This window comes from Ixodes scapularis, unplaced genomic scaffold, assembly GCF_016920785.2.
Source record: "Ixodes scapularis isolate PalLabHiFi unplaced genomic scaffold, ASM1692078v2 PGA_scaffold0__279_contigs__length_252992795, whole genome shotgun sequence".
In the NCBI taxonomy this organism is placed as follows: domain Eukaryota; kingdom Metazoa; phylum Arthropoda; class Arachnida; order Ixodida; family Ixodidae; genus Ixodes; species Ixodes scapularis.
The window spans coordinates 88796213-88868301 of NW_024609835.1; the positions used below are offsets into that span (position 1 = coordinate 88796213).

General features: G+C 43.9%; 1 protein-coding gene across 1 annotated transcript; it reads right to left on the minus strand.

Moving 5' to 3' along the window:
• Positions 1 to 22808: 22808 nt before the first annotated feature.
• LOC8039120 lies at positions 22809 to 40284 on the minus strand. The gene is made up of 6 exons (XM_002413147.5): positions 39459 to 40284; positions 37683 to 37784; positions 35954 to 36123; positions 32938 to 32996; positions 31218 to 31283; positions 22809 to 23018 (listed from the first exon to the last, which is right to left on the minus strand). The coding sequence occupies exons 2-6, from the start codon at positions 37776 to 37778 to the stop codon at positions 22894 to 22896; spliced, it is 516 nt and encodes a 171-aa protein (XP_002413192.3). The 5' UTR covers positions 37779 to 37784; positions 39459 to 40284; the 3' UTR covers positions 22809 to 22893.
• Positions 40285 to 72089: the final 31805 nt, after the last annotated feature.

Consider the following 72089-nt stretch of genomic DNA (forward strand, 5'->3'; position numbering starts at 1 on the left):
CGGGGTCTAATAGGCTTCGAAGGAAATTCCAAGTGTCTTTTAGACCCAAATTGCCGCTCATGCGGTCGCATAGCTGCCCCCAATGTTGGCCTGTCAGCTGGCTCGCGTGGGCTTCAATTTCTTTGACTAGTGCTGCTATGCGTTGTTTCAAGGTGCGGTTATGTTTGTTGGCTAGCCACCGTTTGTGCATGCTGGCGTGTGCTTCCCACAGATGTAAGAGGCGGCTGTCCGCCACATCTGCTTCTGGGGTGTCTGGGATCGTGGACGTGGCAAGTGCCATGTCTTGCGTCAGTGCTTGTGTCCAAGCATCGAGGTTGGTGATGATTTCTGGGGCGCTGTTTCGGATCTGCCGAAACCTGTCCCAGTCCACTACCTCGAGTTTTCGCTTTTTGGCCGGGGCTAGGGAGGATAGGGAGATTTCTGTGTTGATAATGTAATGGTCGCTACATAGGGATTGTGCTGTGTTTGTCCATGTGCATGTGCTGATGTTTTTGGAAAGGGTGAGATCGGGACTTGTGTTGTGTTGTACGCTGGTGCCAATCCGTGTCGGATAGTTGGTGTCGTTGAGGAGTGTGAGCCCCTCGTTTTGGATAAAAGTCCAAACCGAGGTGCCCTTTCGGCAATTTTCGTGGTAGCCCCAGCTAGTGTGGTTCGCATTGAAGTCTCCCACCATAAGCAGGGGGCGGCCACTACTTATGATAAGGGCTCTTCGCATTGCAGCAATGATGGGGGCGGGAGGGTCCTTGGGTGGTCTATATATGTTAAGTATGAAAAAGCTTTTGTCCTTCCTGTTGCGGGGGAGAAGTTCTATTAAGAGGCCGTCTGCGTCGGGCACATCTAGAGGGTGTTCTAGCGCTGTGTAATTCCGATGTACAAGGGTTGCAATTCGTGTTCGTTGCATCCTGGAGGGTTCGTGTGCCGTGTAGTTACAGAGTTTGGTAGCGCAGAGTGTTTACTGCAACGCTATGACTGTCGGTAGCTCCGCGTTGGGGAGGGTTTGTAGGTGCAACTGCAGATTGCTTCGTTTAGTGCGGAAGCTCCTGCAGTTCCACTGCCACACTCTAATGCTGTGTGTGTGCTTAGCCATGTTGGGGTTGTAGCGGGGGATTGGAGGGGAGTGGGCCTTGGGTTGTGTGTGGGAGTGTTACGTTCAAGTGCGTTTTGAGAAAGGCGATGGCGGCTTCTTGCGTGCTCTGCCGTTCTCCTAGTGCGTCAAGGCGGGTGGAGATATTGCTCATCCAGGCTGTCGTATCCGTGCGGATGGCAGTTAGACCCTGCTCGATGCGTTCTATATCTAGGGCCAGGACGGCCATTTGTTCTGCCATGTTGGTCGTTTCAGATTCAGAATTGCTCTGTGCTTTCCGCTTTGAGGGGGGGGGGGGGGGGGGTTCGAACAGGTGACGCTGCGCGTGAGGAGGAGATAGATGGAGGGGAGGGGGAGGGGAGTTCGGGTGGGGGAGGGCGTTGCTGCGCTGGTTGCGCTGGGGGGGTGAACGTTTGGGGTTGTTCTCGCCCGAGGAGTGCTTGCACTTGTTTTCTGAGGTCGGCAATTTCTAAACTTTGGAGGTGAATTTGGGCTCGGAGCTCTGCATTTTCTTTCTCGAGAGGTGAGGGTTTAGGTCTCCAGCTCACCTGTGTCTCGGCGGGCTGTGTCTTTGATTCCGGTAGTGGCGGGAAGGAGGATGATCTGCTGCGGTGCCTGGAGCCAGTTCGTGAGCGGGCCCCGGATCTGCATGATGATCGCTGTCCGCTTTTGGACGAACGCGGGGTGCCGCCAGGGTTGGTCGTCCCCGCGCCAAGGGCCGAGGCCGGGAGGATGGGCGTTGAGTTTGGAGTCGGCTTTGGGTTGCCGGCGCACTCAAAGCGAACCTTGCATCGCTTGGATTCGGTGAAATGAGCACCACCACACAGAATGCATAGCGGAGTACAGTCCGGCGTTGGTGACGCGGGGTGGGCCAGCCCGCAGCGGTGGCATAGATGAGTCAGGGCCTGCGGGCATACGTCTGCCCGGTGGCCCGGTTTCCAACAGTTGAAGCACGCCTCTGTTTTGGCGCGAAACGGGTGGCAAGTGTAGATGGTTCCGTAGAAATTCATTTGTGGAGGCACCTCTTTCGTGTTTATGAACGTGACCAGGATAGATTTGGTACGACCGAGTTGCCTGGCGTCAACGATGGTGAAGGACTTGCTGGGGTTGAGCTCCACGAGGTCTTGAAAGATCTCATCTTGCGTCTGGTTGTAGATCGCGTTGTATAATATGCCCCGCACGGCGTTGTCTGGAGCCGCCACGTAGGCCTTTACGGGGTAGAGTTTTTCCGCGATGTGGAGTGATTGCACTTGCACGTACCTCTTCGTGCGGTCTTCGGAGGGTGTGCTGATGGTGTAGGAATTGTTGTATGGGTTGGTGCTAAGCTTGTCTTGGTTTCGCGCTTCTTGGTAGTCTAGTTCCTCTGCCGTGCAAGTGAGCGATAGCAGCATGCCGCCGTTCACATCGCGGAGGTTGAGGCCGCTTCCGGGCCGAAACACGATCTTGAAATCCGTTGTCGGTAGCTTGGGTAGCGGAGAGTGTCGGAGGGTTTTCTTGACTTGGGATAGAGCACGCGCGGGGGCGAAGGCCGATATAGCGGCGCCGGCCGGTGGTTGAGCGGGTGGGGCCGGCTTCGCGGGCGGAGTCGCCGGCTGGTTCGGAACGCTGAGGTTGCGGGCTTTAATAAGCCGCTCCCATCTTGAGTCGTTGTTGAACGTTTCGGGGGAGATTTCCTCCCCCATAACTTGATAAGGCATCGGCATAGTCGTTCAGGTGGCTCGGCAGGGCAGGGAAGGGCGACCGGCAGCCGTAGGCCTGCCCGGTTGCACCCGTCACGGCACACGAGAATCGCAAGCCAAGCGCTAGCTAGGCTTAGCGCGGCCGCGGCCGCCTCGGAGCGGAACTTATTCTTCTACAGTCGAAGATGGATGGATGGTGTCCAAAAAAGGTGGGAAAGGGTGCGAGGCACCTTCGCTGACCTGTTGGCGATGTTTTAGGTTATATCCGTGGAGTAATCCGCCGAGGAGAGTCGAAAATTTCGGAGCCGATGCGAGGCGCGTCCGCTCGCTCGTCAGCCGCCAGGCGGCTCCCTCAGCAGTTGGCAGAACTTATCCACAACGAGGACCTCAGAAATACCTCTGTGTAATGCCAACGCCCAGAATGGGTGAACCGAGATGACAAGCGTTCTAAGTCTTTGGCGTACCGTTCCAGACTTTTGGCATTGAGGTAAAAGGCGAAAAAGAATCGCAGTTACTGCGCCAGCGTTTTTCTGCTAGCTTTTTTAGCTGTCGACGCATGAGGGCAAGCGTTTGCTGAACCTCTAAGTAGTGCTAAACTTACCTTGATCGATTCTATTTTCGTTCAGTCCTTCGTCGTATAGCCCGCAAGCCGCTCATATTCGGCATCCACTTCAATACATCCCTTTGGAACTGATATCACACTGGTAGAGCGTTCCTTATTTGCGTTAATGCTTGTTACAACATTTTCAAGTGTGCAATCAATTTTATTTATGGTTTTAGTATTCAAGTGTCGATAAACGTTACAATTTTTTAATTGAGGTTTACGTTTCTGAGTAAACTGCGAATGTTTAGGTTGACAAATGAGGATAGGAGAATGATCCCTTCCCCTTGTCTTAATATCTCCGCGCCAGTCTATTCGAGAAGATAATTTGTGGGAACAGTGTTAGGTCTAAACAACTAGAATATGTAGTACCGCGCAAGACTGTTACGGATCCAACATCCAATACCGTTAGGTCAAGATTTTCAACTGCGTTGGAGATCATATCCCCACAAATATTACATCGATCCCTTCCCCAGTGAGGATTGTGCGCGTTAACGTCACCGGCAACTATGAATGTTTTCTCAAGCTTTCGGGTCATACGGGAAAACTCTGAGAGCGTTATAGGTATAAGGGGCTCAAAGTACACACTTGCAATGACTAGGCATACCTTACCGATGTTCACATTGCACGCCATATATTCCGGTGCACTCTCGTTCGATGTAGATACGAGAGTTAATATCAGGTTCTTTCGCACACACAACATAGAACGACTGGGGCCGGAAGGTCGTGTTGTTTGATAGGTCACATGGTTGGACAGTAGGAGCTGGGCTGCGACTCGTGATTCAGAGATGGCGAGAATCGGGAACTGATGGTGGGCAACTAACTCCCGAAAGTCGCTGCTCTTTGCTTGCAAACTATTGGCGCTGCATTGGAACAGAACAGCCTGTCGGTAGCGATCATTCATTTTGAGAATTGGAGTTAGTCGGTGCACTCGAACGTGCAAGGATATACTCCACTGAAAGTAGCATTTGCAACTTAGGAAAGTCTCTAGCCTCCGGTAGTGTAGTTACAATTGCCTTAAACGTAGCAAGCAGAATATGCAGCCGCAGCTTCTCCAGCTTTTCAAATCAGGCAGTTGTGTTTTGTCGGAGCGGCAATGGAGATGGATTGGTGTCGGCTGTCTGTGCCTCAACTTTTCTCGTTCTCATCATTGGCGTCTGCGTTGAGTCACGTATCGCTCACTTGCGTGAAAGAATTCCTGGAGGAGATCTTGGTGGTATTTCTGGTAGGGTGGTTCCGGCTTCGCCTCCGGTGGTGGTGCCCTTGGTCCGGCAGCTCCGATGACTTCGGCGTATGTATACTTTGATCTTTTCTGTATTGGTTTTGGAGGCGCAGTACACACGGGCCTCATTGCCTCTGGATTTTGCGGTAGCGAATGACCCTTAGTCGTCTAGCCGTGAACCAGTACGTGTTTGCGTGATGCTTGTATCTGTTTGCTTCGCAGACAACCCACGAATGATGCAGTATGTGGTCCACCACAGTTTGCGCACTTTGGCTGGTTTCTGGAGCTGCATTTTTTATGGTTATGTGGGCCTGCGCACACCTTCCGTCGCTGTGGTCCACGACAAGCATTAGCCACGTGTTCATTCCTTGGCAGCGGAAACAGCGTACCGCCTGTTGAAAGTATTCTTCCACCAGGTTACTGGTGAATCCTAGAAAAGCAATGTGGCCATTGGGAAGTCCTCTCTAAATTATAAGATAACGCTGTCCCGTGGATGCTTAACGGCACTTCCGTCGCTTTGAGGAACGTAGGCGATTTGCCATTCGAGAGACGTCACCCCTTTGCACGTGAGATACTCCAGAAGTTGTTCATCTATGTACTTGTTTGAGGCATTTTTTACTCTTGCCCAGATTGTTTGAGTAAGACTGCGGTACATTTGCTGCGACATTAATTCCAGCAGCAGTTTTCAAAGTTAAAATATTATTTGATGACGACAAAGGGGCAGCGCTTACCACAAGGCTTCCATTTTTGGTGATTCTATCTGAGCTAACTTTCTCTTGTTCTGTGGTGACAATTTCGTTTGCGATCCGGTTAGAGTTCACTCGCCAGAAGAACTGTGCCTTCGTTGACTTGAAGATGATGGGGATACCTTCAGAGCGCTTTTTTGCAATATGTCATTGTTGTGAAAGGTGTCTCGTCAAGATCAAGGTCGATTCAGTCTCCTACTGAGTGGTCGGAAATGCTTGCACCATCCGACGGCAGAAAGTTTTTTCTCTGGTGTCTTTCCAGAGTCTTCAGCTGCTTGGCGTGTAAGGGCTGAACAACCAGCTGTAAAAAAAAAAAAACAATTCAGGTGGTCCCAGTAAATGGGGTTGGCAAATCCGATTGCATCTGCCAAGCAGATCCCTTGCTCGCGGCCGCGGATTGGTGAGACAGTTTACAAACTACCTTGCAAGGCGAAGTTTTTCCTGCGCTGTTTAAACAGTAATTCGCAGAAAGCGTAGGAAAACTGGACGTTTCACGTACAGGCACTTCTTCTTCGACTAATGTTCCGAGTTTCCAAAGTTCATTTTTTAAATAAAAAAAAAGATTACAACTTTTTTTTGCCATACATTCGGAGTTCATTGAAGTTTATTTTTGTTCGATTCCCAATTCTCGGAAATTAAAAATTTAAGTTCCAGTGTTTTCTATTAAAAAACAAAACGAAAAAACACAAAATCATTAAGGTATAAATGCGTCTAGATTCAAAAATAATGCACCTGTAAGAAATAATATTTCTTGAGCTTCATTTGACATTGACACCCTTTCACACTGGCAATCTGTCCAACAAGAAAACTTGCAAACTTGTAGTGCTCCGAAAAACGTTGGTACCTTAAAATCAATGAACTGCTGGAAGTAGTCGCTGGGAAGCTCGTTTTTGGTCGTAACCCTATTCAGTCACCTTACCCCGCGGCTGCGCGGGGTGGCGTGGTAATTGGGGTTGTGGGGATATTTATACAGCGTGTAGTTGGTCTGCCATTAAAGTTGCGACGAGTCACACGCTGTAGATGAGCAATTTAGCGAGTGCAGTACAACCTCTAGCCTGGGGTCTTTAACGTGCACCGCGCAGTAGTGATACACGACCGCACGCCGGTACGATGCTCATCCAGATCGAAACGGGCAGGGGTGGAGCTCGAACCCAGGATCCCTGGGTTCTGCAGCGCGAGCTTTCGCTCCACGCGCCTCGAGCTGGGTGTGCGCTTCAGCCCACTCGGCCACCGAGTGGGCGGTATATTAATATAGACCTTCAACAAGTTCCCCCTCCCCGCCCCTTTCGCCCTTCTATGAAATATTTATGGTTCATAGCTTTCGCTGTTACAAAAACACAACCCGTCCTTCCTCTATGAAGTCCAAACTAGAAACCGGGGAAATGGTTTCGATCTTGACCGAGTGGTACAGTGACCTGTTGTCCTGAATGAACCTTGAATAGATAAACGGTAAGGCCGATTTTGCCAATAATACGAGACTTGAAAAAAAGAAATGAAAATAATTTTTTGGAACTATTGATTTCGTGCGCTTACCATACTATATTCTATATTAGCATCTCTTTGTTTGCATTGGAACATAGAAGTACGAAGTTCGTAAAATAAATCCGAATTAAGAAGAATTTTACCGGCGGATGTTTTTTTTTAAGGGTTTTTTTGGGGATTTATCTGAATGCACGAAACCCTAGTTGTGACCCAATGCGCAGGCGAATCCGGGGGACCAGCAGTTTGATTTTAAAAAGCAGGAGCTTCTTCGTTTCCACAAAACACTCCGAGAGTCATATAATTCGCCGTATGTAGAGCGGTCAGCGAATACGATCTCTCATCATTGCAAAGTAAGAAACGCGAAGCGCATCATATCCAAAACGCAAAAAAAAAAAAAAAAAAAACGTCACAAAGGAAGAAACGCACGCGAAATGAATAGGTCACACCTCGCGCATCTTACGCGTTCAGCTTCAGTGATTGATGGTCACCAATAGCTTCATTGATGATCACCATTGCTTGCGCACGAAGCGCGTGATTTATTCCGAGTCCTCGCCCAACGCTGACGCTATGCTCGTGTCCAATAGATGCCCACAATCAGACATGCACGTAACGCGTTAATGTAGTAACGAGTTACTTCTATCTAGTTACTTTTTTTCGATAACAACTAGCGTATTTAGTTACATTTCTAGAAAAGCAACAAGTAACCTACTTAGTTACTTTTAAGGCCAAGTAAGGAGAAACGGTATTTCGTTACTTTTGAGGGGTAACGTGCACAACACCGTTTAAAAAACCTCGTTTTAATTCTAACCCGAGTGTGCGTATATTGCGACAAAGGCAGATAGGCGACCCGAAAAACAACTAATCAGTATGACATATATAGCACCGTTTATCTTTAAACACGACACTAAGCCTCTACGGCTGGGAATGCCTTTCAAAGCGAACACAGTAAGGTTCGTTGGCTGAACCCAAGGACTCAAACCGTAACTGTTACCGAAACCGAAACCGAAAACCGTTTAGGAACGAAGTTTTTTCAGTAACCGTAACCGGAACGAAACCGTTATTTGAAATCTATTAACACCGTAACCGTAACCGCTACCGTAAAGTATTTACTGGTAACCGATATTAACCGAAAAATCAAAATACTATTTTTTCTTAAGAATGACCTCGAGGAAAGATCTTGAAATGCCGTGGCAATTTGAGAGAGTTACCGTCAGCGAACGGTGAATCTTGTAATATTCTGTTCAATCTAAATTTAGAGTTAACAATACTTAGGTGGAATCAGTGGTCAACCTTAGAATAAAAACGTCTCTATTCCTATATCTGCCACACTCCTAAACTCTGAAAGGTGCAGGCGAGCTGGCTGAGTATAGACATTATTTTAAACCTAGAGAGAGAGGGGACAAGCAGGACAACACGACACATGTATTACGCAAGTGTACCCTTCAGGGTATTAACTAATAAGTTAGAATTCTGCGACGTCCATCCAACTCGCTTCTTTCAAAACCAACGATGTTCCTGACCTGCAGTAGCCGGTATGAAGAGACGAGGTTAAGTGACTATCATGCAGAGGCGGCAGAAAACAAAACCTGTTATTCAGTTCGTCTGTGACTCTGTGGTTCGTCCTTTTAGTATTTGTCGGTTTGTAGCTCTAAACTCCACCACCGACGTAGGGCCTCGGTTTTCTACAGGAAAGATAATCATCTTTCCTGTAACCACCAAGCCATACATCAAGGTGCAATGAAAGGCGTATAGAATAAACAAATACACTTTCATCTTCAAGGAAATAATATTTGCTTAAAATATTGCGTAAAGTACAATATTGCATCATAAAATTTTAATTTAAAAAATTAACAAAGGTACTCCCCCGAAACGTTTCACCATTTTTTATTGTTGGGGTAGAATAAAACACGTTAATCAAACACTTATCCATGAGTGGACGTAAGGAATAGTGCAATTCTATATAATATTTTTTAAAAATTAAGTTTTGGCTTTGCGCAGCCTTCATCAGCTGTAAATTCGCATGCCTCTCCTCAACAACATTAATATTGCCATAATTTTAAAATCACTTCAGCACTATATAACATTTACCGTAATAGGATAAAATAATGACGTTTTCATTTCCTCTTTTGTGAGATAATATTGCACGCCAACCATTTGACAAACAGGCAACGGCTCTATCGTATATTAATGAAGCTCAACACCTGATTCATCAACCTCTGTATATACCAGACACGAATAGCGATGTGTCGAAACTCATGTCTAAACCCTGACTTGAACTTTGTTTAGACGTTTCACTTCTCGTCTTCAACAGATCGGCCGTGTGAGGGGAACTCCGAGAGTAGCCCGAGCTATAGATTCAATGTCCAAAACGGATGGGATGTTTGTGAAAAAAAGAACGAAAAAACACTGAAGCAATTTTGAGAAATAAATGTGACTGCTCCAATGTCAACTACAGTGCTAGAATATGCACGGTTTTTCTCGATATTATTAGCGCTCCTCTATGGACGGATGTCGTAGTAGTCACAGCCGCTTGAGTCAGCGCTTGCCGCTCTTGAAACGGTTTCAGCTGCAGACGGGCACTCAACTTGCAGCATGCGGCTATGAAGTACTCCCAGCATAAGTGAGAATGTTTCAAGTGACAATAATTCTCTCGGCACACAATTCGCGCAAATTCACCTTGTCGTGGCTGGCCTCCATTGCTGCAGAGGAGCGCTTTTGTATTTTTCTCCCACGAAAACAAGGGTATAAAAAAAGTCTTTCCCGGCACGGTTCCTACAATGTATCGCGGAGCACAGATTGCTACCGATTGCAAAGACTGTTTCAACCTTGAAGCTGTGAAAAAACAATCTCAATCGCTGGCGCCCAGAAAGCCATTTCGCGACTGACCGGTTCGCTCGTACGCCTGCCCGCCGGTGACGTACGCGGGTAAGGAAAAGTAGGGATTTTGTTTTTATCGCTGCCAGTAGAGAGTCGAATCCTGGAACGGCGTAACTTAAAAATCCAAAACTTTAAGGAATAATTTTGTTTGTATAAATATTTTGGCTATTAGATGAGAAAGGGCTATTGATTCGGTCTGACAATTTCCAGCCAAATCGAAGACTATACACAAATCGGCAGAGTTCCCATTTAATGCCATATGTGCGCTGACACTAGGAATGTCGCGAACCGGTTGAGGTTCCAGTTCGACCAGGTTTGACTTTTTTGAACTTCTATTTGAAAGTACGAGAAAGTTGAACTGGGGTTCGACGGTTATTCGCATGCGTGAAGGGTTGTATCAGTTGGCTTTAGATTGGAGGGTGATGACCAAAAGATGAGGTAAAACATTCTACTTTTAGTAAGGGCAGAAATGTTTGGTTGTTTCGGTAATACAGCAAAATTAAATTATGTTATTAACTTTTAGATTATTAGAAATATGTCCTGTTGATTGTAACTATTTATAAAATAAAACAAGCTATTCCGTAAATACATTTCCTGTCAACCTAGACATGCTTGTATCAGAGTCTAACCACACTCTCCACAAAGTTAAACCTTGTAGAACCTGGTTTAAAGTTCGAAGGTTTGTCCAACCAGTTGAACCCTGAAGTTCGACGTAAACATCCATTTCGACAAAAGTTCGTGACATTCCTCGTTGCATCTTATCTGTAGAAGAAGCTCCTCCGCCTCCAAACCCCGCAGAAAAGTGGTGCTACCATAGGAATGTAAAAGTTTTCTGACGACACAGAATCGGACAGCGAGAAGCGTGCTCTTCTATAAACACATGCATAAGCTTCTGAATAGCAAACATGACGTAGGTGTAACAGCGCACAACAACGAAGACTAGGGAAACAAACAAACAACATAGAATACATATTTTACAGCTTTCTGTGTTGTTCTTTCCGCTCCTAAGCCTTCCTTGTTTTGCGCTATTGCATTTACATCATGTGTGACTTTCACCAACTAGCCCAGCTCACAATTTTACTACTTTATACCGCTTAGCAGTATTTTACCCTTACAAAAAATGAACTGAGTTTCAATTGAAAGTGTAAAGGACTCACTCAATAGACCGCATTCAGTCTCAATTGAAACTCAATTGACTTTTTCTAATGAGTCCCTATTGAACCGTACCAGAATATTGGCCACCGAGTCTTAATTGAACTTTTAGCAATTGCATTTCAATTGAATTTTGGCAGTAGTGTTTCAATACAACTTTTGCTATTGAATTTCAATAAAAATATTGGAATTGAATTTCAATTGACTTTTTGCAACGGGTCTCAATAGAATTTATTACAACTGCGTTAAAAAAATGCAACTGGTTGAGAACTTCTTTGTATAATTCCTTAAAGCACGCAACATGAAGGAAACAAAGCACTTGGAGGAAACGAACACAAACATCATAACTAAGCACTCACAACCCAGTATTCCTACTCCCCTTGACTACCCCACCGCCTTATATACTCTACATAAGAAAGGTATTCATTTGAGCGGTGGCTACCCCAGCATTTATTAAGGTTCCCAGTTTGCTATTTCCTCGTTGGAAGTCTCATAAATGATAAACAGTGTTTCGACGTCATTGGACTCTATCCCTTAATAGAATAATAGAAAACCATTGGCACAAGCAATAACTGTTCGGTGCAGTAATCCACAAACGACCAAACTCAATCGCATTCCTATTGAGTAAATTCAATAGAATCGAAATTGAGTTTCTTATGACCAAACTCATTTGCATTCCTAGTGAGTAAATTCAATAGAATTCATATGGACTTTCTAATGATCAAACTCAATTGCATTCCTAGTGAGTAAAGTCAATAGAATCGATATTGAGTTTCTTATGAGCAGTCTCAATTGCATTCCTAATGAGTAAATTCAATAGAATCGAAATTGAGTTTCTTATGACCAAACTCAATTGCATTCCTATTGAGTAAATTCAATGGAATTGATATTGAGTTTTTAATGATCAAACTCAACTGCATTCCTAGTGAGTAAAGTCAATAGAATCGATATTGAGTCTCTTACGATCAGTCTCAATTGCATTCCTATTGAGTTAATTCAATAGAATCGAAATTGAGTTTCTTATGACCATACTCAATCGCATTCATATTGAGTAAATTTAATAGAATTGATATTGAGTTTCTAATGATCAAACTCAATTGCATTCCTAGTGAGTAAAGTCAATAGAATCGATATTGAGTTTCTTATGATCAGTCTCAATTGCATTCCTAATGAGTAAATTCAATACAATCAAAATTGAGTTTCTAATGGTCAAACTCATTAGACATTGAGTTTATATCAAGTTTCAATTGACTCTATAGGAACACAATAGAAAGTCAATTGAAACTCATTGATCATTTTTGTAAGGGTATACTAGGGGAGGGATATAGTTCTGATCCTTCCTTCAGTGTGGGTCGAAGCCTCCTCTGCATATTTTAGGTTGCAACAAACTATAGCGACGAGAAGGTGCGAATGGTCCTTTCAGCACACAGTGGGAACCTTCTAAGGGTTGTTTACAAACCTGCCGAAAAACAAAGTAGCGATGATTATTTTTATTTATTTTTTCTTTAGAATGCGATGATCCCCGAGTAGTGGGGGTGATATCTATAGTTGGATATCAAATTATAAAATGCAAATCGATGCAGTGAACGAGTGTTGGAGCTATAAACGTGTGCAATTTTTGACGGATTAGAAGGAGTAAGAAGATTTTGAGTGCTCGTTATTGTGGATGTCCCGTTAGATATCTGGGACCTACTTTGAACCGTTTTGTTATAAAACGGCTATCTATAGCATTTCAGTAAAATAAATTACTGGAGAAACCGAGAAAAAAAAAACAGTTTTTGGGAACGTATATCCGGTAACCGAAACCGTAAAAAAAAATAACCGTGAAAAACCGAAACGAAATCGATATCAACAGGAAACGGTAACCGTAACCGTAAACGAAACGTTATATTTTTCGGTTTGAGTCCCTGGTTGATCCTTCTAGAATCGTGCACATACCGAATGTAAACCTGGAGATTGCCAACACGGAAAGGCACAGAACCCATTGTCAATTTCAAACTTTAGAAGCCAAGAAAACAAGAGAGAGAGAGAGAACGATTGAGAGAGAGAGAAAGAGAGATAGAGAGCGAGAGAGGGGAATCACAGATTTACCAACTCTTCCTGAAGCGCTACACTGCCGTTTCTTCGAGAGCGTCAGCAGAACGACTCTTCAGCGTCGTCGGAGGTGTATTCTCAAAGAAGAGGAGAAACATAACCCATAAAAACTTTGAGATGCAGTTACGGCATAAATGCAACGACTACCGGAAAGAAAACACCTATAAAACAAAAGCAACTGTGTATTTGGTCGTCAAAGTAACGAGAATGGTAACTCGGTACGTTTTGGGTAAAGTAACGCGTTCCTTTTGAGAATCGGTACCCAGTAACGCATTTAGTTAATTTCTTAAATAATGTGTACATGCCTGCTCAGGGAACGTGCTCAAGAAATGCCGGACGGGCGATGGCGCAGAGTTTTTAATTGTTTACTTTTAGTTCGTGCGCAGTCGATGCTACGTGCCGGTGGGTCCAATCAATCAGTGTCTAAACCACAACGACAAGGTGCTTGCTAGCTTTCTGTCCGGTGAACGCTCCGTGTCCTTACCCTTTTTAGTATTCGTGTCCAAAGGCAGGACGTCTCTTTCAAATGCCCGACTTCGAGCACGAGCTCGTTGCTTTTCGCTGCACTTTGACTGCTCGGGCACGCTCGAGGCTCGCAAAACGATTTCTCTGAAATTTTCTTTGAGAAAATGGTGGCCGACTAAGCTGGCGAATACCTGGAGCTCAATCGCGCCAGTGACAGAAAACGGGCGGAGACCGGCTCTCTTTTCCCATTGAAATTTAGAGAAAACAAATCGCGACTTTTTAATGAGGTAACGTTTAGTTCATGACTGACAAGGAGACAGCGCACCCTCAAAACAAGCTTTCTTGTCAGTCATGAACAACCATTTTGTTCTTAGCCCGAGACTGAGGCAGGAAAAGAGGAAAGTTTCGAAGTAGAAGAAAAACAGGTCTGAAACAGAGATAATACACAGGGAGTTAAACGACATCAAAAGGGTTGTAAAAGAAACAATAAGAATGAAATCAATGGGCAACTGCATTAGTCAGGTGTCGTTACAGCTTAGCAGCAGCGCAAAATCATTCTTGCGGATTTGAAAGTTCTGTGAAGTGCTTGTTGAATGTGAAGGTGTAAGTGGTTTCTTCCTTTGTGTATCACGTGGATTGATGTCTTCTGTTACCGGGATGCTTTGTGATTATGGGTCGGAGAGTAGAGGGAGAGAGTGTACTGTGTACGCGAAGGATTCACAAGTGTCTTCCGGATGAGGGGAGCTATTGTTCATTGCTTTGTGGAAAACGTCAAGGTCGTTTGACAATTGTGGTGGAAAGATGTGAGACCTTTGTTATCTTTTGGCTTTCGAGATCGGGAAGGTGCTGTGGTGAAGTTTGTGGAGTGTATATAAGAAGGTGACCAAATAAACTTGTCTTTAGCTGTGTTAGAGACGTGTCCTCGACTGTTCGTTTTTCTTCTACTTCGAAACTTTCCTCTTTTCCTGCCTCAGTCTCGGGCTAAGAACAAAATGGTTAACATCCACCAGCTCGCCTGCGCAATCACTACATTATCATGAACAACCAACTCGCCCGAACCTCCGTTTTAACGTTCAGTTCTGAAACTTTGAATTTCGGATCACTAGCGCTGACTTGGGCGGAGAATGAGCGTTCAGCGAAGCGTTGTTTATTTTTTTTTTCTCTGATTTTCTTTGGAAAAAAAGGGGGGGGGGGGGGGTGCTGGCATTTTAGTTGTAGACGGTATCTTTGAAAAACACAATATACCATTCTTGTTTTATGAGTCAAAACATGGCTTTTTATGAAATGCGTGTAATTTATGGTTTCTATCCTATAACACTACATGCGTGGTGCTCGAAATTGGTCATTCGTTTTATTGGTGTAATACTATCTTATAGTGCCGCTAATGAAAGCAGAATTGCGATTTTTTGTGTGAAAAACCACAAACTCCACGTTTCTTTTCAGGGGCATTAACTTTTTGTTTCTTTCTCCAAAAAGTGGATCAAAAAGCCAGACACACTGTCTGCAGGCTTGGAGAGGTAATGCTCTCGTAAATAAGGTTTTCGATTTTGCTTTTATTTTATTAAAATGTAATCTAAGATCCGTGACCACATCACCTTGTTTGTTTACCGGTTTTGCTGTCTGCAATGTTGAATGAGACATTGTGAAACAAACGACAGCGACAAGCCTCAGACACATGCAGCATGCTCGCGAGGGTACCGTTGGCAGGCGTTTAGTAGTTCGATGTTCGTGAAATACGAAAGAGTGATTGCAAGCCTACCAAAGATACCCTCGCGTGCATGATGCCCGTGTTTTAACATAGCCTCCTTTAATCCACAAAACCTGCCAAATCGCGAAAGGCTCTGGTTTGAGTCTTATCGCTGTCGCCTGTTTCGGTTTGTCGCTCTAGTGGGACTCGGGCTTAATAGCACGCATACACTCATGGCGTCATCGGTTTCGATATGAGGGCTGTTTCTGAAGCATTGGCACATCTGGATGTGTTGTATGTACGCCGTGAGTGCAATAAACCAGGCAATCGCGTGCTACGAAACGTGCCGTCGGAAAGCTGACATTCAAAGTTGGTCATCTGATGCTACCACGTGTCTTTGCTTGCGTGAGCATCACACCCATGCTATATGCGAATACACACGACGGGAGTTCGCAGTCCGCGTTCTTTGCTTTGAGGCGCGAATTAGTTTTGGCGCGCGCGCTTCGTCTGCGAAATCACGTTTTCAAGAAGGGATTTCATGCTGCAGCCTTCGTACGTCATTATGCGTATACTTTTCGTCTGATGTGCGTGTGCGTGTTGGGCTGTATTCCTTCCATTAAGCTGGTAATTATTGATGGCATCGTGGGCGTGCAGGGTGCTTCATTTTAGTCCTTGAATTGTATATAAAACGTGTTAGTGTATATGCAAATGTAAGAACGGTACTTTGTCACTTTCACACTTCTGCTTGGGAGGGCAGACATTTGAAATCTTCATAAAATAACTCTGGCAGGCTCCGCTGTTTTCCTGCCGAGTAAAAGGTCCATGGGAGCAGTCAAATCTGCGATGCTGATAGCAGTCTTCCGAAAGCCTTCTATCCTAACACTTCACGTCGTCGTCAATATTATTAACTGTCAGTTGGTGTGCAAGTTTTCGATTCTGGCATGTGTGGGACTAGAGGCATACGTGTTGTTCTTTTTCCTTGTTGTAGAGCTTATACTCTTAGTCCGCGACAGACCGGAATCGTCGCATCTGACCATCTTTTTGCTTTAGATGCCTATTTACTGAAACGGGCGAGGGGGAACCCACACGAATCCTGCATTTGTGACATGAACACGGCGGTGTAGGCAATCACCTGTTTTGTGACTATAGTTATGACGTAGAGCGAACTGACGAAAAATACAATAATAAAAAGGTAAGTTGTGACTGCGCCATGCACATCTGCCTAAATCCGTCTCTAGTTGCAGTTGAATAAACTAAAAGACTTTGAAGTATGTTCATTTTAGATTTTCAAAAAAATTCAACGGATGGCGACTCAAGTTCTCTCCGCTATATTGCCTTGTTTGCAAAACAAGTTAGGACGCCTCAACCCTGTCTGCAGTCAAATCCACTGGAAACTACCAGGAGGTATGTTTTTATGAAGGATAGATTACGATGAAGCCGCCGGAAGCTCATTACTAATTACTACAGGAATCATCCAGTCATTCCCGAACAAAATATGTTTACAAGATGACCTCATAGATGGAGTTCGCGCCGGGAAGTGCCCCGGTGCATTCAAACATACCAACTGAAGGGAATCGCGGACAACAAGCTTATATATATATACCTCTACGAGAACTTCAACAATGGGTAGTGATCACAGATGTGTCCCTTGTCATAGCCCTTCGCCACTGCCCCCTGACGTCCGGAATGGGAGTCATTATTTCCATCGTTGTGATAGCAGACGAATCGAACAGGAGAGGCGTCGTCCGTCAAATCCAGCTTCTCCAATAATAGGGACGCCATTCAGCGGGCCCCACTATTGACAGAGCACGCAATGTCACGGGCAGGAAAAAAGGCCGACGCCGAAGGCCTTCGCCGGCAGCCTGGCTACAACGTCCGCCACCCCATCAAACCGGTTCTGTATTAGGTGCTAGTTCGAACCCGCACCGCTGAACTTTTGGACTCTTGACCGCGAGCGAATCTGGCCAACGTGAATGGTGTGAGGCATATAAGTTCTACACTTACGCGATCGTAATAAACGATTACTTTTTGTTAAACGTGGGCAAGTGTGCCATTAACGAGTCGTACGGAACAACTTTGCGTACAGTAAAGAAACAGCGTCGTCGACACTGCGCATGCGCCGAGCCCAAACCGCGTTTTAAATTGGCGCATGCCAAGGACTATATATGTATATATATATATTTCTTGTTTTTTTTTGCTTACGCTATTTTATTGTTTTTTTTAATTAAAACGAGTTGCGCATTTAAAGGAAACTGAAAAAAAGTAAGTCAATCGTGAAAGTCAGCGCAAAAACATGAAGATGCAGAAGAAACACGTGGGACAAGCGCCGTGTGTCTCTTCTACTTCCTCGAGTTTTCGCGATAAATTACCACCAACTCACCCAACTACTTATTCTTCAAAGTAAGTCCATTACGGCTCATCAATTAAGGAGCCCCTACGGTAATTGTGGATGTTGTGCAACATGCTACTGTCTCTGAGAGGACGAAAGTGCGTAGAGTGTCGAAGTGCCGTACACTTGATACATATTGAAACACTATAACGAAGGATCGGCGGACGAGTGGGCCAGCGCACTCCAGCACTGAGCACGTGGAGCGAACGCTCGCACTGCACAACCCAGGGATTCAGTGTTAAATCCCCGCCTCTGCCGGTTTCGATGTGGCTGAGCATCAGACTGGCGTGTCGTCGTGTGTCACTACTGCGTACTGCTAATTAAAAAAACCCTGCTGCGGCTGCATGGCAGAGGCTAAATTTTTCTTCTACAGCTGAGACACGAGACGCCCAAACAAAGACACAACGCAACTATTAGGCTATTACACGCCCTTGGCCAATTAGGTTCGTGCATAAAATATATGCTAGGTCCTTTTGAACTCACGTCTTGTTCTTCACCAGTCTATCCTTCACCACCCAAGACACAGGTCAAAAACAGACTTTCGAGGCAGCTTCCAAGAGACATTCTAAACGTTTCGATGGTAAAAATTGCGTACTTCAGGAGTGGGCAAAATAGAAAGAGCTCAGTGCATTATTTTGACGTTTCTTTCTTTCTTTTAACTCAAGAACTGCGAATGACGCTGTACATACTTAAATTCTAAAAAAAAAAAAAAAAATATAAGCGAGTTAGCTTTTATGCCGAACACAAAGATGGTCAGCGAATGACGAAGAACGAAATACGATTCAATCTCACAAACGTGATGTGCGCAAAGAAAATGTGCGAGTGTAACGTCATGCTCGATGTCCCCGAGCGCATCACACTTTTTGGTCTATAAGCTATCAGTGACTATGGGGAAGGACAGCTGAATAAAATCTCCGCGTAATGGAAGCCAAAAGCGGGCGAAGTGCTTACATGATAAACATCTGCCAGGGAGATCTGGCAGGAAACAAGGGCAAACGCGAAGCAGCCCCATAGATAAATGACAACTTGGCAGGTATTAAATTTTGAGGCCGTTATCTACGCTTGAAGGCACAAAGACGTATGCAAATTCAGGGAGGCATGTGTGATGTGTTGCGTGGGACATGAGGTTGTTCTTTGATTTGAAGTCACGACGCGTTGTACCCGGGTGGAGGGTCACAAAGACATGTGCATCTTCGAGGACACGCGTGTGCGAGAGATGGTATATGAACGGTTATGTCAATAAAAAAGTTTAGCAGCTGCGTTTAAGACATTTTCTATTTTTCCCCTTCTTCTTCCATCGTCTCCGGTTTTTTAAAAATATGTGTAACATCAACCAGCTCGCCTGTTTTTTTACTGCTCAATCCTCGGTTCGTCGGTTTTCAGCAGAAATAGAAGGGGAATCGCGACTTTCGGCTGGACTTGGGTACAGCGGCACAAAGATCACCTCGCGAACTTTTAATAATCGTAATACTGTAGCGAACTATGACTGTACATGTCTTATACGCCAGTCTTTTATTTATGTACATGCGCTTTCACACGAATCACTTAAATTGCAGACAGATGTGTCTAGACATTTATTTTCCTTGTCAAGAATGGAAAATAATGACAAAGCGGGCCCTGCCACAACAATCGAGATTTAGACCAAACATTCGACCTGATGAAACTTCAGCTGTGTTTGGAGCTCTCTGTTGTCCGTCCCGTTTTTCCAGCTAGCCTGCTCACTTTCTTTAGTTTCACTAATATAATATCTAAGTTGAGAGCTTTATTAGAAACTTAAATAAAGACGAAATCTTGGATTTCAATTCTCTGTTTAATACATTTATTATCATTCATTGTACTTGTATTACTTTAACGAAATGTTTAGTTTCCATAAAAAAACGATCTCACCAAGCGTTCAGCGCATGCGTGAAGCCGCCATAACTTTAGTCCACAAGAGCCAATCGGCAGCGCGTGAGACTGTTCATGCTCTGCACGCCCAGAGCTGCAGCGAGGATAAGGCACGTGCAGAAAGACTAAAGTTCCCCCGATGCATTGCGGCAGCGGTGGCGTACCCAAGCTGGCGGGTGAAATCGGTCTATTTTTAAAGGGGCTGTGCAACGATATTGGGTAAGATCGTCTATCACTTTACACCAGCTTACTTGCACTGAAGTCACCGGATCTTTGGGAAAGTAGCGCCATTGCCTTCCCTACCAGCTTGCCGAACACAAACAGATACTGACGTTCATGCGACCAAAAACTTGCAAGGCGATTGGCTAATCTCTGTACGTTGCCATGGAAATCGCCATCTCGGTCCCTTCAAATGTTTGAAGCTTCCAGAGGATTGTTTTAAACTAATCCCGCCAAGATCACCATGGGGCATCATTGTGTACTTATCTTACCTTAACTTATCAAGCATGACAATCTCCACGGATCTTTCAGTTATATTCTTCTTGTTGCGTATTTTAAGACAGCTAACTTATTTTTCAGTGTCTTCAGGCACCGACACATTATGTGGTGGTGGTATGAAGATGTACGCTTGTTTCGCCAGTATGTGGATAGCGAAATCTCGGTATAGATGCTTTACAGCAGCTGTGCATGGGCGCCGCCATAACAGACCTTCAGTTTTTGTTTCCTCTTATTTTTATCACTTGACTCCATTCCTACCACAGCAGGGCAGGTTATTGTCATTTCAGATTCGACTGTGTCCTTCTCCCCAGCGTATGCCTTTGTGGAGGCTCGCCAAAGCCCTCTTCAGTGGCTTGGTATCTCGGTAAGACAGGAGAAGGTCGGCAATGGCGGCTGTAATTTGGCGCGTGTGTAAAGCGTCTATACAAGAAACATCTCCATAAAGCTACCCGTCACCAGCGAATTTGGATCGACTCACCAAGAACGGAGGGGTTACGGAGAAATTGCTCCCTTCACGGACCAAGATGGCGACCAAACGGGGAGCTTGGCGCTACTTTCCCAAGATCCAGTGACTTTAACTCACACTAGTGGGACCCAATACTACTCGAACGCAACGCCACTGACCACAAAGCGTCTTTGTCGCGGTGAAATTCCAAGAATAAAAGCGAACATTTTTTTTCAGTCTCTCCTTCGGCAAACTTGATGACGGAGCTGTGGGGACAACGGCAACAATGCGATACCCTAGGAGTGAGTCACCACGTTATGCGATCCCCGTTGTGACGATATATAAGTGCTGCTCAAACAGTGAACACGAATACTGCGTAGGCATTCAATTTTGGCTCGTGACAATCAATGCCCCTACATGCATTCGAGTAGTGGCTCGTGCCCAGTCGCTGGGATGACGGGAATATGCTAAACTTAATAATACGCGGAACTCAACGCGCCCCCTCTGCTCTGCCGACCCCGACCTGTGGCTATGTTCAAAACATTGGCGGCATATAATCGGCGTCAGATCACGTGGCCGCTTTTTATAACTGCGAGTTGAGGGGGTTAACTGCGTTCATTCTTCTCTTTTTTTTTTGCGACTTCATTGCGTAGAAATAAAAAGCAATCTGGTGTTTCATAGGTCATAAATGTCGAGGGATAATTTTAAGTTGTATTTATTGAAATTAAAAAATGTTTTGCATTGCCCTTTAAATTCTAACACGCACTTTTAAAAAAAGTTAGTGAACTGGTATTGGATTATGCGTGTGTACAAATACACATCAGCTCAATGACTATCGCAAGCAACCAAGATATTCTTACAACGGCAAGCGTTTAAAATGGCAATACACACGATTCACCGTATTAGCATGCAGCGAATCCAACGCTATACGAGTCTGAGACCGGCGGTTCTAGTATGCATCTACTGTGCATAAAAGCTTGTAGACTCCAATAATAGTTTACGGTTATATTATCTTCCCTGTAGTTTTAACGTTGTCCGCATTTACGATGAAAACCAATATATTGTCTGTGTTAATAAGACGTAAAAAAAGAAAAACGAAAGAAAATGCTAAATATCTCACCCTAAAAAGCATTGCAGATAGGACCACCTTGATTTTTGCTACTTTACCCTTATATTTTATAAATTGAAGTTCCGTTTCTTTTTTTTTTTTTTTTTGGTCGGGCAAAACTGTCAGCTGTTTACAGGGTAAGTTAGACGACAGATTATGAAAAAGGTCTAGCCAAATGATTCGACGTCACTAAAATAGCCTAGCGTTCACCTTCAGTACTATTTCCACGCGCATTCGAGCTCGACACATTCGAGCGTAAGGTGAGCCCGTCTCGCGCACGTCCACATGGTGCCGTCAAATTGCGCATCCTTCTCGGTAATTGTAAGTTGGATCATCAGTGTCGGTAACGACCGCAGCGCTCAATTGCCAAGCAATAAAAAAAGCAGCGACTGAGAGGGGAATCGTCGAGCCTCAATGACATCTTCAGCGTATAATCCGTGATGCGGCAGTAGCCTCCGCTATGACGGTAGAGGCACGATAAAGAGACGAGCGACGCTTAGTTGACTTTCCCGATCTTTTCATCGAAGCAGCAATCAATTAGAGGGGCGTGAGGAACACGCAGCGCCTAATTACCTGTTTTCGTATTCTCTTCTTTTGTTTGGTTTTTAAAGTTGACGCGAACCATTTTGAATATCAACGAATACAGACATTACACTCAACGCTCAAGTAAAGTGGTTCCCATACCCGGGCGTAGGAAGGGAGGGGGGACGGGGTTATAGCCATTTTGTGCTGAATCGGCGATCGCGCCACGATACGTATATGAGTGATCAAGTTAGCGGCCTAAAAAATGGAGCAAAAACAATCTTTGACTGTCTCGAGAAAGTCCTATTCGCAGCTGTGCTGGCGGTTCTGACGACGCGCATTCCGTCTCACTTTTAAGTCGCACCGCAGCCGACTATAAACAGTTTGATGCAGCCAAGCGGCGGCAAAAGGCCATCGTCACGGCGCTTGTTCAGTTTTGGGCGTCCATTACCACCGTCCACATGAATCACGCACAGCGGATGCGCTGTTCTCCTGCGCCTTTTTTTCTTCGTGATTGGCTTTGCCCGTGACCGCCAAGCCAGAAATAAAACGAGCGTCATGATTAAGCACTTTTGGTGCCACGTAACTAACATCATCAAATCGTCGGCTGCGATCCGAGTTAAAGTGAAACGAAGTATAGAACATTCCAGCGAATGAAACTTGAAACTTGTCACGGCAGCGTAGCCAAGCTGTGAAGATTATGGAAGGATAACTTGCGATTAGGAAAAAAAAAAAAAAAGGAGAAATAAAAGATGCAAGACAGAGATAACGAGACAAGTCCACGGTTCTTTGTAAATCGGAGCCTCCAGGAAGTCGATATTTTTATTACTTATAGTGTGTTGGGGCTCGGTGGAGGTTGAATATGCGCACTTATATTTGCAGAGAACCTTTATTTACGGGATACATTTCGTGCGATGCGAGCTGCCAAACGTTGGCTTTCGCGTTGGATGGCGCTTCACTTTTTGGTGTAGATCATGTTGCAGCCCTTCGGACAGACCCGGTGGTACAGGGCTCGGGCGTTGTCGCAGGACTTCTCCGTGTCGTAGATCTTGTAGCTGACACTCGTAGTGCCTGTGGGCTCTGCGTAAAAAAGAAGGAAAAAAAAAAAGAAAGATACTTACAACGAAGCGGAAGTTTGCTATACTCCGTTTCACTTCACATTAAAGGAACACTGACGGGTATTTATGCACGCGACGGTTTTTACTTGTACGTGACACATAAGAGCCCAATTACCCAGAACACAATTGGCGGCTCAAAATTAGCTTTCGTTCCGCCTGAAAACCACCGATTGAGAACTAGCCGGTTTGAATCGCGCTCACTCTCTTCTCCGCGGTCACGTGCCGTTCTCTATGGTTTAGACATATGCACCAAATATAATCAAAGTCGTGCTCTCAGAAACAAACAGGCTATATTCTTACACCCCTTGTCCCATATACGACATTCCAAAACTTCAGTTCGACGTGCAGCCGCGCTGACATCGAACCGACGTTCCCAACTTTCACAGGCGGCTGATAGCCGAGTGGTACAACCTATTAAAACAGCTAATGTACGTGTTATTGACTACCAAGAAAGTAATCGGGGTTTTCCTGGTTTACTGCAAAACCTCAGTGTTGTTTTTCTGTAGTTTTTCATATGTAGTTTAGGTGTTTAATGAGGCATGTCTCACCGTTCTCAAGACCCTCATAAAAGTTCATGCCGTCTGTTCGACGTCAGCGCGTTGTACGTCGAACTGAAGTTTTGGGGTGTCGTGTATGGGGCAAGGGGTGTAAGAATATACCCTTTTTTCAAAGATTGTGGGTCATCAAAAGCACACAGTTAATATTAAAAATAAATAAATAAATAAATATGACACACATCGTTTTGTAGCTTCTAAAAAGCTGCAATTACTTTGGTTGGAAAGCAAAAAAAAAAAAAGTTTCGCAGAGAATCGGAAGCACTCTGGTGCATTCTCTGCGTAATTCTCAGCATGGCGTTGTATCGCGGGGCTCGCGGGCTGAACGACTGAACGAAGCTAACTTAGCGAAGGAGTTGGACCATGGGCGCGGGACTTCTACATCAGAAGTTCAGAAATGTCGTTCGCGGTACCGGCGAATCTTCTAGTTTGAAAATATAAATATTTTACCGATCAGAACAGTTAGGATTTAGCTGTTTTGATCGATAAAAGCGATCGAAACAGTTAAACCCTAACTGTTTTGATCGGTTTTACACCCGACCGACCGCTAAGCTGATACGCACAAAGACGTCGCCGAATCGTGACCCCTTCTCCTGGTTGAACGCTGAAAACATTCCTCGCCTTACGAACACGAATTAGTAAGAGCTTGAAAAACACGCAAACGTCAAGCACCCATTGCGTGACTTTTGATTTTTTTTTTTGTGTAAAGTGCGACGTGCACGTTTTTCGACTGCTTCGCACAACACACAAAAAAAAGAAAAAAAAAAAAAACAAAAAAAAACGAGGTTGGGTGGTGGAAATGCAGTCCCGTTTCGGTTTCGAGCAGTTGCGTTGTTTTTTTTTACTTTATTAAAAAGAAAGAAAGGAAGGCGTGGCGGGAGTATATAAACTCCCGCCACGTTCTAAGTCGTGGGGAGCGTGCATTGCGTGGCTTAATCAGTAGCGTGTCTGGCTCGCAACCGAGGGGTCGAATCCCGCCTAAAATTCTTTGAATATTTCTTTAAGGCAAAATAATTCCTTTATTAAGTGAAATCATTTCAGACATGCGGCGACCTTCAATTCGGATTACATGTCATGTTTTTTAATCAATTTCCTTCCACGCGTGACGTCACGTTTCCCGTCAGCCTTGTGGGTTGTTTGAAATTCCCGCGCGAGGTCATGGGGCTGTGACTTTTTGACCTTATCGACTAACCAGGATTTTCGCGGCACGCCACCGACGCCGGCGTTTCTGCAACGCCACCGATTTTCTGCAACACGAGCGTCACGTATATTAATACGTAACGCTGTAGGAAAATATTTTATTGGGTAGTCTTCCAACCTTATAATAAAGCGTCTAAAAAAAGATTTTTGTTTCGAGCGGAAGGAGGGAAGGAAGCGGTGTTCCTTCAAATTCCACCTTAGCAGACGTTGCAATCCGATGACGCCAATCAAGTAGCTCAAAACGTGCACCGTCATGGCGCTCGTCGTGTTTGTGCGTTCGCTCTCACCGACTAAACCAATCACGCACGATAAGAAGCGCAGGACCATAGGGCGTTCACTGCGCTTGATTGCGCGCAGTGAACATATCTTTACAATGCGCGGCGTCTGAAAGTTTGCAGAAGGGTGTTTGTGCTCATGCTCAAAACCTGTTCCACAGCCCAGTAAACGAAGATGGCAGAGCGCAGGAAGATAATATTGGAATCCTTCTGTGGCCACTGACAAGTTAAGACATGCGGGGCGACATTTGGTACGCTCCCGCTTCCCGCTTTAAGAGCTGTTCTTGGCCGTTCTTATCGGCTTGTGCCGAAACCCCGTTGGCTCCGGACCGATAATGGGATTCCCGCGACTTGACACCTCCTGCGTTTCGTGAACTGTCAGTGACGAAAGTAGCGCTTATTCACAAAGAATGACGACAACAAAACAGTAATATGAAAATATTCTCCAGGTATGGGGATTATCTTCTGAGAAATACTCTTCCGTAGTTAAAAAGGAAAAAAAAAAAAAAAACGATTTGGAAACAAAACAACAATCTCCATTTTCGTCTTGAGTGGCGCTTTAAGAAGTGCGTCATTGCAGCGAACAGGGGGCCCCACAGTCCGCTTTCAATTAGCGCGCGGCTGGAGATCAGAGGTTTTTGTGGCGAGAAATATTGCATAGGCGTTGCGTCTAAGTTTGGTCAAGATACTTGGGTGTTCGAGTTCAAGATGGCGGTTCAGCGAATGCGATTGTGGAGCGCCCCTGTACGAGAATAGGCACCGAAGTTTAAGAAACGCTGTGGCCGGCTCACTCTTCACACTTCCTATTTTGTGAGTCGTTCATCGGCGTCCTTATTGGCTCACGGTATACTCTCGTTGGCTGCGAGGGGATAATAAGATGCTCCGGATTCGACACGCCCTGCGGATGTTCCAGTTGTCCGTGACTATGGATTGTGCTGTGTGTCGAACAGAATGTCATTGCACTGCCTCCGTGCTTCGAATTGCGGCTGTCTTTGCACAGCTAAGTTGAGTCCGTATCACTGCGCAAAGGACACTCGGGGACTCTACCCGCCTGTTGCCTATAGGAGGAGAACCGATCAACGGGCTGGAGCCGAATGAACCCGCATAATCCCGATATTACGTTTTACTCCGATGTTGAGCATGAACTGTTAAAGCGTGGTGTACACTGCCCCGTTTTATTACGCTATACGTTACGAAAGCTTACGTGTTCTTACGCCACAAATGACCGAGACATCTGAGCTTCATATTAATTGGGGCTGCATGTTCGATGATATAGCCTGGCACGTGTCGATGGAGACACTAGTGTTTCGGTGTCTTATGCGTAACGTAAAGGCCCCTACGCACAGTTGCGTTTGGGAGCGCTTGAATGCATTTGACTGCATTGCGGCTGCGAGAAACCAGAACATTTATGCTTCTTATGTCGCGTGCCAAGCTATTCCTTGAATCGGATTCAGGCTTTATGCGAAGCATGAATGTGCCGGTGACTCGCTTTCGTTTGTCGACTCAACTCAGTCAAACGCACTTAAACGCTCTCAAACCCAACAGTGCGTAGTGGTCTTAAGAATAGAAAACATAAAAAAAGGTCATGCTAACTAAGCTTCGGTCATTTGCGTCCAGGTTTAGGTTTTAGTTTAGTGTCCGAGAACAGACCGATCTCAAAAAACGTTCGGCGCACGCCTGACGCCGCCATAACTTTAGTTCAAAGGAGAAAGGCTGCAGTGGAGAGGGCTCGAGCCGCCTCATACTCTGCATGCGCAGAGCTCCAGCGAGGTTGCTGCATGTGAAGACAGACTGAAGTTCTCTCGATGCACTGCGGCATCGGTGGCACTGGGCACAACCAAGATCGGTCTATTTCCACGAACCCGTCAGGCTCTGCATATTTTCCTTTGATCTCAGCCTGTTATCCAAAAAGCAAAGGCGCGAATCTTTGTGACTAATTAGTTGCTAAGCAATATTGCTAATATATTTCAATTTTATAAGAGTCGTTATGTTTGATTTCAGGCTTAGATTCACAGATAGACTGAACTAAATGTATACCCTAATTGAATGCCATATACATCTCACTGTAAAAGGGGTACGGAAACGAAATGTTTGCACTTGTAACTTTGTTTAGATGTTTAGATGTAGCCTCTGTTGTGCCGGCAGCCCAGAAACACTAGCCTAGGGTAGTGTTTCTGGGCTGCAGGCAGAGAAGTCGAAAAAACTAATTTTCAAACGAATTAACAGAACACGAAATTGCGTCTGGTGGCGGTCTGTGAAGCTCCGTTGGAATGCCGTTACGTCATGAGTTCCTAAGAGGCAGCGCCAGTTCCCGGCACTACGGCTCGTTCGTGAAGTTATGGCGAATTCCACTGGGCGTTTTGGAGCGCGCCGGGATCAGTTGACCAGATCCGGGCTGGAGCACACGATCCGAACGGGGTCGCGCCGCCTACGGATCCCCAGTGGAACATGACCACTGCTCCGGGATCGGCGGATGCCTTCCCGTCATTCAACTGCCCGGGAATCCCCTTTCCGCGGCCGCCGCGGTCATTTCAAAGACATTCTCGCAATCGCGGCGCTAATACGTGTTCGATGCACGAGCGGCAGGAATGGCTCAGGCGCTTCTAGCAAAGATTGCCGGAATGCCCGTAGCGCAGCAAATACCTTGTCTTCTCCTTCCTGGAAAACAAACCGGCTGTCAAGCCAAGAGGTAAGCAAGCGGCCATTACGAATTCTTCTGATGTCGAGACAATCTAGGAGCCCAGCCCACGATGTGCTTCTTCTTCTGAGGCGAGATGGGCGAGATCAGGCGAGATGCCCTACGAGAAAGGAAGTCACGTGTATACGCCGAGGGCTGGCCCGGCTGGCTTCCGGTTGAATCCCCCGAAATCGTCGGAGCGACTTTTCTCGGATCCAGATCGAGATCTGCAGCGGGAGCTGATCCAAAACGACCAGTGAAACACGTCGGTCTCGATCCCGATCGCCCAATGAAATATGCTCGCTTCAGAAAAGTCGATCCCGGCGCGCTCCAAAACGACCTGTCGAATTCGCCATTAGTCTTGCGTGTAGTGGAGAACGCTAACGGCGTTGGCACTACTCCGGTCACCCATAAGCTGACACAGCAGCCAAAGCTACAAACGCGAGCTGGCCCGCGCTCCTGGCTTTCAGACATGCGTTTCCAGCGCGAGCACTCGTTCTGCGGAAGAACGCTTCAAAGCAGCAACCTCGATTTCTCGAGGATGTATTAGCGGCGAGATGTTTTGGTGGCGCCCTCCCATGGCTCCCTTTCGTGACGTCATTACACTGCGAACAACAAGTTCGATTGTGTTTGCAATGAGCATTGTGGAGGCTTGAAATCAAAGCGACACTGCCAACACCATCAAAATTCAAGCTGTTACATTCATTTTATTTCCGTCGATGATAAATCCTTTCCTGACGTCATGGTCAACACTCGGCTAATCAGGGCCGGCCGACTACAGCGACACTTTCGGTCGCGCACGTCGCCAATAGCCACGGCCGGACTGCAAGCGCGCGATCTAAGTGAGCGCGCGCTTCCAGTGCGGCCGTGGTATAGCATTGGCTGCAGTCTCGGCTCCACAGTGCTCCGGCAACGTGCATTTCAGACCACCAAGATCGCCGTTCTCTGCAGACGTTAGGTAGGAGCGTGATCTGAGGATGCTGGGACCTCTGCCAAGCCAGCCATACCACCCCCCTCCCTCTTCCGGATGCGTTGTGAATAGCGCGCTCAATTATCGCACCGAGTGAATTCCTTAAAGGAGCGATGCAACAATTTTTGTACTTTGCTCAAATACCGCTTAAAACGGATCCCTAACGTTAATGACCTAAGAAACACGCGTTCATTTTTCACCCCACGCAATAGAAGTCCCAGAAAAAAAATAAAGAAAAACGAGCAGCGTTCACCCCCTCAACTCGCAGCGAGAACAAGCGGCCACGTGATCTGGAGCCGATTATATGCCGCCAGTGTTGATCAGAGCCACGCGCTGGGGTTGGCAAAGCGCAGGACACGCGCTGAGTTGCAGATATTGTTATGGCTCGGCTGTTGTCGTCGTTGCAGCGATTGGACACGGGTCACTACCCGAATGCTTCTCGAGCTGTCGAGTGCCCGCGCATCATCGGCGGGGGTCACGTGACCTCGGGGGGTCACGTGACCTCGAGGAGGGGGTCACGTGACCTCAGGGGAGTCACGTGACTTCGGGGGGTCACGTGACCTCGGGGGGTCATGTGCCCCCCACGAGCTCACGTGACCCCGGTGGGGGGCTCGCGCGGTGCATTATGGGACATTTCCCATGATGCACCGCGCGGTTACGCCGACGCCGACGCCGACGGCGACGCCGACGCCGACGGCGACGCCGCTCGAGCCGGAAACGGGCCCCTAAGAGCTGCGCTCTAAAACGAGCAGCGTTCACCCCCTCAACTCGCAGCCAGAACAAGCGGCCACGTGATCTGGAGTCGATTATATGCCACCAGTGTTGATCAGAGCCAGGCGCTGGGGTTGGCAAAGCGCAGGACACGCGCTGAGTTCCAGACATTGTTATGGCTCGGCTGTTGTCATCGTTGCAGGGATTGGACACGGGTCACGACTCACTACCCAAATGCTTCTCGAGCTAGCAATTATCACGAGCCCAAGTCGAGTGCCCACGCAATGCCCGGGCCCAATCTATGAACCGCATTCAAATATCGTCACTTGGGTGTACTGCGATCCCCACGTTACGTCATCAAATTTTGCAAAGGAGAGATTGAATGAAAATGATCGCTTTTGTCCTTGAAATTACACCGCAACAAAGGAGTTTCTTGGCCAGTGGCGTTGCGTGTGAATATCCTTGAGTCCCAGGTGTGCCAGTAAGCTCGTTTCAATTGAAAAACATTCCAATTGAATATCGTTGCACCGCTCCGTAAAGGAGCGATGCAACAAGTTTTTACTTTGTGCAAATACCGCTTAAAACAGAACCCTAACGTTAATGACTTATGAAACACGCGTTCGTTTTTCACTCCACGCAATAGAAGTCCCAGAAAAACATTAAAGAAAAACGAGCAGCGTTCACCCCTCAACTCGCAGCCAGAACAAGTGGCCACGTGATCTGGAGCCGATTATATGCCACCAGTGTTGATCAGAGCCAGGCGCTGGGGTTGGCAAAGCGCAGGACACGCGCTGAGTTCCAGACATTGTTATGGCTCGGCTGTTGTCATCGTTGCAGGGATTGGACACGGGTCACGACTCACTACCCAAATGCTTCTCGAGCTAGCAATTATCACGAGCCCAAGTCGAGTGCCCACGCAATGCCCGGGTCAATCTATGAACCGCATTCAAATATCGTCACTTGAGTGTACTGCGATCCCCACGTTACGTCATCAAATTTTGCAAAGGAGAGATTGAATGAAAATGATTGCTTTTGTCCTTGAAATTACACCGCAACAAAGGAGTTTCTTGGCCAGTGGCGTTGCGTGTGAGTATCCTTGAGTCCCAGGTGTGCCAGTAAGCTCGTTTCAAGTGAAAAACATTCCAATTGAATATTGTTGCACCGCTCCTTTAAGGCCGGTTCAGCCACTTGCGTTTGACTGCGTTTAACTGCGTTGCGTCGAGAACCGAAAGCTAGTCACCGGCACATCTGTGCTTCATATGAAGTGTGGAATTCAATTCAATGAATCATCTTGGCACGGGATATAAGCAGCACGGATGTCCTGGTTTGTCGCAGCCGCAACGCAGTCAAACGCAGTCAAACGGAAATGTCTGAACTAGGCTTAACAGTTTTGCTTACACAAATTCTAGAAGGGAAAGGTTAATTACGAAGTTTGACTTCGAGCGTAATGCGCGCAAAAAGTTTTTCAAGTCCCAAATTTATATCGCTGGTGTACACTGGCGGTCATAGCTAAGCTCGCTGCTGCTGAGTACGTGCTGACAACTAGCTACCACAACGCTTCTAACACTCGCATTGCACGCGATTAAGATTCTATTTTTTGTAGATCATAAATGAGAATTCATCTCGAGCATGCGCTGCGAGCAGTCACCTCAAATATGGCGTCCAGTGAATACCATCTATAGGCGTTAGACCTGCATCGACACATATCTAGGTTATTGACTAGCGCACATTGGCTTCGGACCAAGTTTTGCAATCAGCAATGACAGATACTTACTCTGCTTGAAGTAGAGTGCTTTTCCGTCGTGAGGGAATGTAAGGAGGGCAAGTTCTACAGTCGTGTCTGAAATTAAAATCGTGTAATTACGTTCAGCCGCGCTCTTTCAATGTGGCAAAGGTCGCATACTGAAAGCGAGAGGCAGATTGAATTCTATAGGATCTGCCAACATCCACTGCCAATCCTAAGCGTTTGAAGTCCCAAAACCTTACGAGTAGCAAAATACATTCCGCTTGCTCACTGTAGCCTCTACCATTTAAATATCAGAAGTAAAAAAAAAAAAAAAAAAAAAACAGCAGCGAAATTGTTTTGTCAATGCCCGAATGACGCAAATTATGTTGAATGGAATTCTTTCTGTTCAGGATTTATATAAAACCGAAATCAGCCCTGGAAGTTGTTCGGCTTATAAACGCGTTTTCAAAGTGAAACTTTCAGATTTGTTGATCTTTAACGTCGTACTTCTAATATTTTACTAAACGAAAGAAACTCTGGTTGTAATTTTGTATTGTTTTCATTATGAAGGGGTTTCTTTTCTCAAAGTTTTCCTCCAAGACAGCAACAACTGAAATTTGCCACAAAAACACACACGAATAATATATCAAGGACTCAAAAGGCGAAATGGGTCATGTCGTGCAGGTCGGAAGACGGCACGAAGCTGGCTAGACGGCCTGACCTGGATAATCGTAGTCCGTCCCGCTGGTTTGCTTGCGCGAAAATTACTTCGCGTCTGGACTGCCGATAAAAATACATGCCCTTGGTGGTCCTTACACGCCCCCGTCGAAATAGACGAAGGGCGTGTGCACCGAGCTAGGATATTGTAGCCAGGGCTACATGGATGTAGTGTTACTCGCGTTTTTTTTTTTGTTTCTTCCACAACTTTGGGATGGTAGTGGGAAGATGAAAGTCGTCACACGGCCTGCTTTTCATGAAGAGCAAAACTCCCTCTACGGAATGAACGGAAATACTTACTGCAGATTTCTGATATATAAATATAGAAGATAAAATCAAATTAATTTAAGAGCGTACAATAAATCTGGAACTTGAGCATATGTTCCGAATCCGCAGGTAGCGTGCTCGTTCATTTGCGAATGTATAATATTGCACTGCAAGTAAAATGTTTTCATCGTGTATTATTACATTAAATAACGCCTTTTTTCTGAAAGTTCTTTAATTAATATAAATTCTATTAATTATATTGCTATACAGCGACGTTGTAAATGATAGTTTAGTGTCTGAAAGGCATTTAAGCCTCCAGGGTTTTATTAATCACACAGAGTCTTGTTTCCTTCACTAGAATTACCCAGTGCTAATATTGATCAAAAGACAAAAATATACAGAAACCATTAACCTAAATTATGTGGGCCATCCACACCTATTGAAGCGTACTTACGGTCGTACGTAATAAAGAATGCAGAATCCTTAAGCAAGACACCTTGCTACCCAGTCGTCACAAAACTAGGAGTGGTAATTAAAAAGAAATTCTAATCAATTAATGTTAATATGACTGGCTTTAAACAACCTTTTTAATAATTGCTGGAATTTTTGTGTCTATCATGCTTTCGTACGCCCTGTTTTTGTATCAAGGTGAAGTCGCACTTGTTCGCTGCTTCGACTAGTAAATTAGTTGGAAGGATGTCGATACAAATGATATATTAAATGAGTACGATACAACCCCAACGTGGGAAATATTCGTTCCAAAAAATAAATTTTTTTCACTTACCTTTGAGCGTCAGGACTACTCTGTCTTTTTCTGGAAGGTATTCTGCATGAACAGTTGCGCTAAAAATAAAGGAAAGGAATACATAATGCTCCGAATGTTGAGGTAAATGTTAATAACGAATGAATACGCTCAAGAAACGTGCATATACAACTACCGCAGGAAGAGGTTTGCAGTGTTAAAAGAAGACAGTAAACCAAATATAATTTGACTGATGTCTTAAGGAGGCATAGCATAGCTAAGGTACAAGTGCGAAAAAGTTTATTTTTAATTCAACTTAAGAACAGAAAGCATACTGAATCAAACAAACAAAATATAAGCCCGATATTTGAGGTGATAAGCCGATTTTGTTTTAGAATTCCGTGCCCATGTCCGTTTGTGTCTCTGCATTAATTTTTACAGGGCCTACATAAATCATCCCAGATTATAATAGTTTTCACCACTACACCATTTAGTGTGAAAAACAGAGCACATGAAGAAGACTGAACATGACGAGAGCTTGTCCAGTTGAGTCTTCTCCATGCATTTTGTCTTTCGCGCTAACTGTTTTTGTGACGTTTAACCAACAGCCCATAAACTTGTATTGTTCCAATCTCCTTTCTGCGTAGAAATGTAAGTACTATGCCACTTTTTCCTCGTCTGTAATAACTCGCTTTCAATGTATTATTTTTCTGTTTTGTTATTTTTTAATACCAGTGTATGCTCTAAAACGGCAGTTGAAAATACTTTTTTTTATTCATGAGAAACACTGTATGAAAGAATAAATTGAAGACGGTCTAAAAGAAAAAAACAAACAAACAAAAAAAACAATGCGCAAAAACAAAATTTAGGACATAAAAAATAGTCAAAGGAGAATGAAAAGAAAAATACTTTAATCTAAAAAGACTCAGGTATAGCCTAGGAAAATAAATGGTTCAAGGAAATTTTACAAACAAGCAAGAAATAAAGCGAAGGAAAGTACAGCTTGGTTTTTACGTATATACACGCAGTGCATGTACACTCTCATGCAACATAAAAAGTATAGTTGACTTCTGTTTACGTGTATAGTTATTAATTTGCATTACATGTAGGCAGATGGAAACTATCGTAAAAGATAATATTAGAAGAAATTTGACGGGTCTAAATAAGAAATCTTTCAGCTATATGAAGTCGTAGAACAACTACCAGGAAAACGAGAGTTCATTGGAATGTTTAAGATGACGTGGATTTTGTATATGTATGTTAGTTAAAGAGTCAGAACTACAATCCGTCGACTCGTGCAATGTATGCTTTATAATACTGGTAACTTTTGTCTTAAGGCTTACTTCTTTTTATTACATATACCTTATAGCGCGAAAAAAACAACAAAAAGAAAAAGAAAACAACGGATCCGAGAAGTGCTATCAACATAGCAGAAAGTGGTGGCAGGTCATTCAATCAAGACATCAAGTTACTAAGCGTGCAATTTTACTAAAAATAGCAAGTTAATTTAACTAATCTAAAAATAAAAAAGAAAGACATTGAGGTGTAGTGTCTCTTTTCGATTGCTTCGTGGAGCTTCTATAAATAACGACACACGACTTTTGTTTTCTGTAAAACTCCGCATATTGTCGTTCAAGTTACATATAGCAGAAAATGAACCAAGTGAATGCCGGGGCCTAGAAAATGAATGGTAAAAACTGCGAACTGCAAAAAAATATGAGTGTGTCGCTGTACCATTCATGTGTCGCAGCACATATTATATTTTTTATCAGCTAGTTTTCTTCCCGTTGATGGCAATATGAGCAGAAGACCGCTCAATTCAGGTTAGAAAAGAAAAACGACGCGGAAAAAACCGAGGAAGAACAAAAAAGAATTAAAATGACAGCGCTTACTCTCAACGAAACATTGAATTGCTTAGTACTTTTTTATCTGTCTTTGTTTCTTGCGGTTTATTTGCCTCTTTGGCAACAAATCAGCTCACCCCCATTGCCATAATAATTGCCATTTGTTCCCCAGCTCAAAAACAGAAGAAATCACCCCGAACGTTTTGCTTATGGCACTGCCTTTTCCACGTAAATACTACGCACAGTGACTAGCATTATGGTCTAGAATGCTCAAACGGCGAAGAGGCAGTATGAACCACGCTGTCGCAAGGCTACCGTGCGTGCGGGGGTGGGGAGATGTCACGCGCGGCGGACGAGTAGATATATTTAAACACTTCCACTGCTGTTCTTACCGTTCCAATCGCTGCCTGTTAGAACGCATGGTCTCTACTGCCTGGTTGCCATTTGCGCATTTTAACTTATATCGCTAGCCACTGTGCACAGGAAAAAACAACATTTTCAAAAGGTACGCTCCCTTCCTGCGTCTTTAGTCCCGCAGTGTACACATCTGGAGATGGAGGTATACGGGCATTCGCAGTCTGTTCACAAACTGTGCCAAACATTCGAGTAAATGCTTACACACGCGTTGTCTGAAATCTTCATGTCCTGTGAGGACACGAAAGAAGGTGACAATCAAGCCATTACCTAACGAGAGAAAAGTGATTTATGTTCCCATGATTATGATCACGATGCCTTTCTCCAACACAGTTGCTATGCGGAGCGGAAGTTGGTCTGCTCCTTGCGGAGGGGACGCGATGGTCGCGGTGACGTCGCAAAGCCGATCTCTGATTGGCTCCCATGAGAAGGATAGCGGGTCGACGTCAAGGCAGCTAGCATTTAGGTCTACCCGCTACCCTTCCAATCAGGGCCAATCAGAGCTCGGCCTTCTGACACCACTACAACCCCTGTGCAAGAAGCAGACAAAGTTGCGCTCCGCGTAGCCACTGACAACTCGCTCAAATATTGCAGGATGTGGCATAGTATGTTTACGCTTTTTATTTTGCGATTCATTCTTTCGCGTTCGTATCTACAGGTGCAGCGATCTCATTGAACGCTGAGTGATATGATGCTTGCGGCTCGTCACCCTCTGCATTCTTCAAGTTGTCGGTGTCCACAGATGAGCTATGGTTTAACCAATGTAACCATAGGAACACAAGAATTTTGTTAGCACTTACGTGTTTCTGTCTTGGCTCTCTCCGAGGGAGTAGGAAAGCACGCAGTCCGCTTTGACATCTGGCTGTCCTACTCCGTCCCATTGCACTCTGACGTCCCTTGCCTCCTCCGGCTCGAGACTTGTTCCATTGCGGTAGCACTGATACGTCAGTATGGGGCTCTTGTGATTTTTCTGAAAGATGAAAGGGAGCGCGCGTGCAAAAAAACAAACACACTTTTTTATTTAATTAACGGCAAGTCTTTTTTATACCCACGAGCATAGCTGGCGGAGATTAAAAACACATATTTGACCATTCAGTTGACAATATTTTACCTTTTAATTAAAAATGAATAGGTTGGTTATTTGTTTCAACGAAATTCCGGATAGATGAAAAGATACATTAAATAAAAAATCTCAATGCATGCAGCGTCGAGGCATGCACCGCGCATTGCATGCCTTGACGTCGGTGCCTTCACCCCGACCACGAGATTAGCAAGCATCGTACGACGTTCTTTTTTTTTTTTCTTAAGCAGCTTGCGAGGTACACGATGCATTTTGATAAAGCCACATACGGTACTGAATGAATTCGTAACCCCCCGCTAGTGTCGACAGATAAGATATTTAAATTCATGAACGATGCTTGAATTACGATGTCGAAGTTTCAGTTTGTATCTTCATTACTTCCTTCTTGTACATGTGTTTTTTGTATAAATGTTTATCCTGATTTTCACGTATTAGTTGATGCCATACCTAATCCATTTTTTGTTTGTTGGTGTTTGCGTTTTTTCAGCAACTACCACATGTTGTCCTCTTGAATGTAACTGCTTCATCTCGGTGCCTTATACTGCGTTTCATCTAAATTTTTGTTATTTGTGAAATAAAAGAATTATAAGGATTCTTAAACTTTGGATAGTTTATTATTTCCCCTAATTGTTTGATAAATTACAAGTTTTACTATAACTATATATGACTACTCAGTACATTCTGCATCCTCTCGATTTTATTTTCTTGTTTTTGTCATGGCAACTTGCTTACAGCTGGCGAGGAGCAATGTAAAGGGCGAATGTGCAAAGTCCGAAAAAAGGCTTAAGTAAAATATACGATGCACGGCATGCACTAAGATGCTTGAATTTGAAAAGGCAAGGTCATTCAGTGGTATACGATTACTAAATAAAAATATTAAAAACGATAGAGGGAGTAGGCGCCGTTAACATCTTGTCAGAAAAGAATTTTGCCTCTTGGCAGTAGCTTATAAATAAAAAAAATACTGATTTTGCCCTTTCTTAATAAATAACTTCGAAAAAAAAGCTACGATTTTTTTAGTTTCTTTATATTTTAACAAATGATATCTTCTCATTTTACACCTCAATTAGCAGAGTGTATTGACTTGCATAGCGCACCATTAAAACACCAAGTCGAGCAACATAATATTAAAATAATACTTCAAGCATTGAAAACAGGCAAAGTTCACTAAAACTCTACTTTAATTTCCCTTTTTCTTTAACAAATGTACAAAATCAACATACTTTGTTGAACATATTTTTTTTTTCCGTAGGTAGCTGCGATTCCCCGATGTAGGTACCGCGATCATTTGCAGTACAATATTTATTCAGCAAACTTACACCGTGTTTCTTGATCCTATAGGTTGATTATTCTCTAGTCTCATACTAGGTATATATTTATAGTCTAGTTCACATATTTTGTGTGGAAGATTATGTTTATAGAACGGCTGTGGTTCTTGTAACTCTTACCTCAAAAAATTCTTTCAGAGGCGTTGCAGACAAGACAGCCTGGAAACTTGCGAAACCAACGACGCAAAACAGAATGACATGTCTGAAGGTTGTCATTTTTCACTGAAAGACCAAAGCAAAGAACAAAAAACCATAAGCCATCGAAAGAAGCCGGTCAGATGGTCGTTTAATAAAGGGTTCCAAGTTTCAATGTGTTTCTTTCTAAATGTTAAGATTCAAATGAAAAAACTCTGGGGCTCGAAAAAAAAAGTCTTAATGTTTGCTTCAGATCACTGGGCAAACTGATTCCAGGTAAGAGATTGTCTAAAATCTCAAGTACCAATAACTGGGCAAGGAACAAATTCCTACTGCAGCCTTTGCGCTTGAGCAGAATATACACCATTTAATTACATTTCAGTAGTCTGAAACGCCTTCATAACTTCTGTGCAGCTTGCGAAAATACCGCATTGGTGTTTTATTTATATTCCGTTTCATGTTAACAGATAACTTCACAATGTCGTTCTTTTATATACTCACTCACTGATTCTAGATATGCCTTTGCAAACTAAGGCCTTGCTGGCGTACTTTCTTCTACGTTAAAGAAGCAGTGCTTCACAAATTCTGCTACATTGGGACCTACTAAAAAATACAATAGCGGGTTGCAACCCCCCCCCCCCCTTTCCCTACCCCTCCCCCTTTTCTGCTTTTCGCGATGACTCAATCTTTTTGATTTAAGCGCATAAATAGTATAGTACAGAACTGACACCGAAATTTTATTTTGACGCGAACATTTTACAGAATATTGTCTGGTTGGGGATTATCCGAACCAGCGTGGATTGTCCAGCCTCGCAGATCGGCGAAACTAAAATCTTTTTTTGGAGAAAATCCGCCATCACCAAAACGACGTTTGCGGTTTTGATCTGGAGTGCAGAGCGGTCACTGAAAACTGCGACATAAAGGGCCACCACATTCACTTCAAAAACACCCTAATCTTCAGCGTCGAAACAAACCATCGACAAAGACTTTTCTTGGAGTCATGATCATGGCACATTTAAACTATACCAAAAGCAAATTTGGGGTTTTACACGCCAAATCAATGAAGGGAATCTGGCACGCCCCAGCGGAGCACTGAGGATTAATTTCGACCCCCTGGGGATATTTTGACGTCCAACCGAAATCTCGGTTACACAGCGACTTCTACACAACTAGCCTCTGCAGATTGCGGGCACTTCGTTCAGGACTTGAACCCGAAACCTGGGGATTCGTAGGTCCACGCTCTGCCTCGGAGCCACCGAGGCGGCTTTCAGACTACACCAGAAAAGATCACTAGAGTCTCTCAGAGCCCTACCGCCCGCCAGCGTCAAAGGTCTTCGCGATACAACCAACCCCCCCCCCCCCCCCCCCCCCCCAGATGCATTACCATAAAAGAAGGCAAAAACGTAAAAACGAAACTCCTGCTCCTCAGCAATTATCAACACCGTTACCTCTGAAGAAGACGCCTAGTGGGTCTCAAAACATTAAATTCATAATCATGGCTTGGTTCGGTGTCTCGCTTTTTCCATTCAAATTTTATTTGACACCTAACATAGTCGCAGTAAATCAGCTGGTCTAGAAACAATATATCGCGACCCAATTTTTGGTCGGAACCCACTGTGTGGAAAACACTGTGTTAATGTAAGACGGACATATGCATAGCTCCTACGATTTACCATCATGCCAGAAAAACGAGTAAGAGTTTCGGCGTTTTTGAGGCGAATGCCCGCTTGACGTTGAGCGAAGTGCAAAAGTCAGCCTCACCTTCGGCGCTGTGAAGCTCTCGTCACTGGAGAGGTTGGAGAACAAGTCCACTTCGATCTCCTGTCCGTTCCTTTATCGACGCAGCGACTCGATCGTTGCTCGCGTTCGTGGAACCGGTTTGCGAAGCATGGAAAAGCAAAAGATCCGAGCGCGTGAGTCGTGCCAAGGTAACAGGATGAAACTTCTACGTGTCCGGCAAACGTCCATTGCGATTATGTAAACGAATTTCACGTTGTGTACGGAACGGCGATGGGGTCCCTTCATTGTCTTCGATGGCTATATACTTGTGTATCGAGAAAAACCCGTAGGGACGGATGATGGATGTGCCTTTTGTGGTCGGCAAAAACAGGAAATGCACGCGTCCAAGGTCATTTTCCCCACTTTTGTCGTCTTTCGCGCTCGTACTTTAGAAGCGCGTTGTAAAAAGGAGCACCCCTGATTAGTTATGCTTATTTTCGGTACACAAACTGACTTATTGGCAAGGAGAGCAAACTTTACATTTAAATAAAAAGAAAACTCGGCCACGCTGCCTGGCCAACAGAGGAAAATCGGTGACCGCAGCTGGCGTGTCGCAGAAGATGCTCTCGGTCCTGTAGACTGGTGCTCAACACACCGTCAAGTTCGTAGGAACTCGGGCCAACTCGTTGCAAGGTTGGCACTTTAGGAGACTAGGTGTAAACCCCCCAAGCAGTTTATGAAGCCGAAGGCTGCTTGACGCATACAATACGCAAAGTGCCGAAGAAAACCCGGGTTGCAGTTTCATATTTCGTTGTCCGTACAGAGCCGCGAAGCACGCTTGCAGATGCATAGCGCTTGCTTGTTGGTCGGTACAAAACGAGAACAAAAGGAAGTTACCGAGAACCACAATTCAATATGCCTGAGAGATTCAAGACCAGACTCGACATACAAACAACGACAAAAGCCATTACGGTTACTCTGTCTAACATACTTTCATAAATTGGGTCGCTTTACGCAGCTTTCTTTCCAGAAAGCTCGCTATTTAGCCAACACAAGGCCCGTAGACTGCTCTCATCACCTCACCTTTCTGATCGAGCCCGGGCACACATTGTACACAAGTGATGCGTTATTGTTCGGATTTTAAAATTTGTGTATCCGTGATTGAACTAGAGCCCAAGCGGAGTGCTGACGAAGCGTTCGGATACACGCGAGCCGAGCGCTGCGTCCGAAACGCAAATGAATAGTTCGTGTTGTTTTTGTTTTTGTATCGGTTTAGTTATCAACTCAGCCTTTAGGGGCGCTACGGTTGGATTTCTTACCTAATAATGATGAACTTCCGAATCCACCGGAGGTGAAGTTCGTCATTATAATCGTATCCGAGGAGGAGTGTACACAGATCATGAACATGAATAGCGGTTTGTCTTCTCTAAGGTGTACTCCCAAGCGGACTTGTCCCCGGACAAGTTCCTACGAAGCCGGTGACGTCGCCTTTCCTGCGGTTCGAATTCCGCATTGTTCCAGACGAAAGGAACATGCAAAACTCAAGAGCTTCTCCGCGGACCAGAGGAACGTGTTCGGGGACAAGTCCGCGGATCTGTGGAATGCTGTGTATCACAACGTGGGCAAACGTCGCGAAATAGGCCCGCCGACTGTAGTACCATGGTTACCGAGATTTTAAAAGCAGACTATTGTCGCTTGTTCCTGGCCCGGCGATGTCTGTACCAGGTCCGCGAACTCGGCTAACTCGGAAGGAACCAATCGCGCTCAATAGACTACTTCCATAAAGCCCTGCATGCAGCACGGCGCGCGTTGCACTCTGGGAACTAGTTGGCCAGGGAGGAGAGTGGCATGGTTTCGGTTTCGATCGACACGTCGACAAGAGATTGTTTTCTGGACCCGAGATCGTCATTTGTGGTCTCTAAATTAACCTAAATGGCCAGACCTCGAAGCTTTAGCACAAGCCTGAGACGTATAGCTTATCTTAACACATGCTTGTTGTATTTCTGTACTGAGCCTCCCTGTTAGCGTTCCAATCGAGGTATGTGGACGAGCCAGTGCTGGGAATCTCGACGCTGCGAAGCTCGGGGATCTTGCTTGTGTAGGAATCAACAAGCTGTAGCAACCAATAAGTACGCATACATCGAGCTCGCGCAATTACATGAGTGTTGTTGATCAGGAAGTTTGTTTGCTTCGTGCGTCCATAGACGAAATATTACTTTTTGCAATTACTGTTTTCTTAATACGCCAGAGTAGGCGAGGTAAAACTCGGAGGCGCCATTGAAAAGCTCAATTTTAATACACTTCTTATCTCTTATCTGTACTGACCGCAGCACTGCACGAAGCGAAGTCCGCACACGCTTGCATTCCACTAATATTCAAAATCGCGTATGCGCATAAAGTTATCCTGATATTATATAGGCCAATTCGCACATACCGACCGTTTTAAGAAAGCAAAAGTCGAGCACTTGTGTGAAGAATGTCGCACCGTTCGCCGGAGGAGCGCCGGACGGGCATGAACCCCTATGCGCACCGCACAGGGGTTCATGCCCGTCCGGCGCACGGTGCGACATTCTTCACACAAGTGCTCGAACGAATTGAAAGCGCGTTTGGCGGTTGCTAATGGCCATAATATTTGTTATGTGTTTGTTTTCTTCCTGCCCGAGTATGCCGAGATAATTTCAGACGCACTGTTCAGGCACAGATCTTGGGCTTCAGTAAAAGCTCGCGCAAAAAGGCTTACCGAGGAGCAGGGGACGCTTGTATAGGGCCTCCGTCGTAGCTAGCCGATCTCAGCGCTTGCGAACATTTAATCTTCTATCAGCATAAAATTTGAGTGGGAGATATATGATGACACTAGGAAGACATCATAGTAACTTTTCTGCAATAGTGAGGTCGAATTTATTGCGTTTCCTTAAAAGTTCATGCGTAAACGCTGGGCTCAACTTTGATACCCTGTGAGGATGCGGCTTGCTTTTCGCCCAATGGAGTAACAAGAAACGGACGTTTGGCAAACAAAATGCGTGTCAGGCTCCAGATAAACAAATTTCAGTTCTAGTTCTCTGGTACTAGAAGGGATTATTGAAATAGAGCTCAAACATGCACTCGTGCGTGAGGTGACTAAGCCACGACTTACAACGTTCGCATACGCACGCACAATATCTTGTGTTTCGGGAACCAAGGAAAGTGCCCCGGTCTTCGTTTTGTATCGCTCGAGAATGAGTGTACGTTCGTGAAAAGTCAGATAATCGAAAACGCAAGCAGCGCGTTCGGTCGCGGCGTGATAGCACGAGATGAAGCTGCGCAGTCGAAACCGAAACGGAGTGGCCAACTAGTTCCCAGGGTGCACTGCGTGGTATTTCGCCGCGATGGGGCGCGTCGGTTTTGGAAGAAGTCCATTCCCCGCGCAACAACTGACTGCACAAACCGTTATTTTTGCTTTCTTTCCTACAGACCATTTTCAGCGTTCATTCATGTGGTTTTTGCTTAGCTGTGTTTTATGTAACTGTTCACACTAGTCGACACATCGTCCAACCGGATCTCTTTATACGTTATAGGTATATCTTGCGATTACTGTCTTCGTCCCTGCCGCAAGCAAAAACACATAAAAACGACTATGTTTTACGGCCTTCTTTATTGTACACTGCGGATATAGTCACTAACATTTCAGAGCAAGGATCCACTTTCAAAAAAAAAAAAAAAAAAAACAGAAAAAAAATTTATTACACTATAAAAAAAAAAATAAAGAAAAAAAGCCCGCGAGTCTGCTTTCCCGCACAACACTCAGAGAGGCAATCACCGCAACTAACGGATGCAGCTCAGCGAATGACAATGCCGAAACATATGTTTAGACCAAAAAACGCAGTCTGAGTTGCGACATTAAGCAATGCAAGCGTGACGTTTAGCATTGCTTAATGTCACAACTCAGACTGCGTTTTTCGTTCTAAACATGTGTTTCGGCATCGTCATTCGCTGAGCTTCCTCCGGAAGTTGAGGTGATTGGCTCTCCGAGTGTTGTGAGTGAAAGCAGACGCGCAAACATTTTTTAGAGTGCAATTGAATAATTAGTAAATTAAGAGGTCAAAGTAGTTATCTAAATACCCGAATCGATATCGTAACAAATATCCAGATGTAACAATGAGCGCCAATACCACAACGGGGAATCATGAGGTCATTCTTGGCTATCAAAAGAAATAGCGAAACGTGGAATGTACGCTTTATTTCGAGAAAAGTGTTAATATGCTTAGATTTCTGTTCTTTTTTTCATTTAGCAGCTGATTATGTGTAGTGCCTTCTTGAAAGGATCTTTATTTTGATTTAACTAGATTTTAAATTAAAAAGGGGCAGATGCTAACTGGGGGAAATGTTCAATGTGTTCAAGAAAGAAATGATGTGAAGGCTGAATTACTTTATAGAAAAATTGTTTATCTTCCTATACGTGTTCCTCGGTTGCAGAGCATGGCATTTAGGCGAAGCAGAATACAAAGCTCTTTATTCTCAGGCGGTTTAGGTGACGTTCAATTTGTTCAACGCTTCACTGTTACACCGAGTAAAACATGAGTTCATTTAATTTTCAGATCTTCCGTCACTATTCCAAAATTACCAACCATATTATCAAAAATGTTTGCCGTGAACCTTTTGGAAATTTTATTGAACGCATCTCTGCGCAATTCCCATCCGGAGGCTGAGTATTCGTCTACGTTTTTCTCTCTATTGCGGCGTTTTGGGCAGTTTCCAGTTGAGCCTGATGGCTCGATCCCCACGCGAACCTGGTGTTTCGCACTATTTGTGGGCTTAAGTCGTGTCAATGCAGGATGATGTCGTATCAGTCATAATAAATCTGAACTATCATCGCTATCCTCATTATCATAACCCAGTGTCTTTATTGTGCCCATAAGGGACCAGAAGTCTGTAATGCGGCACTGGTATATAAAAGTTAAGAAAATAATCATACACAAATTCCATATGCCAAAATATACATCCATGAATTTATATGAGGAGCAGAAATCTATTCGAGCAACTTATATTTATCACTAAGATTAACATAGCATATTATGCAATTGTTTTTTGAATTCAACGTAATTATTGAAAATATCTAAGTTTCCATTTCCAAAATTATTCACGCATACGTGCATTCTAGATAAAGGCGACGACATGAGGTTGTTCGGAGTTTAAAAAGTAAATTTACTCCTATTAAAACGAGCCGGAACATTAAAATTAACTTTGCATAAAAGCTTGGGGCCTTTATCATAATGATTTACTTTCTGCAAAAATACTAGATTTACGTTTTTGCTCTTAGCCCGAGACTAAGGCAGGAAAAGAGGAAGGTTTCAAAGTAGAAGAAAAATGAACAGTCGAGGACACGTAGAGACGAGGAACAGTCGAGGACACAGTAGAGACGTGTCCTCGACTGTTCATTTTTCTTCTACTTTAAAACTTTCCTCTTTTCCTGCCTCAGTCTCGGGCTAAGAACAAAATGGTTAACATCCAGCAGCTCGCCTGCGCAATCACTACATTATCATAGAATTATTGTCAGCCTTCTTGTGGATCAAATTTGAAGTCCTGACTTAGCAAGGAGAAGTTCACAATTTGTAAAATGTCTTCTGCTAAAATGTCGTTTATAAGTTATGTGTACTGGGCGCCTTTGAACAGACTATATTTGTTTTTCATCATGTGCACTAAGAGAACTCCAGACTATCGAACCTAATTTCAATCTAGACCTCATAAGGGAACATAACAAGCGGAGCAAGCAAGCATGGCTCACAAAATGTCGAGTTATACGAGTTGTCCTTACCAGCAATCTAACTGTGGTACTATCAATCTGGCTGACGTGCTAGCTGAACGAAAGCGAACTATCAAAATGAACGCCGACATCACGGATCAGAGACACTCGTGAAATAATCTTACCGTCAATCGCATACAAATATGACACAGGTTCCCGTATTCTACTGTACAAAAAACCTGTTTTTTCAGGATAAATTATTAAAAGATTTGCCATACACCTATCAATGTATACACGACGCATCATTCTGAAGAAGCACACAGTCATCCCTCAAAGAAATTCTCAAAAAGAATTTGACGTCGTCAGCAAATAGCAACGCATTTGAACTAGCTATGCAAGCTTCAATGTCATTAAAAAAAACAGAAACAAAAGTGGCACTAAATTAGAGCCCTGGGGTACTCCAGACGGGGGGAAAAAGGATTAGAAAAACGGCCTGAAATATGAACGACGCAACGACGGTCAGTCAGATATATTTTGAACAAATTTATAAGCACAGGAGAAACTCCGTTCTGCGATAGCTTATGCAAGTGGAAGGCATGATTAACTTTGTCAAACGCCTTGAGAAATAAAAATAAATAACGCCTAGCTGACCACGACCATGAACGTAGAGCGCCGAATAATCGAGAAAGGTACATAGATTCGTCTCAATTGAGCGTCCCTTAAGAAAACCACGATGAAAGGCAGTGATGCGTTGATTGAAATAAAAAGACACACGTGTGTGCCCTAAAATCTCAAATACCTTTGCAAAAGAAAAAGCAGAGACACAGGGCGATAATTCTTTGCGGCAGAGGTATTCCCAGCCTTGAGTACCGGAACAACAGCCGACTCCTTCCATGTTTTTCTGTCCCGCTGTAAAGCAAAGACGGTTTTATGAGTCAGGGCCGTTTTTCTTAACTATCACGGGCCCCGTGATAGTTAAGTCAGTTTTTACACAAAACCTAGCAGCTAAATGCCTTTCCGGTTCGCCTTTAAGGCTTTCTATACCCTGAGGCAACGTTTATGAGTGTGTTCTTCCAAACCTTGTCTCGTCGATGGAGCGTGAATCCGGCGCAAAACGTGACTGACATTCACTAGCATTAGCAGCTTCACTCGGCATGTACTTGGCATTTCACTAAAACAAGAGCTACCCGAGCGAATCAAATGTCAAATATTCAGAGCGTCATCAAAAGGAGAAAGAGGGAAATAACGTTTATTCATTCATATCAGTGAGCTTCATCTTGAAAGGAGAGGACCCCCCTTTCCTTAAGAAATTGTAATGGGTTTCAATTGAACTTGTTAAGCATTCACTCAATACACCGTGTTGAGTTTCAATGAAAAAACCTCGCTTTTCTTTCCTGTGAGTCCCTATTGAGTATTCACAGAATATGGGAAAGTAGGTTTCAATTGAATTTTTAGCAATTGAAGTTCAATAAAATTTAGGTAACCGTGTTTCAATTGAATTTTAATAGCCCATTTGTGGTTGTCTTAACAAAATATTTTGCAACTGCGTTAAAAACTCCTGAAACTTGGTGGTAATTTTCCCTTTATAATTTCTTAACGCATGGAACATTTCTGTTGTTTATTTTGTAATAAATAAATTTAAATACTACTAAATAAAATTAAAAGGAAAAGAAATAGAAGGCGTGGGACGAAATGTTACTCTCCCAAAGTTAGAGAGAGCTTTCTAGTACTCCAGGAAAAAGGAAAAAAGAAGAAAGATTTAGGTCGAGGAGTTTAGGAGGGGGAAAAAGATTGTTAATCTGAAAAGAAATGGAATCGTGCCTCCGAGCTAGAACACTTCGTCGTCTTTCCCATGGAATATGGATGAAACTAAGTACATAAAGAAAACGAACGCAAACATCATAATTTTTTTTTATTGTGTAAACATTATAAATAACTAAAAACTTTTTAATCACACTCCTCTTAACTTCACCATCACCTTATACACCCTACATATAAAAGGTATTCATTTGTCCGGTGACCACATCAGCATGCATTAAGGTTCCCAGAATGCTATCCCCTCCTCGGAAGTTTGATAATTAATAAACAATGTTTCGCCGTTATCGGACATTATTGTGGATATAGCAGTAGCTACATCCACAAAAGCGATTCCTAGCCGGTATGTTATTGCTTTTCTGCATAGCACCACTGAGGAAAAGACGAGGCACGGTAGTTGCTCGCTTTAAAACAGTGTTGTGCCCGTTACCGAAAATATGTAACGAAATAGCGTTACTTGTTAGCTTGGAAAAAAGGTAACGCGTTACAGAGCTCCGTTACATTTTTGCAAATGTTACAAAATACCGGTCTCGTTACTTCACATGACTAAGGGACGTTACTTTTACGGTCGTTTGTCCTTACTTTGTGTTTAGTGTTAGTATATGACAGCTGTTAGTATATGACTGTAGAGTCTCAACCACAAACGTCTCCGCAAAATTGTCGAACACTTGTTGAGAAACGGGAGCTTGATGCAAAAGGTTGATCTTCATCTGTTTCAGCAAGGGCTTGTCGGGAAAGTGAATTGTAGTCAGGCACGTAGCCAGGATTTTGTTTCGGGGGGGGGGGGGGGGGGGGGGGCGCCCATGACAAAATGCTGTATGAGGGGGAGAGGGGAGAGGAGGTCCCAGCAAAATGGAAGATTTTTGAGGGGGGGGGGGGCGGGCTTCATAAGCCCTATGCCCCCCCCCCCCCCCCCCCCCCCCCCCCCCCCCCCTTCCCTGGCTACGTGCCTTGTTGTAGCCTCGATCTTTCGTTTCTTTGGCATTACCACCAACTCTGACAGCTTCTGCGGATGGAGGGACTGGCGGAAAAGAAAAACAATTAGGACTGATGCGAAGCACGGCTGTTAATTTTTTTAAAAAATAGTCAGAGTGCAGGCAAGCTGGTGTAAGTTGAACATGATTGTAAACCTGAGACTGGGGCAGAAAAGAGAACACAACAGAAGGTAGTAAAAGAGGAGGCAACGTCTCAAATTCCGCTGCAAAGTTCATTTCGTACACGCTTTATATAGACGCTTTACACACGCGCCAAATTACAGACGCCATTAATGACCTTCAGTTGTCTTTCCCAGATGCCAAGCAACTAAAGCGGGCGTTGTCGAGCCTTCACAAAGGTCAGTGCTGTGGAGAAAGACGCAGCAGAACCTAAAAGGGCAATAACCTGCCCTGCTGTGGTAACGATCAAGTGAAGTAATTTTAATAAGAGGTAACAAAAACTGAAGGTCGCTTATGGCGGTACCCATGCACAGCTGCTGCAAAGCGTCTATACCCCATCTCCAACGCCGTCTCTACAAAAAAAAAAAAAAAAAAAAACATGAGTAAGCCTTCTCTTATCTCCCTTGACCTCGGCTGTGAGACACTCACCCAAAGGGTCACATTCTAGCATAACCACCGCCACCCGGCGAACGTAGGTGAAATCACTACCGAACACAAAGAAAGGGCTAGAATGTGACCCCTCGTGTGAGTGTCTCACAGCCGAGGTCAAGGGAGATAAGAGAAGGTTTACCCAAGTGTCATTGTCCTCTTGTCATGTGTGTTTTTTTTTGTAGAGACGGCGTTGGAGATGGGGTATATAAAGCGTGTACGAAATAAACTTTGCAGCTGAGTTTGAGACGTTGCCTCCTCTTTTACTAACTTCTGTTGTGTTCTCTTTCCTGCTCCAGTCTCAGGTTTACAATCATGTTAATCTCTAGTTATCAGTGGTGTGGAATAACGAAATATTAACAAAATAAACTGCATCACGAATTATAGTATAGAAAAGAAAAACTCTCTATATAAATGGCGAACTTAAACAAATATCAAATAGGCGTGTTTATATATAACTGCCAATATTGAATTACCCTCCTTCTGAAATATGCAAGTAAACTAAACTAAGCCGTTTTCGAAGACATTTCGCTAGCTTACATTAATGAGCATTATGAGATGTTGCTGAAAAACTGCGACTAACAAAACGATCTCGAAAGACAGGTGCGTTCTTTTGACTAAGAAAACTAAACGACGACATTTTAACGAAAAAAAAGTAAGCGACCTTGAAGAATAACTCACCTTAATGTGCTTTCTCAAATTCGAGTTCGACGTCCTGGATGTGCTCAGCAGCTTGAGTTTCGGCATAACGAGCAAACAGCAAATTGTCTGATCTCGTTTCCCTTAGTTTAAACATAGCACTTAGCACGGGCCATAATAACAGAGTTTCGGTGGCCGTTGCCGTCTTGCACGAAAAGTGAGTGAGAGATGGCAGTATAAGGGGCTTTTATAACAAGCGTTCCAAAATGGCCTTGTTGGTTAGAGGCAGACGTTGCGTGATAGAGGCAACTGTACAGTGCACGGACTGCTCAAAAACAAAACACCTCATAGCCACACCGGTTTTAGTCACAATCCGGTTTAGGCTACACAAGCAACAAAAAGAGGACACAGATCGCTTATCATAACCAATGATTATAGCCAAAAAGGAGTATTGGTTACTACAAACGAAGTATAGCACCGGCCATACTATAGGTATAATCACATGCATACTCGTAGTATCTTTACGTGTATATATTAATAAAAAAGGTGGCGAGCGTTTATAAGCTCTTTTACAACCAAATCTCTTTTTTTTTTTTTTTCTCACGTCGGCAGCAGCGAAGTAAGGGCGAAACAGACGAAAGCCATCACTAGTACTGCTACAAATGTGTCTCTCTAGAAGAATGGCGCAGTAGCCTTCAAACACAACCAGGAATTGCGAGTAGGATAGCGCGAGCGCAACGTCCAACAATAGGTAATTAGGTCTTTGAATGCCAGAGAGTTGGGGGCTTTCTGTTGTTGACGGAACGAGAATTTATTTATTTTGAAGAGCTGGATTTGACCAGCTGCAGTAGCTAGGAACGATTAGGTAGAACCCTTCGAGCGGCCGCAGACTGTTGCCCTCTGAGCGGATCTCTCTTTCCAGTGAGACGGCTGCTTTTTGAGGGCACGGCGACAGTGGTCTTAGTAGCTTCAATACAAAAACTGCACCAAGGACGCCTAGGTATTCCGCAAAGCGATAATCTCGCGTCTTTTGAGCCCCGTCGTCGGAACGTTGAAAGTGTCTTCCGAGGGAGTTTGAAATGATGCCGCTTATACACAGCTTTGTTGGTGTTTCTTTGCCACTTTTAGTAGTGCGCAGAATAAAAATCATTTTTCCTTTCAAACTATCATAGGTCATTTTTAATCAAAAGTAACGAGTAACGGATAACGTAATTTGATGGCAGATACCGTGAAATAATGACGATATTACTTTACTCGTTACTCATTTGGGGTTCAAACGACTACGTTAGTACGTTACTACAAAAACTAACGCGTTACCAGTAACGTTGTTACTTGTAACGAGTTAGTTCCAACACTGCTTCAAAATGTTTTATTGTTTCTTTTCTTTGAAGGTACTAGTATAATACGATCAGTGATGTCACTATAGTCACTGACAGAGTGAGCACGGCATGGCGTGTCTTCCAAACACCCGGCCCTCAGCACGCGCTCCACGCCTTCCACTGTGCTTCGCAGCGCGCTCGCGCGCTTTGTGTGCACGAGACGTTGAAGCATTTTTGAAGGGGAGGTTTAGGCTTGAGGGGAGACAAGTAAGCCCCTGCCTGTTGTTCGCACCTTGTCAGTGACCTTAGAGTTATTATAATACACGCTGTATGCTCTCGAAGATGTCGAACACCTGGATTCTTATTTTTAGCACAAATAAATTAAAGCAAATATGTTTATTCAGAGAGATATAAGTACACTCATGGTTATTTGCGGCTGTGCCCTTGCTGGGTTCCTCAACAGCAACGGGCGCCAACCAGCTGATGTCAACTACTCAACGATAAAACTTTGTTTGAATTTATTAAGGAGATAAAGAAATGTCTGTCAAGTGATAAATCTCAAGTACATGTCCAGTGACTAAGCTCGAAATAATGAATGATAAAACTTATTTATATACCTGAAGAGTAAATTTAAATGATTAATATTGAGCTCTTAATAGTGACACTTATTTGCAAATGTAGAGTAAATTTTAAAATAATCGGTATTTAGTTCCTGACGGAAAAATTTGTCTCCATACCAAATGAATAACTTCAAATGAATGGATATTGAGTTTATAATGAGCAAAGTGAATTGAGTTCTTAACTAATAAATACATATAAATCAATATTGAGTTCACAACGAGCAAACTCAATTGCAGCTTTAATAAGAATATTCAAAAGTTTATATATAGAGCTAATAACGAGCAAATTCAATTGCGTTCTTAATTAGTGAATACAAAATATTATATATTGCTTTCTTGATGAGCAAACTCAATTGCATTCGCAATGAGTAAATTCAATATATATACAGGATATTTCAAAGAACGCAGGCCAAATCGCTCCCACGAAAACTACTCATCTCAAAAAAAAAAAAAAAAAGGCTTGTGGCGATTTGGTTTTGGGCCAGGGGCCCATTTAGAAAATTTATTAAAGTTCCGAATAATTAAGCTGTTAATTATTTTCGCATAATTAACTTTTTAATATTGTGTTTAAGGGCATAGTTTAAATCAGAAAATTGCTCAGCATCATCGAAAAATACTAAATCAACAAATTTCAGAACGATAGAATGCACGCGAAGCATTTTACGGCTTTCTGAAAAACCGCACAAATTCCACGGGTTTTTAAGTTTCGGTTTTCTATCGGAGCGCATCTCGGCCCCGGCGGCACCGCACCCCGTGGAGAGATAGTGCAACGAGACCAGTGTTGTACGGAATGGAGTTCCAAGGAACGGCGTTTCTGGAACGCGTTCCTTTTAGAAGGAACGAAGGAACGCCGCCGTTCCATTTCGCATTGGCGGAACTGGAACGGGAATGCGTTAGATTTTTACTGGAACGGAAAATGGAACGGCGTTCCTTTTTTTCGACCAGTGGTGTATTTTTTTTATTTCTAAGAAGGAAAACTGAAATTCTAAAAGTATAAAAACAATATCTTTACAAAGAATAGGATCTCGTTAATTTTTTTGGTTACTTATCTTATTGTTCATTTTGTGGGGTTTTCGCTTGGTAACAGTCGGGTGCAGGAGAGCTAGTAAACATCGATTCTTTTTTCAGTGCCCGAGACTGCGGTACGAAAAGCAAAACTTTTAGACGAAGAAAACTACACAGAAAGAGGGAAGTTTTAAACACAGCTACTCTCTTTGCTTCCACGAATCCTCACACACTCAGAAATCTAAGGCCGACTATATACAGCCATCACTGAATTTCAGGAAAGAGACCTACAGTTACAACAAAAGGACAGGTTACGAGACATCGAACACACTCCTGTATCCCGAACACTGGCCACTTAAAAGATGCGCAAAAATTAACCTTTATTCATCCTCCCCTTGTCCCCCACCTTTAAAGTGAACAACGAATTTCACCATTACAAAGAAGGACGTGTAGTTTTCAAGACTGATTTTCCAAAAGCCCTACCCTCTTCTTCACTTGCTGGTTTTCCGGACAGCAACACCGAGAAGAAACTGTTGTTAAAAGAAAATTAAACAGTTCTGTATTTAAGAAAAATACCGAAATTGTCTTCATTTGGCCTTTAGGATCACGAATATTGAAATTATTTTTCAAGTTGGTGCACGAAGGCTGCAGACATTAATTTTTCAAAATACCGCTGAAGCCCCTCCTTCCCGGGGCGTGACGTCATATTAGGAGTTTTCGGGATCTCCACTCTTGCTCATCTTCTGCGACTGTCAAAGATAGGCACGCGCACTCTTGCTATTTTCACAAAAGGTCAAAAAGAGACGTCACAACTTCTGTCAATGCAGGGGAATCTGCAATCTGGCTTGCTTGCAATTGCACGCGCTGCCCACACCAGCGGCACGCGCTTGGTGACACAAAGATCCTATGAGGACGTCACGACTAGTCAGATGTTTTTCGTGTTTTCCTGCGTTTAGTTATACATTCGGGGAAGAAAGCGAGCGTAATATTCAGATTCCCGGGATAAATACACACCAGAATTCACCTCTAACTTGTTTTCTTCAAGAAGCGTTTCAGTTTCCCTTTAAGTTCAAACAAGGGACTTTGTTAGGTAGCTGTAAAACGCTCGTGCAATATGGCGTAACAGTACATTTGGCTCGTCTGAATCGTCCACCACAAACATGAATACGGTTAAAAGCTGAGCATTTTAAACTTGAATATATAAAAATAATGAAACCCTGCTTCCGCTTGTTTTCTTCTACTGGTGCTCTTCCATTACGGCATCCAAATTATTATGTTCCCATTTGATGGGATAGGTAAAAAAAATCCTCGATCTAACTATAAATGGTAATCAGCAAAATACAAATGTAACGTATATTTAACGATACGTTCCATTCTTAAACTGTAACGGGAACAAGTTCCTTTTTCACATATGAAACTTGTAACGGGAACGCTTTCCAAAAAATCAGAAGGAACGAGGAACGAGCTTGCATTCCTTTTTTTTTAAAGGAATGTGTACAACACTGAACCAGACTCTGCTGCGTCGCGCGATGAGAGCGCAGCAGAGTTTGGTTGCACTATTTCTCCACGGGACGCGGTGACGCCGGGCCGAGATGCGCTCCGATAGAAAACCGAAACTTAAAATCCCGTCGAATTTGTGCGGTTTTTCAGAAAGCCGTAAAATGCTTCGCGTGCATTCCATCGTTCTGAAATTTGTTGATTTAGTATTTTTCGATGATGCTGAGCAATTTTCTAATTTAAACTATGCCCTTAAACCCATTATTCAAAAAGTTAATTACGCGAAAATAATTACCACCCTAAATATCCCGGACTTTAAAAAATTTCCTAAATGGGCCCCTAAACTAGGACGAAAACGCCACGAGCCTTTTTTCCTGGCGATGAGTAGTTGTCGTAGGAGCGATTAGGCCTGCGTTCTCTGAAACGCCCTGTATGTATATATATATATAGAGTTCTTAATGACCAAACTCAATTGCATTCCAGATGAACTCAATTGCATCCCTAACTGAATTACAGTCGAAGTAACAAGAGTGCAAGATAACATCCGACTTAAAAGTGGCCTAATTAATGTTAACAAATGGCGCGATGACTGGTTGATGTCGCTAAACAAAGCTCAATGCATACTAATTCGCTTCACTAGAAAAATGTCTGTGCTGTCCTACCAATACTACCTGAACTCCAATTTAAATTAGACAGTTATTATGTATAAATATCTGGGTGTAAGACTAACACCGGACCGCTCCTGGAATAATCACGTTGAAGCCATCACCTCCACTTGTCCGCAGGCTGGCGTACGACACGTACGTCAGATCTAAATTACAATATGCCGCAGCCATCTGGAATCCCCATCAAATCGACCTAATTAACAATCTCGAAGCAGTTCAAACCAGGGCTGCCCATTTCATCTTGTCTACCTATGATCCTTCGTTTAGTGTTTTTTCCTTGAAAAGCCCATTAACCATGTCCTCTTTGCAGCTCTGCAGGAAAGTCTTTCAGCTCTGTTTTCCTCATAATATCTACTACCATATTACATACCTTAAAAATCGGCTGTTATCACCCCCCTGACCGAACATCTTCTCGTCTTAACACATGTGCCATCAAACGTGTTTGAGGCTCTACGAACGCATTTAATCGATCTTTCCTTCCTCGGGAAATGAGCATCTGGAAAAGTGGGTCTCAAAGGGGGGTCGGCGAAGTCATCCTAGGTGTCCGCAAAGCCCTGCCTCCCGGCAATTAAAGTTGTCTTTTTTCAGATTGAGAATAAGGGTTCCAATTGACGGGCGAGTTTTCTCGTGTATATGTCAACGAGAGAAGTTGCTTCACACCAGCCCTTACTTATATCAATTTATTAAATCACTATCATATTTAACCTATATTTTTCGGCTCCCTTACCACGAATGGCGTTCTCCATCATCTTCGCCGATCCACAAGGGGTCCGCGAAACATCAATGGTTGAGAAACACTGGCCTGGAACAACTCCCACCATCCATAGTCACCACACTCAACCCGAATAAGTTTTAGAGCGCAGCTCTTAGGCACCCGTTTCCGGCTTGAGAAGCGTCGCCGTCGGCGTCGGAGTAACCGCGCTTTGCATTTTGGGACATTTTGCCCTAATAATGCCACATGTGACGTCATGTGTGACGTCAGGAGGGTCACAAGGGACGAGGAGGAGAAAATTTTTCCCGCTAAATTTAGCGAAAAACTTCCCCACAAAGCGTCCTCGTTAATTTTTGCACAAAAATTTCCCCGCTACATTTAGTGAAAAAAATTTCCCTCCACAATTAGTGAAAAATTTTTCCGCTAAATTTAGCGAAAAAATTCCCCTCTCAATTCAGTCGATACATTTCCTCGCTACGCGGAGAAAATTTTTCTGCAAATTTTAGCGGGAAAAGTTTTCCGCTAAATTTATCAGGGAAAATTTTCCGATACATTTAGCCAAAAATGTTTCCAATAAATTTAGTGGAATCTTTTTTCCGCTAAATTTAGCGGGAAACTTTTTCTGCCAAATTTCGCGGAGAAGTATTTCTGCTAATTTTAGCGGGGACATTTTCCGCTAAATTTAACGAGCAATGTTTTCGCTAGCGATAAATTTCTCCGCTAAATTTAGCGGAGATATTTTCCCCAAAAATTTAGTGGGGAAATTTTTCTGCTAAATTAAGCGGGAAATTTTTCCGCTAACTTTGGCAGGGAAATATTCCCGCTTTTATAGCGGGGAAATGTTTCCGCCAAATTTAGTGGGGAAGGTTTTCGCCAAATTTAGCGCGAAAATATTCCCGCCAAAGTTAGCGGGAAAGTTTTTCCCCTGAATTTAGCGGAGAAATATTTCCGCTAAATTTAGCGGGGAATACTTTCCGCTATATTTAGTGGAAAAAATTCTCTCCTCCTTATCACTCGTGACCCTCGTGACGTCACTCGTGACCCTCGAGACGTCACGCGTGACGTCATTATGGGAAACGTCCCATAAAGCAAAGCGAGGTTACGTCGACGCCGACGGCGACGGCGAAGCCGTTCAAGCCTGAAACGGGAGCCTAAAAGTTGCGCTCTAAAAACTATGCTGCTACTTTAAAGAATCGAGCTAACATATGGAACATGCAAGTATTCGAGAGGGAAGTGAGATGAAGTAAAGAACCAAACGGAGAATTTCAAGATTTTAAAATTTATTTTATTCAGATAAACGTCTAAAAGGATGGAACAAAAGGCGACTCATGTCGTTTGATATAAAGGGTTTTTCAGAGAACTCAGGCCAAATCGCTCCTGCGAAAACTACTCACCGCAACGAAAAAAGGCTTGTGTCGTTTTGGTCCTTGGCTAGGGGCCCATTTAGGAAAATTATTATAGCCCGGGATAATTAAGTTGTTTAATGTTTTTGCGTAATTAACTTTTTTAATATTTGTTTAAGGGCACGGTTTCAATTAGAAAATTGCTCAAGCATCATCGAAAAACAATAAATCAATAAATTGCAGAACGATAAAAGGCACGCGAAGCATTTTGCGGCTTTCTGAAAAACCGGACAAATTCGACGGGTTTTTAAGTTTCGGTTTGCTATCGGAGCGCATCTCGGCCCCGGCGGCACCGCGCCCCGTGGAGAAATAGGGCAACCAGCCTCTGCTGCGCTATCATCGCGCGACGCAGCAGAGGCTGGTTGCACTATATATATATATATATATACTGGGTGTCACAAAAGAAAGTTTACAGAGTTTTTTCACCGCAAAAATAAGCTAGGCATCGCCGAACGCTCATTCTCCGCCCAAAGGTAGCCCTAGAGGCCACAACCAGATGCCAAAGTTTCAGCCCGATCCGATACCTTAATCAAAAGTTATAAATGAATTTCTGAAAATTTCAATGGGAAAATGGCGGCAGACGGAGTTTTCGAATACATGGGGCTCTGTGGCACCAGAAACCGAAAACGGGCGAAAATGGGTTCCATTTTCCCATTGAAATTTTCAGAAAATCACTTATAACTATCGAATAAGGTATCGAATCGGGCTGAAACTTTGGCATCTTGCTGTGACCTCTAACGCTACCTTTGGGCGGAGAATGAGCGTTCGGCGATGCCTAGTTTATTTTTGCGGTGAAAAAAACCCTGTAAATTTTATTTGTGACACCCTGTATATTATCATATAAATCAATGATTCTCGAATATGGGGTCCGCGAAGGGCACTCTAGGGCTCCGCTAAGCCCTGCCTCAATATAGTCAAGCCCGGCAATACAATTGCATTTTTTATATTGAGATAAAACTTTCCCATTTTCGGGTGAGCTTTCTCGTGTGTATTACAATAAGATAAGTTTACTTCACACCAGCCCACATCATAATTTACGAATACCTTTACCTTCCCCCCCTTAACACGAATGGGGTCCTCCATCATCTCCGCCGATCCACAAGGGGTCCGCGAAACATTAATGGCAGAGAACCACTGAATAAAACTATTCTATAAACTATTATATTATAGAATACTGCCCTTGTATGTGCAGGAGCACAGGAGCAAAATAAACTTCTTCGAATATAAATTTTAATAGATTTAAAGTGCTATTTAAAATTGCACAATATAATACAGCTTTTTGAATTATATATAATGGTACACTATATAAAATAACATTTCTAACATGACAGAGTTATTTCAATATTTTACGCTAAAATTAAAATACATCTATTCGAAATAATTTAAGAGTTATATATGCGTGTGAACTTAGGCATCTGAGAGTTGGCACCAACTCTAGGTATGTGTGAACACGTCCACGTAAACCTATGAGCCGTATGAATAAAAAAATTTGATGACGCAAGCTATCCACCAATCTTTATTTTGTTTTTGATGCAGTACACCCATAGGCGCGGACTGGTTTATGTCACGACGCAACGGCAGCAACTGAAATAATAGTTATCATTTGGCAGCCGTTTCTCCGAGGCAGAGGCAGAAGTATTCACGTAGAACGCCAAGAATAAAAGATTGAACTACTCCTATCCGGCGCTGGAGATTGCTTCCGTTTGTGCGTAGCTGACTGAGGCAATTATTACGAAATTCGCTTTCGAAGACAAAATGAGAGATTAGCAATAAGTTATAGGATGCCACATGTCTGGTTGTTGGACATTGCCTCAGAACGGTGTGCACGTGCCGGTGACGTGCACGGGCTCCGGTTATTATGAGCTTTTTTTTTTTAGACGAAATTTGATGGAAGTTTTTATGAGCTAACTTTTTATTGCAAAAACTACGTTTATCAGAATTTAGTTTTAAGCCTTGAACTAATTTTAAGGTTTTCGGCCAATGACAGGGTTTAACTTTGCTAGAACCACAATCCCCTCAACTCCACTTCAAGTAATCAATATCCAAAAAAAAAAAAAGACACATCTGAAAACAGAGGAAGTTCTTTTATTAGCCTGCAATGAACAATTACATTTCCACAGTAGAGGGTACACTATTACAAAAGTACTGCCGCTTTTGAGTAATGTGCTAGAACGTTATATTCTAACACCCAGAACGGTGGATAGTGCAATAGTTTTGGTCCCAACCCCGAAATGGAGCAACGCTCAACCGTTGCCCTGAACACAGGATAAAAATAAACCCTCCTCTGTTAATCGCTCGAGGTTAGAAACAAACTAGAGTGCTGTTTTCTCAGGACACTGACCCGGCGATCTACCATAACTGAAGCGCAAGTTTTGATACCCGAGTTTTTATTAAAAATTATAAACTATAAAATTTTTTCCGGCGTGTATTTTTTTTGGTGTCATCTAAATACTAGGTACCCTACCTAGTTGGTTCCCTACACGCGAAACTTCAAATATCCGGTGCTAGTGTTTGTTCCAAGAGCTTCGTTAGCCTTCTTTAAATAGTCCAAACACTGAAATATATTATTCATGATTACAGCCTTCAATTTTTTTCTCTCACTCTCATAATATTTTTAGCATTCTATACTACCAAGGGTAAAAAGTATGGCGACCAATGGGACTCTTTTGGTGGAAAGGAGTGAGCATTAGTTCTTCCGTCGACGGCAAAAACGTCACTCGATCAACTCAGTTGGTAAACTCCCACGGAGAGCGCGATTCCTTTTCGAACCCCCCAGCCGGGCTGACGCTGTTCGAAGCGCCAACCTTTTTGATCACTGCGGTGCGTCTTGCAACAGCAGTTCAAAACACGGCGGAAGCAGGCAAGAAGGATGACACTTCAAACAGTATTTCCGAATCTATATAAAAAAAAAAAAAATTCCGATGGCTTAGCTCGACTATGCCAGGATATACGTAGCGTGAGCTTATGCGCACAAAATGAGAGGCGCTATCAAGCGGCTCCGGTGCAGCGTCAGACTTGGCTACTGCGCAACGGAGGCGGACAGCTGGTCACGCGGTGGCGCCAGTGCGTCTGCAGCGGCTATTTATTTATTTATTTATTTATTTTACCCTCAGGGCACAAAGGCATTACAGAGGGGAGTGGGGAATAATAGCAATAAGAATACACAAGGAACAATGAACAAAATCTCAAACAACTCAAACAATAGGGAACATGAGGTTGGTAATAGAATTACAAAAAAGAGCGTGGTCAGTCATTGATGTGAGAGATGCAGGTAAGCGGTTCCAATCAATCGTTAGAAGTTCTTGGAATAAAAGAAGCGTAATAAACGTTAGAGTGACAAAATGGTACACCAACTTTTTGACGATGATCAAGGCGTGCTGAAATAAAGTATGGGGGGATTATCATTTGGGCTTTTAGGTAAGGAACACGGTGATAGATTTTATAAAAAAGGGAGATTCGAAAAACCATGCGACGATGTGCGAGGGTCGGAAGTAGTAATGTGCTTTTCATTGACGTTACGCTTGCTGTGCGGTTATAGTTGGCCAGTATAAAACGTGTAGCTCTGTTCTGAACTCCTTCAAGTAAGTTGATGAGGTAGATGGTTGAGGGATCCCAGATGGAAGCTGCATATTCGAGCTTAGGCCTAACTAGTGTTTTATAAAAAGTCAGTTTTAATGACGATAGACCTAAAGGAAAGTTACGTTTGAGAAAGCCAAGCATTCGGTTAGCATTGTTAATCACATAGTTAATATGAAGTTTCCAGGAAAGGTCGTCACTTAAGATCACACCTGGGTACTTGTAGGAGGTCACAAGTTCCAGGGGTATGTTGTGAATGTTATAAGCGGTAGTAAATTTAACTTTGCGGGCTATGCGCATGATTTTACATTTATTAATGTTATGCTATGACGTCACTCCTCTGGAATTCGGAGACTGGCGAGGCGGGCGCGGCGGCGGCGGCTCCGGCGCGCCAGCTGTGTGCCGTGTGACGTCACCGCTCCCCGTGCATGCCCAGCACGGCTCTTTGGGGGCCACGCGAAACTACTCAACCTCGGCCAGTGTAGCTTACGCTACAAAACTTCGTCTCACCCTATGATTGACTAAAGCCAGAAACTACGAACCGCCAGATCCAATCACGAGCCACTTGGGCATTGCGTGGTATTTCACTTCGATGCAGGTTTCGGTGCCCGCGTTTCGGATCACTGATGGGAATGGGCGGACAGTGGTTCGGATCAAGCAATGAGTGACTCAACAATTTTACGTTGCAAAGAAAGCCACGACGTACTGGCTCTTTGCGGTGCCGAAGCTATAAAGATGACGGAGCGTTTTTGGATTCGGAGAGTTATTCGCCCAATCTATAATTAATGCTAAGCATGTCATAGTACAGCGTGAAACGTGATTGGACCTAGCGGCCCGTGGTTTTGGCTTTTAGTCCATCGTTGGATGAGAAGAAGTATAAGGATTATCAGCCGAAACTGACGTGTGTCAACGCGTGTTTTAGAAGGGATCACGCTCTTCGTGCGAGTTTGCCAACTGAGTTGATCGAGTGCAGCGGCCACTCAGCTCATAAAGCAGGAGGCACCGCGCCGTGGTGCCTCCTGCTCTATGACTTTGCGCCGGCTGTACGAAGCTCCTATTAGTCCGAAGCGCTGACGCCATCCAGGCGTCACCTTCTTCCTCTCTCCCCGCCTCGGTGCGCACTGTGCTGAGTCATCCAATCTCTAAACACGACACTCCCTCTCTCCTCGCGACGTCATGCACGGCGCGGACACACCAACGAGGTAGACGGGCTTAGAGCGATAAACTGACAACTGAAAGCAACGTCACTAAAACACTCACTTGGGAAACTCAAGCAGGGGGGACACATAAGCGATGAAAGCCGGCGCCGCACGGCAGTATCATACCAACCGGTGCTTGCGCCCCTACGTCCTAAGCCGCACGGTGCGCATGTGGCGCGCCTAGCGGCGAGCGCCGAGCGACGCGCGGCGCTCAATTTCATTGCTCATGTGTTCCATATGCTTCACCCTTGAAATGAAAGTCTCTTTACATAGCTAATGCGAGATGACCCTGCGAGACGGCTTTCCTTCCGCGACTCGACGGAACCTGTACGTGCAGCCGTGCAGTTCCCAGAGTGGCCGCTGCGGGAGAAACGGCGGCGTTGCGATCGTGTTCAGTTCGGTTCTCGGGTACGGATCGAAGCCACTTTTTCTAAGCGGGCTCCTTCCTATAGTAATTTCCCAACTGAATACTCTAGTAACATTGGCTGAAAACAACGTTACTAAAATACTCAGTTAAGAAACTCACCGTTGAAACCGGGGCAGCTGGCGTTCAAACAGACCAAGCTAATTACGACAACAGCGGCACTCTTCTTTTTTCTTTATGTGGTCACCTTGAGCTCTTACAAAGCATGTTTTTGCGTAAAAACCCAATGAAAAAAAAAAAAAAAAACCTCTTTTCTTCGTAACTTTTATTGGAGTTTAGTACAAAATGAGGGGCGTGTGATGTTTTCTAAAATTTTAGTTTTCAAGGTTTTGCGGCACAATTAATATTGTTTTTATTCAAATATGTCTCAGTGGTGGTTTCAGGTAGCTCGTCCCGACCTAGGCGCATCCGAACTTCGGTAATAGTTCGCGGCGCCTCCGCTTGGGAGGCGGGGGTGGTACCCCTGAATCCCCTTCCACCGTATCTGTTTCGGCGCCAAAATGGCCGATTAAAGCCAAAATGGAAGTCACGTGCAGTTACTCGGGCGGCCGCTGCGGGAGAAATGGTGGCGTTGCGATCGCCGTTAGCTCGGTTCTCGAGTACGGATCGGTGCCACTTTTTCAGAGCAGGCTCTATGGCAGTTTCCCAACTGAGGGGTTCTAGTAACGTTGGCTGAAAGTGACCCCCACCCGGCTGCCGCCATGTTGAACATTTTGACAATTGTACGTATGACCTTATAGTTTTACGTTCAGATTTTAACAAAGCACAGCTCACAGATAACTGCTTATTGAGCTCTAATAAAAGTACCGACGAGATAAGTTATGTTTTGTTTGTTTTAAGTTCAAAATGTGCTTTTACGACAATAACTCGGACAGCTTCGCAATGACTCCGCTAGACGCCGCAGCCTTGGTGCTGTATTTTGGGTTTTTATCGTTGCTAGACACTAATCTGTGGGGCTGACCGTGTTAAAAAGTAGTTTATCATATTTTCTACAGCGATCGCAATAAAAATATCGACTCAGTTTTGCGTAAAAGCCTCAGGATTCGGTACAATCACGTCTCTAGTGGTCAAAATTGTACATGGCGGCAGCAAAGGTGGGCAAGGGGGGGGGGGGGGGGGGGGAGGGGGTCACTTTTGCTTGATGAACGGGATACCAGTTTATCGCTCTAAGCCTCTCTACCTCGTTGGGACAGACTGACTAAAACCAGTAGATTTTCGTCGAAACGAGTGTTCTAATGCTCACGCATTAAAAGATAACCTGGCCAGCATGGTTAAATTTACACTCTATTCATTCGAACATATTGAGAAGCCATCGGGAATATCGTCAGGTGCGAAATTGTCTGATCCTTTGATGCCAATTGGTAAAAAATATAAGTTGGTAATATAGCAAATTCTAAGAAACGAGCCCTTCCCGCGAAAACCTGCCTGAAAAAAAACATGATTCGTACGTTTACACCGATATTTTACATTTTCAAATTTGGATGCCCACGACTCGCCCGAGGACGTTTTGACATCGACCGAGTTGCCGAACGATAAACATATAATTTCGGGTTCCCGACTACAAGCTGATACTGTTGACGACTTAACTTTAGCTCTCTTCGAGGAAGGTAATATCAAGTAGTATCGTTGACTTTACAAAATACCCGCTTCAACGTATTCACTATTTCACTCGTGTACAGGAGGATAGGGAAAATTAATTTAATGCACATATTTTAATATCTGGTCAAACTAACACTTTTTTAGATGTGTACAATAAATTCATAGGAACAATCAGCCTCCTCGTAGCAAGATTCAACACCATAATATCCCCGTTTCGTGCGCTAAAATATATATTTTCTCGTAGAAACATATAAATAATTAAATAAATATATGTTAAGAACCATTTAAAACCACGACAATTTTTGTGAATAAAAATAGTTACATTTATGTTTGCTTGTTTATTGATCTCAGTAGCAGAAGATTGAAAATGATTCTTAACGGTTGGTTAAACCAGGACGAATGTTCGCAATAGGGCAAATTAGTCTGAAGAATTAAAAAAAAATCCTTTTGAGAAAAATAATATACTCGATGTGTTATCAATCGTTCTGGGTGCTAGAATTGAATTAAATGGTGCATTGGCTTTACTTCTAATCTTATCTTATAAACTTCACTGTTGGTCGGAAAGTTGCAAGAGGTGCTTCAGAAATACGTTTTTTTCTAAGCGTGTAGAAAATATTTTAGAAGCACGAAAATTTGTAATAAAATCGGAAAAAGGCTCTGTTTTAAATAAAAATATATACCAAGCGTTTTTACACCTAAGAATAAGCAGTATACTTTGATTGCTTATATACTCGGTATTTCAAGGAGCGGCCAGGCTCTTTAAATCGACAGCGAAATTCGGTTTCTTAACCTATCGCGCTACGGCTTTGTGCAGCGTTGTCCACAGATGATGAATTTTCTATGTAAAAATTTCAACGAGCAAACTTACCTGAGGAAAGGTAAAGAAAAAAAAGGCTTGGCTCGCATGGAAATGCAGCGAAGCCACCGGTCTTCAAACAATACGGCGCCGTTTCGCACGGGAGACAAGAGATGGCGCAAGCGGTCGTGACGCCAACTGCCGCCAACGAACGAGCATATGGCACCGAGAGCCGGCGCCTTAAAGGGGCACTGACACCCCAAAGGTCGTATTTATTTTTATTGTCTAAAACGATGCAAGTTGCAGTCATAGACACGCAAAAAAAACCGCATCGCGAAAAAAAATTTTCCCACGCGCGCGCGCGCCTTTTTATTTTTGGCGTTTGATTTTCCCGCCTCTCGCCTCCTCGCTTCTTTTGATCGGTGACGTCAAGAATCATGAAATTTAGAAGCTTTGTAGGCGACATCTCTATAACATTTAATTACGGCAATCCTAAAACATGCTTTTTAACGCAATTGCGAACGCACTACGGCCCTTCTTTTTGAAATACCAAAAATCGGGAGTTCGTTGTGGTGCCGTCTCCTGGATTTGTATCCTCCAAGGGAAAACAGGCGACACCGCTCAAAACCGGTCCGCCGGAACGCCGCCGCTCGCTCCTTTCCTCCTCGCTTTGGGTCGCCATGGCAACAGCAGGGAGTGTTGAAAAAAAGTGGACTCTCAGGAATCCGCAATTTTTGACGTCAAGGCACCGGCGCCGATCACGCGGGAACTTCGAATTCGGCATTTGGAAATTGTTTTTTTACTTCACGAATACTGAATTCCCAAATTTCAAATTTTGAGGGTAATGTCCCGGCATCGTTTTCAATCGTTTCTGATAATAAAAAAAAAATATGATTTTGATGTGTCAGTGCCCCTTTAAGCAGACGATCTTTTCTACTCGAAAGCGGCGCGCGTTCCGCATGCGACGACAGTCGCAGAAACAAAAACAGGCGCGGTAACAAGGAACTGCAAAGCAGACGACATCAGTACCCCGATAAAAACAGTCAAAATATCCCGACAAACCATTTTTTAATTGATTATCCGTCTATTCAATATGCCGCGTTTGAGTCGAAAATGTCGTCTTCTAAAGACGCCGGCTTTCGGCGCCGTATGCTCGTTCGTTGGAGGTGTTCGTTGCGCCATCTCTTGTCTCCCGTGCGAAACGGCGCCGTATTGTTTGAATACCGGTGGCTTCACTGCGTTTCCATAGGAGCTAAGCCTTTTTCTTTCTTTACTTTTTCCTCAAGTAAGTACGGTCCTTGCAAATATTACAAAAAAAAGAAAGAAAAGAAATTGCACCATCTGAGGGCAACACTGCACAAAGTCGTAGCGCGATAGGTTAAGAAACCGAATTTCGCGGTCGATTTAAAGAGCCTGGCCGCTCCTTGAAACACCCAATACCATCCGTAATCACAATACATAAAAAAATGTATTCGGCTGACGCTTGGAATACATTTTAGCGCTCAAAAAACAGGGACAAAGAGGCGAGAAACAGACAGCACAGTGCGCTACTAACAACTGATTTTATTACGTGAAACGACACTTTTATACCATCCGAGTTTCTGATTTTGCTCCACCACTAGCCAACCCGGTGCCAGGCCGCGTCATTGAGGAACGCACGCTCCTTGTCCAGTAAATCAATTGAGGCCACGCTGACACATGCTGCACCACCCTTCTTAATCTCATCTGCCTCGACTATCTCCCTCACAGTTTTTTCCTTGTGCCGTGCCAGAATCTTGCTCTCGGAAAACAACGGCATACACTTGCACCTTTCACAATGATCAGACAGATGACCGTCCCGATAATTTCCTACTTTAAGTTTGTGCTCCCTCAGCCTATCATTAACACACCTACCTGTCTGACCTATATACTTGTTTCCGCATGATAAGGGGATCTGATATACTACTCCCTCCGCACATTCAACGAAGGGATCCCTGTGTTTTACTGCGCAGCCAGAAGGCCCTTAGCAAAAAGAGGCCGTACTTCAAACGAAGTTGAAATATATTTAGTACGAATATTCATTTTGTATTTATTCTGTATTATTTTGGCCGCATTCGAAATACGCCCGTAAGGTATTCAAAATACATTATAAATATGAATCAAAAAATATTTTGAATATACCAAAAATATTATCCCTTAACACTCAAGATGCCATTTGTGCATTAAAAACCGGATACACTATTTTTTTTTTATTTTCGATTTTGTCAGCAAATGGTGTTCCTGTGGTATTTGAAGGCACTACTAAATACATCCCACAAAGCTACATTAGAAACGAACACAAACACAAACACCATGACGCACTGGACAGCTCATTCCATGTCCCGTTGACTGCTCTAGAGCCTTATATAGCCTACATATTGAAGGTAATCATTTTTTCGGTGACCACTTCTGCGCTTATTAAGGTTCCAAGTATTCGATCTTCTCCTCGGGGGTCTGTCAAAGGGGAAACAGTGTTTTGAAGTTCGTGGACGATATCTCTTAGTAAAAGGCATTGGTACAACTAATAACAATTCGGCGCAGTCCTTAAAACAATATCCACACAAACGGCTCATAAATTACATGTTATTGCTTCTCTGCGTAGCACCACTCAGGACGAAGCGAATCAAGGCAATATCTTCACTTTAAGATACTGTAAACGACTTTATTTTCGCGAGGACCTAATTCTCGCAAAGTTCGCGAATCGCCTACAATTCCGAAAAATAGGTCCCGTGAACAATTCCGGCAAAATGTAAAAACATTAAAATCTATAATGCGATCCCAGCGCGTCGCGAAAATTAGAATTTGCGAATTATTCCAAAACTCCAACTTTGACCTAAATCGCGAAATATTGAGCCCGCGAAAAAAAATATTTTACAGTAGTTGTTTTGCCAATTTCCATTTTAGTAGTTGACTATTTAGTATGGTAGTTAATATCACTATATTAAAGTCACTATTCGCATCACGTACAATGGTGAGTATACACGTTCAGTGAACTAACATTGTGCTAACAAAACCACGCCAAACGTATCTGTTCACAGCACCTGCTGAAGCTTTCCAGCATCAGCAAATGTTGTGGTTGTAGTTCCCGAACCCCGTTTGTGATTGGTGTGCAAGGAACTGATCAGGTGTGTTCTTGATAGAAAAAAGGAAACAATAATATAAACTGGGCTGATTTATCAGTGCGATGCTCCGCAATTCAGTTGACAAACTAATCAAATGTTGTATTTAGGCGCTTCAGTGAACTCGATATCTGCTTGAAGCGAACTTCTAGAAGGGGAGCTTTTCAATATTTTGGTAGTTTAAGTCAAACTACCAAAGTATTGCAGTCAAAAGGTACTTAGAGTATAACACAACAGTATTTACAATTTTCAGGTATTTTAAGAGTATTCTGCACGTATTTTTGATTGCTCCATTTTTTTAGGGTTGGAGTATATTTTGCATGAATTAAATAAATATTTCAAGAAATATATGTGAAAGGTATTTTGTGCCTATTAATTTAGTATTTACATATTTCAAAACGCATGAAGGGAACTTCAAATGTAGTTTAAGTAAAGGTATTTTAAAATGATTTTTAGAAGTATATTTTAGTACCGAGTAAAAAAAAATAAGTTTATAGTTTCGGTCTATTTTTCGTGTACTTGAAATTATAAACTGTATTTCAAATACACTCAAATTAGAATGTGGTATATTTCAAACATATTAGTTTTCGCTAAGGGGGGGCCTTACAAAAAGGATCTGTCATCCTACATAATCTACTAAGTTTGTTTGGTGCGGAAAACACTACTTTCACGTTTGATCTATTGGCCACCTTTTTCAAGCCATGCGCCGTTTTGTGAATGTACGGTTGTTTTCCGAGAGCAAGATTCTGGCACGGCACAAGGAAAAAACTGTGAGGGAGATAGTCGAGGCAGATGAGATTAAGAAGGGTGGTGCAGCATGTGTCAGCGTGGCCTCAATTGATTTACTGGACAAGGAGCGTGCGTTCCTCAATGACGCGGCCTGGAACCGGGTTGGCTAGTGGTGGAGCAAAATCAGAAACTCGGATGGTATAAAAGTGTCGTTTCACGTAATAAAATCAGTTGTTAGTAGCGCACTGTGCTGTCTGTTTCTCGCCTCTTTGTCCCTGTTTTTTGAGCGCTAAAATGTATTCCAAACTCCAAAACCAACTAGCCCAACAATCTACTCGGCTGACGCACCTGCAATTTATACGCTGGTATATTAAAAGTGTAGGGCAAAATTGTGTCATATATTGGATTAAATTAGAAACGTAAAGAATAGTTGAAAGTGTTACGTGGGGACTTTATTACCACAGTTCAACATTAAATACGTTTGCTTCAATGGGAACGCTGCTATAACTCGCCTAGAGATGGCGCAAGTGTGCAATAGCGCAGATTTGTCGGGATGGAATATTGACACTTTCCGCTGGTCGATTCGAAGCCTGTCTTAAAGGGCAACTCCAATCCATACTTTCGATTTTGGGATTATGACTGTTTTTAGTGCAGTCAGCGTCACTGAATTACAAGGTGTAATTTTTTTTTCTCGTTATTGTGCGTAGTTTTAAAGATATCCACGCCTGAAAGGTTTGGTTGGGGCGCGGCCAACAAAACCGAAACTAGCCGCTCAAGGCCCCGGCAACACTGGAATCCAGCCGCTATGTGAACGTGACGTGAGGATCGTTCTCGTTCAACGAGTACGCAGACCGAGCGGCACCTACCTCCGTTGCGCTAGCCATCTAAAGATAGGAGGTAAGATGAATTTGTTTTGATTCTGTATACGTGGTAGTTATCCAGCATATGCAGCAAGAGTTAGTGCGTGTACCCAAAAGCTAGTGACTGGAAAACGGGTGAACTCATTCGGTGCCGTACTCGGCGGCCGCCGCCGTGCGTGCGCTATGCCGTACTCCTCGCTTGTACACCCAAAAGCTAGCGACTAGCTGGAAAAGGAGTGAACTCGTTCGGTGCCGTACTCGGCGGCTGTCGCCGTGCGAGCGGTCTTCCGTACTCGTCGCTAGGTCTAAATTGTCATCGGGGCTCCGTGGATGGAGCGGCGTTGCTCTTTGCCGCGCTGCCAGTGACCTACGGTACTGGGGGCCCTCTCGCTTTCGCGCTGCGGGTGAGTCCCAGACACGAAGCTTTGAGGCTCTCCGGCGTGGGCCGCGGCGCCCGAACACACGTGTGCTGGGCTGTGCACGTCTGCCTTTTCGTTCTTTTTTCCTCGGGCGCGTTAAAACCGAAGTCCAAAGTCTACTCGTCGAACAGCGTTCACCCACACCTTCTTCAATTTCCGGTCCGTTGGAAACTTGTGAAAAAGTACCTCCGGGTTGCGCAACGGGTTGTTTGAGCAGCCCACAGCGCTACAAGTTGTACTGGGCATCTTTCGAGGAACAGCTGTGCAGTCTTGGGCGAACCGAGTTGCTCGCTAAAACGAGTCTTGGGGTCCTCACAAGCAAATAAGCAAAAGGCTATACCGAAGCTACACGGGCTACAGAAAAAAACAACGGCTAAACACGCCAATCACAAGCCGAAGTAGCGGTGGTAGCGGCTCAAAGAAGCGCACTCCGGGCAACGTCCGGACCGGAGGAAAAAAAGAGAACGATACTGACGTTACGGCCGAACGTTGCGTTACCGATCGGCAACCCGCTGGCCGCCCGCTAAGGAGCAGCAGCTCGCGGCGGGTCGCATTTTTATTATCGGCATTAGTTAAGAATGCGGTGTCCCCCGGACGTAATATTTTGGCTGGGGTCGTATTTTGTGTCACTAGAGCGATACCAGTAATTTATTTCATTTTGAGTTTTGGCCAGAGTTGCCCTTTAAGCAACTGTCGGTATTGGTGCAGTCAGTCCTCGTTTGTACATGCCGACGCAAGGAAATATGAAGTGAAAGGCGATTTTATGCTTATCCTAGTTCTCATAGGTGTAAACTTCGGAGGGTCATCGGGGCTCGTGTCCCCCCCCCCCCCCCCCCCCCCCTAATAAGATACGGGGGGGGGGGGGGCAGAGCCCCTCCCCCTTCTCGGTCTTGGGCCATGATCCTTACCGAGACGCTGTTTATGTGCCATGTAACGAGCTTCTAATAGTGGCATGTAAACAAAATAACGCCCACGCTGCCTTTATTGACAAAATACATGGGAAATAGAATCCCAGCATGCTTACCTTACGCTTCCGTGCTCGGTCTCCACTCGCGCAACCAACATGCAGACGAATGACTGTTCTTAACCCATCATTGTGACAGGGTTTAAACGCCAGGTATGACATTTGTGTTTGCAAACATTTAGGGTAACTTTAGACAGGGTAACTTTAGACGGGGGAATAGCATAAACACCGCGCTTGCACGATATAAGAATGAACCACTTCCGTTTGGAATCAAACTATACATAACGTTTTTACATTGTTCATGCTTTTTATTCCCTGGTGTCTTTTTTCCCTAAATATTATTTGTTTATTTTAACGCATCGTATTATAAAATTTTGATTATTTGAAGCTTAATACCTGTCGTAAATTTTTATTTAGTCCGCTCGAAATTCGGTTTCAACGGAAGCTTCCAGACTGCTTTATAAATCAGCTCTACAAATTTTATTTAATTACGTTTATCATGATGATTTTTTTTACGAATACCAGTTCTCTTGTTTATGTTTTAGAGGTGGATAGCTTCACGTTATGATATTTGGTGCATTTTTTAGTTATATTAGTTCTTGTTATTTATATCGACTGTTCTTTTTATGCTTTTGATGTGCTACAATTAGTTGTCGCAAATACTAGCTCCAATAAGATGTACGTCAACCGACCTCTTGCAACTCTCAGTGCACAGTAACGGCGACGATTCTCTTCTGTACTACAGGAGGGGTGCCGATGAACAGCGGCCCAACCATGCAGCAGAAACAGTACCTTTCGCCGCCACGCGCAATGAGAATCAATTGCTTGAAAATCGAGGAAGATTAAGTTGTGAAGTTTTCAACTCAGTGTGCTAATGTCTGAAACGCTTACTCAAACGATGGCGATAGAAACATTTTCTTTGCTACAGAAGAAATCCGGACATTTGTGCCTCTGAATGTTGTTTTTTATTCTATATATACATAGTGTTTCACTATGTATATTCTATATATACATAGTGTCAAAAATCACGAAACATAGGGGGTTGAGGGGAAAAAGAAAATCCTTCCGGAAATAAATTACCTGCCACGGCTGACGTCAAGGATTGCGAAAACATAGTAATTTGATACACAATTAACTACAATTTACAGATTCGTTTTTAATTAGTAAAAATTAAACAACATACGGTTACAATTACAACACTTTTGAGAATCATCAAATACCACTAAATCTACTCATTTTATAAAGACATAAGGGAGGTAGAACATTTTATTGCGTTACAAAGAAACGCTCAATTCGGACGCGTTTTTGAGGTTTCAGTCTCCTATGCGGATGCAAAACGCACCAAGTGTCCGATCGTTTTATTTTGCCTATTAAACTTGCAGGGCATTGTACCATCTGTGTGATTCAGATTTTGATTAGCGTTGGTCAAGAATTTTTCCTTGACCAGGAATCATATAAAGTGTCGCACGCTTCGCTACGCATTTAGCACCAACAAAACAGCTTCGTTCGATAATAACCCATGGAGAATTGGAAGGAAGACAAAGGACAAACACAAATCTCCAAACACGGCTAGGTGACCGCAGCGATCGAAAAAATCCGCCTGGTTTTGGTATACAAAGCAGGGACCTCTCCGTTTCCAGCGGAGCGTTCTACCAACTGAGCTAACCAGGAGTTAGGTGTCAGTAGAGCGAACGAGTTTTACCAGCTGCCACCAGTCTAACAACAAGGCCTGCATTATAAGGTTATTATGATAAGGAAATTAGCGCAAAGGTGTAAGTGAGCTGGACAAGAATGACGATAATAATCCCTGGAGGAGGGGAACGACGTCTAGGACAAAGGACAAACACAAATCTCCAAACACAGCTAGGTGACTGGTACGCGACCGGAAAACGATACGAGGTCTCCAATTAAATACCAGGACTACGCGGATTTTTTCCATCGTGCATCATGTCACCTAGTTGTGTTTGGAGATTTGAGTTGGTCCCTTGTCCCC

Bases quoted from the DNA above. Each gene is read 5' to 3' on its own strand.
- LOC8039120 (XM_002413147.5), bottom strand. From the start codon at position 37,778: ATGACAACCTTCAGACATGTCATTCTGTTTTGCGTCGTTGGTTTCGCA. The intron at 36,124-37,682 runs GTAAGAGTTACA...TTCATCTTTCAG, and splicing joins CTCTGAAAGAATTTTTTGAG to AAAAATCACAAGAGCCCCAT. The intron at 32,997-35,953 runs GTAAGTGCTAAC...CTTTATTTTTAG, and splicing joins GAGAGCCAAGACAGAAACAC to CGCAACTGTTCATGCAGAAT.